At 53.2% G+C, this 69,422-nt stretch overlaps 3 protein-coding genes across 4 annotated transcripts in view; all 3 read right to left on the bottom strand.

Moving 5' to 3' along the window:
* The window catches only part of C1QC (complement C1q C chain), a 4,261-nt gene extending 4,024 nt beyond the window's left edge, over positions 1 to 237 (bottom strand). Inside the window, exon 1 of the mRNA XM_053576923.1 lies at positions 102 to 237. The gene's annotated coding sequence lies outside the window, so the exon portion shown is untranslated. The remainder of the gene's footprint in view (positions 1 to 101) is intronic.
* A 2,942-nt stretch (positions 238 to 3,179) lies between these two features.
* On the bottom strand, positions 3,180 to 6,241 carry C1QA (complement C1q A chain). Of its 2 annotated transcripts, none has more exons than XM_053576332.1 (3): positions 6,049 to 6,241; positions 5,017 to 5,189; positions 3,180 to 3,995 (listed from the first exon to the last, which is right to left on the bottom strand). In XM_053576332.1, the coding sequence occupies exons 2-3, from the start codon at positions 5,180 to 5,182 to the stop codon at positions 3,421 to 3,423; spliced, it is 741 nt and encodes a 246-aa protein (XP_053432307.1). In that variant the 5' UTR covers positions 5,183 to 5,189; positions 6,049 to 6,241; the 3' UTR covers positions 3,180 to 3,420. The 2 variants fall into 2 exon arrangements, with proteins under 2 accessions (XP_053432307.1, XP_053432308.1); XM_053576333.1 differs by lacking the exon at positions 6,049 to 6,241 and adding an exon at positions 5,604 to 5,924.
* Positions 6,242 to 34,150: 27,909 nt separating this feature from the next.
* EPHA8 (EPH receptor A8) lies at positions 34,151 to 68,565 on the bottom strand. Its single transcript, XM_053576444.1, has 17 exons — positions 68,333 to 68,565; positions 63,124 to 63,188; positions 56,212 to 56,875; positions 49,076 to 49,231; positions 46,333 to 46,668; positions 42,618 to 42,742; positions 42,389 to 42,551; positions 41,059 to 41,152; positions 40,268 to 40,335; positions 39,311 to 39,475; positions 38,965 to 39,150; positions 38,625 to 38,686; positions 37,829 to 38,038; positions 36,881 to 37,030; positions 36,608 to 36,798; positions 36,170 to 36,337; positions 34,151 to 36,012 (listed from the first exon to the last, which is right to left on the bottom strand). The coding sequence occupies exons 1-17, from the start codon at positions 68,424 to 68,426 to the stop codon at positions 35,898 to 35,900; spliced, it is 3,012 nt and encodes a 1,003-aa protein (XP_053432419.1). The 5' UTR covers positions 68,427 to 68,565; the 3' UTR covers positions 34,151 to 35,897.
* Between the last annotated feature and the right edge of the window lie 857 nt (positions 68,566 to 69,422).

Here is a 69,422-nt window from a genome sequence, read left to right as displayed (position 1 = left end):
TCCCTGATGCTGTGTTTCAGGAAGGTGGCAGGGGAAAATCTGCCATCTGCACTTACCTGGGCAGGGGTCCAGGTCTCACTGGGGGTGGGCAATACCCTTACCTGGGCAGGGGTCTGGGCCTCACTGGGGGTGGGCGGTTCTGGTCTGGTCACAGAGAGGTCCTCAGATCTGCCTCCCCTCTCCCAGGCAGGAGGACACCGTGTCAGAGTGGACAGAGCAGGGGTGGCCCAGGGCAGGGCTGGGCCCCCTCCCCTCCTCTCTTCCTCCCCTGTTCCCACATCCTCTTTCCCACAATTTTCCTGACTTGACACTTTCTTTTGGGTGCTGAGCCAGGCTGACCACAGTGACACCCTTCACATCCACAGCCCCCCTCTCGTGTCTGAAAGGAGGAAATGTCCTCTGATCACTCCAGCATTTGGTTAAGGGTGTGTGTGTGCGTGTGTGTGTGAACACAGCTCCCAGGACACAGATGTCCCCCAGAATTAGGTCTAGCCCGTCAAATGCCCAGTGTTGGCATTTGCTGTTCCTGAGACTCAGTTTTTTCACATCATTCCTGGGAGGGAGTTATTATTCCCCCTTGGCAGATGAGGAAACTGAGGCTCAGGGAGGTGAGTCCCTGCTCAAAGCCACACCCTGAGTGGTCTCTTGGGATCCAAAGCTTTGTTCTGACCTTTCTCCTCAGCTGTGTCCAGAAACAAGCCTCATGCACATTTGTCAAGTGGCAGGTCTTGTTCTAGGAACTTCCATATGCCCTATCCCAGTGACCATACTTGGAGGCGAACCCCCAGGATGGCTGCTATGATGTACAGGGTCGATCCCCAGGCGGCAGAGTCAGGACTGGCTTTTTCTAGCTCTGCCACTCTCTCATCCTGAGGTCTTCAGCACACCCCTAGTGCTGGGGCCTTGATTTCCCCTTCTATACTTTGGGGGGCCTGGCTTCAAGCATTGGAATCCTTTGCCAATGGTCCCACTTACCCTGCCATCACCCTTTTCTCACCAGCGTCCCAACGCGCCCTGTTCCTGGGCTAGGAGCTTGTGTGGCTAGTGAGAGCTGCCCACTAGGACCAGGATGCTGAGCTGAGAGAAGCCCCCTCCTCTCCCCTCTTCTCATATGAGACTCTAGGGACCAAGGGGCTACCAGGCAGTAGAGAATCCCACTCTTGACCCCACACCTACCACCTGTGGGACCTCCCTAAGCATCAGTTCCTCTTATGTAGAAGGGGGCTTCCTGTGACTCCTTGTAGGATGGTGGGTGGGATTCTGTACATATCACGTGTACAGTGCCTACCCCCGTGCCGGGCATGGGCAGCTCAGACCTTTGCCCTGCTTTGCTGAGGGACCCTCAGGGCCTTGGTCTGCCCATCTGTGACTCCACCCTGGGGCATGGGACTGCAGGGTGTGAGACGAGGTCAAGGTCACGAATATACTTGGCCCTGGGAGTCCCAGGCAGGCAGACTGCTGAAAAGACCAGTATAGGGGGCCAGGGCAACCCAGCCCGCTGCTACACCCTCGGTCCTCTGTCCTCCCTCTTTGACTGGCCTGCACCTGGCCTGTCTTGTCCACCAGGTGGCAGCCTCAGCCCATGCTTAGCTCTCCCCTGCCCCTCCCACCTGCCCCAGCTCCTGGGGACCAGAGCTCTGCCTTGGTGAGGGATGTTGTGGGGGGGTGGTGTGGGTAAGACCTGGGTGAGGAGGCGGCCAGGCACTCCCTGCATTCACCATGTCTTTGGCCTGGTCTCTCCTGCCTCCATGGGGCCTCCCTGACATTTTCTGAGTCCCATTGCAATGAAGGAAGCTACCCTTTAGGGTCAGGCAGACCTGGTTTGGATCTACATCCTGTCCTTTTCTTGAGCCCCAATGTCCTCATCTATTCTGCTGGGATTAAAAGCACTGATGGCTATGGTACAGGCACATAGTAGATGACCAAAAATCGGACCCTTTCCCCAGCTCGTGTGTGTGTGTGTGTGTACAGCACACAAATAAAACCGGCTTCCTTTGGGAAAACTCACAGGGTATCAGACATTTTCAGGACTTAGCTCCTATTTTCCTCACATACAAAGGTCATGGTGGAGTTCGTTGCCTCTGAGCCGCTCCCAGATGGGTTGAGTCTGACCCTGGGAATGCAGTCAAGATCTTCTGGGACCTCAGCCCAGGTGGGAGCCCCAGCAGGCAGCCCAGGCCTCCAGGTATGCCAGAGTGGAAGCTGAGGGCTAGACTCAGACAACAGCTTCAAGGACGACTGCTGGGGGCCGTGGGGCCAGGTGTTTTCCCTCTCTAATTCCTGCCCCTGCCTGCCTAGCACAGGGCTGGAAAAGCACCCTTGTGATTAGTCACGTGCAGCTGGAGAGGCTGGGTGGGGGATGGGCAAGGGTGGTGGTCAGCACAGGGGTCCAGGGCTCAGTAAGATTTAGGTTCAAGTCCCAGATCCTTCTTTTTCCATACTGCCCTGGGACTTAACACTCCCCTCAGTGCCCCCTCAGTGTCATCCTCTGTAAAGTTGGGTCCTAATACCAACCTCAGAGCTTGATTATAAAGATTAAATGCAATATAAGAATAGTGAAAACTTCCAAAGCTCTGATGAATCAGAAACTGCTCTGTAATTTTCATATATTAAGTCATTGAATCCTCCCAAACATCCTTTGAGATGGGCGCTACCACTGCGTATCAGCCCCACTTTAGAGATAAGGAAATGGAACTTGGTAAAAAGTGCACAAGATTAGACAATAAGTGGTCAGGTGTGGTGCCTCACGCCTGTAATCCTAGCACTATGGGAGGCCGAGGTGGGTGGATTGCTTGAGCTCATGAGTTCAAGACCAGCCTGAGCAAGAATGGGAGAGGAAAAACAATAGAGGGGTGTTGTGACGGGCGCCTGTAGTTCCAGCTACCTGGGAGGCTGAGGCAAGAGAATCACTTGAGCCCAAGATTTTGAGGTTGCTGTGAGCTGTGATGCCACTGCATTCTACCAAGGGCGACAAAGTAAAACTCTGTCTCAAAAAAACCCCTAGAAAACTAATAAGTGGCGTTGTCAGGATTTGAACCCGGTCCGATGAGGCTGCTAAGACCAGCTAAGCATATCATGTGAAATACCGTGAGCCGGCCTTGTAAGCACTCGGTAATCATTATCATTGTTATGCTGCCCTCACAGTGCCCAGAGTAGCAAACCAACCTCAGTCCAGCAGGCACAGACTCAGATGTTTATTACAGGAAGAGTTCTAAAAAACCATCTTCTTACAGTAAGTGGTGGGGCAGCAAGTCCTACCGGCTCTCAGAGCCAGCCCTCTCCCTTCTGACAGCTAAAGGAACCACACCCTCATTTTTTACAGAGTGGTACACAGAAGCCAGAGAGGTGGAGTGAGTGGGCCAGGGTCACACAGCAGAAAGTGGACGAGGTCAGGGTTGGGGAGGGGGGTCCTGCCCTGATTCAGGCAGATGGGAAGATGAGGAAGCCGCTGAAGATGCTGTCAACCTCAGAGCCTTGGTAAATGCGGCCCTTATTGGGGTCTTTTTCGATCCAGACCTGGTCATTTTGTTGCAGGTGGAGCACTGTGCCCCCAGACACCACCTGGAAGAGCCCCCTGCTGTTGGTGTCACAGAAGCCCAGGGAGCGCCGGATCTGGCCTTTCAAGGAGGACACAATGGACAAGCAGATGTCCCACTTGGTCACCACCTGGAAGGTGAAGTAATAGTAGCCAGGTACAGCACAGACAAACCGGCCTGAGTTGTTCTGGTATCGGCCTTCCTGGTTGGTGATGACCATATCGAAGATGACCACATTGCCACCTGTTGGTGGATTCCGCCTGATGGCTGAGAAGGCCGGCCGTGGCTGGTCCCTGATGTTCCCTGGGTTGCCTTTGATCCCCTTCACTCCCGGAAGGCCACGGTCCCCCAAGGGGCCACTGGGCCCCGGGTAGCCCACCTTGCCAGGGGCTCCAGGGGACCCAGCTTCCCCTCGGTCTCCTTTAAGGCCTCGGATGCCTGTCCGGATGCCAGGGGCTCCTGTGGGAAGAAATACCAGGTCAAGAGTGAGAGTCCAGGGTTCACCAGTCTGTAGGGAGAGGGCTGGAACCCCTGAGCCTTCAAGACATTGATTCTGACTGGCTGTGTGACCTTGGGGAAGTATCTCAGTCTCTCTGAGCCTCCCCTCATTCTGTAAAATAGAGAGAAGTAAAAACAGGCACTCAGGTAAGCATCAAATTCTGGGACATGCAGGACATTCTGGCTGCTTTGCTGTGCTCCTACCCGTGGCTATGCACTCCACACTCATCCAGACCACTGTCCCAATTTCTTCAGGTTTGGGGGTCATATGTGGGATGCCCAGATGCAAATTACTACAAATGTCTATGTAATCCTTCTGGTCTGCTATGGACTGGGAGGCTTAGGGCAATCGCATGAAACTTTCCTTTCCCACTCTGGTCATGACCTCCTCCCTTTTCCATCACCCCAGCTTTTTTTTTTTCTAGAACATGAGGATTTCTGGAGCCTGAAAGAGCTAGGGAGAGGGAAGCAGGGCCAGAGTTGGGGGTGCTGAAAGGAAGCAAAAAAGATAGTTACAGTTAATTGTCCCTTTCTGTGTGCCAGGCAGGGTTATTTCATCATTTTATAGGTGGGAAAACTTAGCTCGGAGAGGGTCTGTAACTTATTTGAGGTCACACAGCAAGGCAGAGATTCTTGAATCTAAAATCTGGAGCTTTAATAATCTGGTAACCAAACAAGGACCAAGGATTGGGCATTGTTTCCAGAACTTTCACATTCATTACTCAAAGCAATCTATTTTCCAGAGGAGGAAGGTGAGGACAGAAAGAAGGGAGTAAGGGGAATGTGGGGAGTCCTGGGGGCCTGAGGACACAGCATGGGGAGCAGGCTACACCCCCCTCAGCCCCTGGGGACAATTGCAAACTAGAAATTCTTCATGGGGGGCCAAATGGACTCCTGCTTGTCAGTGCCACCCCCAAACCTTGACCCTGCAGTCCAGCCCAGGCCAAGGCTGAGGAGCTGGGTCTAGAGAGAGGGTGCTTACCCGGCTGTCCTTGCTCCCCCTTGAGGCCTGGCCGCCCTGGTCGGCCAGGTCTTCCTGCAGCCCCGTTCTTCCCATCTTGTGCTCGGCACACGTTCTCCTCCGTCACTGCAGAGGCCAGGGACATGGCCAGCACACAAACTGCCAGCCATCTCCAGGGGCCCACCATGATGGCACTGTGGGGACATGAAGGGGAGGGCCTGGGCAGGCTGGATATACGCACACATCCCCTACTCAGACCCTGGAATCGCAGGTACACTTGATATATACACACCTCTTCCCAGAGGGCCCTCAATGTCCACTCCCAGTCCAGCTCCAGGAGCCCCACACAGATACACATGTGTCACTGAGCACACACGTGTCATCACACACTCAGACACACAAACACAGCCTCTCATCCAAGCACATACAGAACACAATAGACAAGCTAAAAAATCCACTCCACGCTCCTACTCATACAACTGATACTCAAATAGACTCTGTCCCTCACTCAGCCGGACACACATATTCATGCACTCCCACACATGATCGATTTCATTGAACAAATATTTATTGAGCGCCTGTTCCTTATTTAATTAGCGCTCTCTCACCCAGATGGCAGAGCTGTGCGTGCACACAGGAATTCACAAACACCCGGCACAACACCTGCTCACTTCTCTGCGGGCTCGGCTCTTCTCAGCTTCTGACAGAGGATGGGCAGCTGGCTATACCCCTGGGCCCCTCTGCTGGGCCCACTGCTGGCTTTGGCACCCCCAGTCTTTCCCCAGCTGGTTGGGCTTGGGGAGCCAGGACCCAGGAATCCTGGTTGGAACTGAAGACCCACCAGGTGGTGGATCTAACTCACCACCTCTCACCCTCCCCAAGTTCTGGCCCATAGAGTTAAGGTCCCTCCACTCATCCACTTGGGATCCCGAATCAGTGCCCCCCATCCCTGCCCTGGCACAGAACCAGTGCCTCCCTCCCTCCCTGCCTCTATTGTCCAGCCCCCTAGGCTAGCTCCCCTGGACCCTTGAATTTCACAGTCCCATCCCTCACCTGCCTCCGGCTGTCAACACCAACTGGATACTCCTGCCCTCCGCCCTAGGGCCCCCTGTGGGACACCCAGCAGGAGTGGCGCCAGGCTGTGGTCAAGTTTCACATCCCTTCCCACTTCCCTTTCTCCTTCTCCAGACCTTCCCCCTGAACTTCCCCAGGGGCCAGAAGCTTGCCAGGAACACTTTGAGCAGACCTCAGCAAGACTGAGATGTGGGTGTCCTACCCCAACAACAGCTGGTGTGTATGGGGGGTGGTAGGGTGGGCGGGCAAGATGGGTGTCTGTGAGGATGGGGGCGGTGCAGAGGGCGCCGGGTAAGGCTCCGAGAACCAGAGACACAGAACATCAGAGCAGAAGGAATCTTTTTAAAAATCAGTCACTTGTAGGACTGTTCCGTGATTATGAAAGGAACACGTGTTCATTGCCAGAAGCCCGGAAAGTACAAAGAAGAAAGAACAATGCACTCTTGAGAAAGACGCACAGCAATCTGTTTCTCCACTTGCCACTTCCTAGCTGCTTGTCGCTGGGAAATAACCTGACCTCTGGGGCCCTCAGTTTTCTTATCTGTAAATTGGGAACAACTGGTTCTACCTCCTCAGATTATTATAACATTTTAATGACATACACATACAAAACACTCGGCATATGGTGAGTGTTTAATCATCAGCTTTCATCAACACTTAAAAACAGAAACACAAGCCTGGGAATTCTACCGTCTAGAGATAATTGCTGTTAACGTTAGCATGGATCATCTGGTCTTACACGTCCTCGCTGATGGAGTGCTCATTACCTGCTGGCAGGCTCCCTTCATCGCTGTGAACTTGGACCCTGAGAATAGTTTTCTTTAGATTAAGTGTCTCCGGCTTTCCCAGATTGGAGATCAATGTGTTCACGACTCCGTTGACCACATCTCTCTACTTCTCATGAGTGTATTTTTATTTTCTGAGAATTTTGCCAAAGAGAGGAGGAGGAGAGAGGAGAAAAGGGAAGGCTGGTGGACACGGGCAGATGAAGGATGGTCTAAACCAGTTTGGGGGACTTTATTTGCAATCTTGTGTAACACTGCCATATATCAAACAGACACCAATGTGGATGCTTTGGTTGAAGGGTGGGGGCCCAGCACTCCACCTGTCAGCTCCTCCCTCACTCCCCAGATTCAGAAAGTTAGTAGCGCTAGAATCTCCCTGGCTTGGCCCAGACATAACTCACTGTGGGACCTTGGGTAAGTTATCAAACCTCTCTGAGCCTCACTTTCTCCATCCACCCAGATGAGGGGGTGGGTAGGAGGTGGGAAGACCGACCCAAACGGTGTCTCTTGTCCCTTCCAGCACCTGTCTTCTTGGATGGCATCACATCAGTCTTGTTCCCCTGCAAGAAGAGTTAGAACTATGACATGTCAGAGCTGGCAGCGCAGGCCCCACCTCCCCTATTTTACCCCTGAAAAAAACAAAGAACCAGAGACAGAAAGACCCACCCAGGGCCACCCAGAGAGGGGCAGAGTTGGCGTGAGAAAAAAATCATATACTGTGAAGGCTTCTTAAACTATAGCTTTCAAGATATTAAATACCCGATTCTTCTGTAAGAATGCAGAGTGAGAACGTGTCAATTTTTTTTATAGCTTGTTAATGAAAGACTCAGCAGGACGAGAAAGCTAGTTCAAAGGATATGAAAAAAATGATATATGCATATACCTTTAGAAAGAGAGAAGCGAGAAATTCCGTAAAAACCATAACAAGAATTCTGGAATACTGATAAGATTGTTAGATAAAAAACTGGTTAATGTTCTATAGGGCAATAACATCATAACTTTAGGGATGCCTTCTCTATTGGAAAGAAAACATTTGCATTTCTATCAGACAAAAATAATGTGCAAGTTACCAGTTTTCTACCAGTTAACAGCTATTAATATCTTTACTCAGTCTGGTCCCTAATCAATAGTAAATAATAAGTCAAGCAAAGTGACATTCCCCTCGAGACCCTGGGGAGGGCTTGTTAGATACAGCTCTAATTTGACTTTGAAAGGACATCACTTATCTATTTGCCTTACTTCCAAGTGTTAGATAATTTTACTTATCAGGCTGTTGCAAGAGTATAAATACTTCCCAAGAAATAAAGGGGGTCAATAGGGATGCGCATATCATTAGTGAGAGAAGTAAAAGAGTCAGCCATAGCCTTGTGAATGTCACAGTGGGGACACCCGCGGTCAGATGGGGTGGGCTTATTCTTTCTTTCCTCCAGAGCTCAGATTCCTAGAGGGGAGGTGGGAAATACAGGGATGAGAGGAAATCCCTAGTAATGCTTTCAAAGTCATGAGCCCCAAGGTTCAGTATCAGAGTGGGGTCAGAAATAATCCAAAACTAATTTTTAATTACTCAGATTCTTTATGGGGGAATCACATCTCATTTAAGGGTTAGTTCCAAAATTAGCATGATAGGTAAACATTATACACAGTCAAGGTTATTGTAGGAAAAAGTATCTTAGGAATGTGCCATGTTGGAGACCACATTATTTCACAATAGTTTTATCCTGTCAGTTTTGGCTTTTGTCATTAGAACAGATTTCAGTTAAGTACCAGCTGGCCGATGTTAACGAACACACCCCTCCATATACAAAGGAGTTCAGTCTTTAATGATGGACCCAGCTGGGCACAGTGGCTCACATCTGTTATCTCAGCACATTGAGAGGCCAAGGCAGGAGGATTGCTTGAGGCCAGGAGTTTGAAACCAGCCTGGTTTTCTATTAAAAAAAAAAACAAAACAAAATTTTTTTTTAATTAGCTGGGCGTGTTGGCACATACCTATAATTCTCTCTACTCAGGAGGCTGAGGTGGGAGGATTACCTGAGCCCAGGAGTGGGAGGCTGCAGTGAATTATGCTCATACCACTCTAAAAAAGAGAAAAATTCCAGATGGAGCCATGCTCCTGGTGAAGTGTTTAGACCATGAGAGGCGCTCACAGGAGTCTGCCGAGGCAGAGTTGGGGATGGCAGGTCTGTTCCATGCCTGCTCACTCCAGAAATAGGCTCCACGAGGAAACAGCTCTACCTTATTTAAATTGCTATTTCTAGTTCTCTCTCTCTCCGAATCTTATTAGGCAAAGTGCAGAGAGTCAAATGGGTATATAATGTGACTCTGAGGTTCTTGTATTTCTTTTTTATCTTTAAGAAAATTGAGGCATAATTTGTGTAGAGTAAAAATGCACAAACCTTGAGTGCACTGTTCAGTAGCTTATACACACACACACACACATACGTCCTTCTCCACCAGCCACATCAGAATGGGTGGTATCTCTAGCTCCTCAGCACATTGGTTCAACAGCGCTCCCCTCCACGCTAAGTAACCAGCATTCCTGCCTGACCTTGAACTTCATGTCGGTAGAATCCTGTTGCATGTGCTCTTTTGGCTTCGGCGGGTGAACCATGCTTGTTCATCAAGTGTGAGATTCTCCTGTGTTGCTGTGTGTACCAGGTGACAGTGTATTGCTGAGTGATGTCTGTTGTCTGCATACACTTGTCAGTATCACACTTTGTTTATTTATCCTCCCGTTGGTGGGTAGGTTGGGCTATGATGAATAAAACTGCTGAGAACATTCTTGGGCAAGTCCTCTGCCCTACTTGGCGCTGTGATCATACGCACTCGATTCTCTGCACCAGTCCTTACCACCAAAGGAGGTGGAGGAGGGACAGAGCTTACAGCAAAATTCCTTGCTCTCTCACGTTCCCTGCCCCAGACCTGTCTCTTCTAGTTTTCCCCACCCCCAAATCTCCTGGCCCTTCTGCCCGAACCTCTCTCCTGCGCTCTGCTCTTTATCAGAGAGGCTGTTTTCACCTCCTGTTTCTTGCTAAATCCTGGGCCTTTTGGTCTCTTCTTCCAGTTTCAGTCCGCATCGCCTTACAAGATCAGGGTTTTGTTGGTGAGAGGTAGTGTGGGGGCATCAGGAATTGGGGAGGGAGCTGTCACAGGAGAGCCTGCCACACATCTTCTGAGCTCACGGTCTTTATTCTTTGCCTCTCTCAGCAAATAAAAGCATTTCTTGGGATTGTTTTATGAAACAGATGGCAGTGTAAACAACAAATAATTTGTTGCAGAGATGAGGCAGTGGGGGTTCAAGTTCAGCTACCGTCTCTCTTTTGCGGTGTGATCTTGGAGGATGATGTCCCGGGCTCCAGTACCTCACCTACAAACTGAGAGGGATATCGGCCTCAGACCTCAGACTGTGCCAGGCTTCTGGGGAGCAGTGCAGCTTGTCTCTGGCACTTAGCAAAAAGTCCCACCTTCTCCTTTTCCCCTGTACTATGACCTGTTGAGAAGTTTGGGAGGAAAATGTAAAAAGAAGACAAAACAAGGTAAAACAAGGTTTCTTTGGGAGAAAGTGAAGAAAAATAGGACGAAATCAAGCCCATCTAACCCACGGTCCCAGCTACAGACTAGGGTCCTTCCTGGATGCCCATGCGGGAAGGAGGCAAGGCTGTGAGGCGCTGGGTGGAGCTGTTTTGGGAGAAACTTCCCACAGGCAAATCTGGCTGGAAGCCTTTGGGTGTGTAGCACGTGAGTTGTACAAAGATTATGAGGATTAGGAGCGAGTTTGGAAAACAAACTGAGTGGCTTTGGGAGCCCACAAGGAAATATTGCCTCCACCTGGGAGGGCTGGGCCCTGAAGCCTGAAGGACCTTGCAGCCTGGGAACATGGCACCCAAAAGGTTGAGATGACTCCTTCCAAGGAGCTCACAGGAGAGTGGCCAGAGAAATCCCCATGAGACTCAGACTTTTTATCAGGAGAGGCCACCATGGGCTGGAGGCAGGGGACTCAGGTGTCCTTACACAAATCACCACCAGGCCTCAGTCTCTTCATCTCTGAGAAGAGGAGGGGAGTTGAACTAAAGCAGAGGTTTCATTGGGGCAGAGTCACCTGGGAGAGCTGGTTAAGAATACGTACTACCGGCTCGGCGCCTGTGGCTCAAGTGGCTAAGGCGCCAGCCACATACACCTGAGGTGGTGGGTTTGAATCCAGAATGGGCCTGCCAAACAACGATGCAACCAAAAAATAGCCAGGCATTGTGGCGGGCACCTGTAGTCCCAGCTACTTGGGAGGCAGAGGCAGGAGACTCGCTTGAGCCTAGGAGTTGGAGGTTGCTGTGAGCTGTGATGACACAGCACTCTATCCAGGGCTACAGCTTGAGGGTCTGTCTCAAAAAAAAAAAAAAAAGAATATGTACTACTATTGCTGGCTGGCTGAGATGGCTTATGCCTGTGGTTCCAGCTACTTGGGAGGCTGAGGCAAGAAGACCGCTTGAGCCCGGGAGTTGAAGGCTGCAGTGAGCTATGATCGTGCCACTGCGTTCAGTCTCTAAAAAAAGAGCAAGACCGCATCTCAAAAAAATAAGGAAAGGATACCATTGCCTAACTGCTCCCTCCTAGTGTATTTGGATCCCTGGCTGAGGCTCCTGCGTTTTTAACAAGTGCCCTGGGTGATCTGAGGCAGGCAGGTTCCCCAGCCCCTATGAGGGGCTCTGGCAGCCACTAAAGTTCTTTGCTAGCTTGGTGCATTGGCTAGGCTGTTCCGGGATCTTTGGATATGACTTTTCAGCATCTGACAAGTGGGGAGAAGGTACTAGGGGGGTTAGAAATGGAGGGAGGCAGAGCTAGGTGTAGTGGGTGGGTGTAAGAGGTGGGGAAGATCACTAAATCTCCCCAGCAGTTGAGACCATTTCCATCCTTGGACATCAGAGATATTTCTTACACATAAATAGAGACGTATGCTTTTCACAGCCCCTGACTGGCTCATGTGATTCCCCATGAAGAGGCTGGTGAGGTTACTATTGCCATCCCCAGTAAACTGGTGGGGAAACAGAGGCTCAGACAGGTCCTTCAGTTACCTGTGTCACAGCACAGAGTGTGTCTAGCCTCCAGGCTGCCAGCCCTGCCCTGGGATGGTCCTGGGTCCCAGCACCGTCATTTTGGTTGTGATATTCTGAGCCTTCATCTCTGTCCTGCCAGCAGCTCATTGTGGACCTTTGCCCCAAATCTAATCAGCTCCTCTCCTTTTCCCTGAGCCCTGAGGGTTCTGAAGGTCACACATGTGCAGGCGTGGAGCTGGGATTTGGGCACAGGTCTGGTGATGCACAAGCTTGCCCTCGTTTTTTTCCACCCGCCGAGCCGCTCTGGAATTTGGGCTAATGACAGCTGCTTCTGCCCACTTTCCTCCCCCTCTTCCCAGCTCTCTGCTGATTACAAATAAACACCCGGTCTACTACGCAGGAGAGTAATTAACTCTCCAATGTGGGGAGAACTAATCAGCCTGGAGTTTGCTGCAGGTGGGAAAAGCGAAGGTTTTTCCTAAGTAGTATGCAAATGAGCCCGTAGTATGCAAACGAGCCCCTCTTGCTCCTGGGAAAGGCTGTCAGGGCTGGAAGCAGAGGGACAGGCTCTGGGAACATGGCCGACTGTAGGGAGCCTGGCCTGTCAGATTTAGGGGGTAGAAGGGCCGGAGTAGGAGCAGAAGTGGGGCTCACCTTTAGAGTCTCCAGTACACCTGCAGTCTTCAAGTGGAGGAGGGGCAGGGCAGAGGGAGAAATAAGCTCAGGGCTCAGAGAAATGGCTCCAAATCTGAACATCACTATCCTCACTTGGTTGACCTTGGGCAAGTCACTTCACCTTCCTGAGCCTCAGCCTTCTTGCTGTAGGATGGGGATAATAACACACCTTTATTGTGATGTGATAATAACACACCTTTATTGTGGTGCAAAGTTATCTAAAACAGCCCAGCATTTAGCAAGGGTTCCCTGTATGGGAACCCTTATTAGAAAGCATGAAGATAGACCCATGGCAGGCCATGTGGGCCCCCAGCTGCCAGGTCAAGGCCCAGCCCCCTCAGGTGTGCTCAGCCCTGTGATATGTGATTTGAAAGGCTATGGGAAGGGCCCTGCTGCTCCCAGTTATGCCATCTCCGCTGTCCTTGCCTGAAGTTCTGGACCCAGACTAGGTAAGGAGACTGAGGTTCCCAGGGTGCAAAATTTAAGGGGCCATTGGCTCTCCTGATGGTGCAAGTGCAGAATTGACCTGGAGGAGGAGTTCCTCTAAGATTTTATGCCCTACGTGGTCACCCACCTCATCCTTACCCTGGCTTTGTTGAAGTTCCACTGTGGTAGAATCATCTCTTGGTATTAAGCATTGCCCTCGTCCTGTTGAAGTGCGGGCATGAGGGGATAGGGATAGGGACGAGAGGCAATTTTCTGGGGTAACGGAACTAGGTTATATTTTGGCTGGGGGCATCAGCCAAATGTTACCTGGGTGTATACATTTGTCAAAACTCATGAAATGGTATATCTAAGTTCTATGCATTTCATTGTATGTAAATTTTACCTCCATAAAACATAATTGGAAAACAAAACGCAGGTATCTTTGGGGAGAGATCACACACTGATGTGCAGTGATGATGATGTCTCAAGTGGTCATCCAGCTTCTGTTTATATGCCTCCTGTGATGGGGGGCTCACTCCCTATGGATCCAGGCCATCACTTGCTTGGCAGTAGAACTGGAATTTGAACACAGATTGGATTCAACTGACTCTTCAGAATTGTGCATGCTGAGGAATTGCCATGAAGGTTAAGTGAGATGTGGTATGTGATGTTTGTCACTTACAGCTTCTGCACATCTGGAGACATAGGAGAATTGCTTACCTGCCCTCCAATCCCAGCAAGTAGGTGGATTCCAAGACCAGCGCTGTTCAAGGACACACGAGCAGATGTGACGTTTCAAACTCTTCAGTGTTCTCTTGCTTTGCTGCTGAGGTTGTGCAGTCCTTGCATTGCTGCAGGTGGGGACACAGCATCCAAGTCACCTGGCTCACCGAGTGTCTGTATGGAGGATAACTGCTTTGGAGAGTCATCTGGACTCATGACAGGTGTTGCAGGATTAAAGAGTAATGATTTTTGGTGTTTAGCCACTGCAGTGTAGTTGTTATTGCAGCATAATTGAGCTTGTCCTGACCAATACAGCACAGGTTGGCCCGACAGAGAATGGTTAATACATCAACACTGCCTTATCATCCTCCTCCTCTTCCTCTTCACTTTTCAGGGCTGTCTTTGTCACTGACAACGTTCTTATTCCCTAGCAGAGTCCCATGGAGCTGTCCAGGGTCCTGTCCGTGGCCTGCACTTTCTACATTGCCCAGACATTCATCAGTTTGTGCCTTCCACGCTGGGCCCCCACGATTCCGAAACAAAAAATACCCAGGTCCACTTTTGCAGACTTCACATTCTTCTGGGGGAGTCAGACTCAGAAATTACTCTAGGACTTGAGCAGGTCATGGGGCACCAGAGACACCCAGAAACCTGTGGTGGTCAAGATGAAAGTTACCCCTGGAGCAGGAATCTTGGGAGACTTCTCAGAGGAGGAGGAAGGAGGTGGCCTCAGTGCCTCGCCTTGGTGTTCAGAGGCTCTCTTGCCAACTCAGCTCTGAGTCTCAGAGTCTCTACTTCCCACTGCGTAACCTTGGGGTAGGCCTCTTCCCTCCTAAAAGCCTTAGTTTTCTCATCTGTAAAGTAAGACAATAAAAGTCCCTCCACAAAGGGTTGTTGTGATGGCTGAATGAATTAACATGTGGTAAGTGCTTTACTCAGTGCCTGGCATGTAGTGATTGTTCAATAAACTGCCATTATTATGACCTCATTTGGCTTTTGCAGCAACCCTGTGAAAGCACAGAAGTAGCTAGCATTATGTCCATTTTACAGATGAGAAAACCGAGGCTCAGAAAGGGCAGGTGACTTGCCTAAAACTACATGGCCAAGAACTGGCTGAGCTTGAATGGGAATGTGGGCTTCTGGGGTTTTGCGCTCAGGCCTTGGCTGTTTCCTCCAGCCTGGCCACATCTCCCATTCTTTCAGCCTGACCTTTGAGACCCCTATTTTTTGTAATAGTAAAATATACATAACATTTACCGTTTTGGCCATTTTAAGTGCACATTTCAGTGGCATTAAGAACATTCACCTCATTATGCGAGGTGAATGTGACGTCCATCGTCCATCTCCAGAATGTTTTCTCATTCCCTGCTGAGACTCTATATCCCTTAAGCTATAAGGCTCCTCCCCACAGGACCTGACAGTCACCATTCCACTTCCTGTCTCTATGAATTTGACTATTCTAGGCCCCTTGCACAAGTGGAATAATATATTACCTGTCCTTTTGTCACTGGCTTGTTTCACTTAGCATGATGTCTTCAAGGTTCATTTATTGTAGCATATATCAGAATTTCCTTCCTTTTTTTTTTTTTTTGCAGTTTTTGGCTGGGGCTGGGTTTGAACCCGCAACCTCCGGCATATGGGGCCGGCGCCCTACTCCTTTGAGGCACAGGTGCCGCCCGTGAATTTCCTTCCTCTTTAAAGCTGAATACTATTCCATTGTATGCACATACACGCACCCCATTTCACTGATCTATCCACCCAGCAATGGACATTTGGGTGGTTTCCACACTTTGGCTGTTGTGAATAATGCTACAATGAACACAGGCATGCAAAGTCCCTGTTTCATGAGACCCCACTGCTGCCACTGCCTTGGGTGCCACTCCAAGACCTTTGTCAGGGTCCAGAGATCCCAAGGCCCACAGGATCCAGGACCAGAGCCTGTCTTGCTGCACCTGGGCTCTGATCCTGTGCCTCGCCAGCATCACCATGGTCCAATCCACTCCCTTGCAGGTTCATCTTGAGTGCCCCCACCCCACCCCAGAAGCCCTCTCTACCCTCCCAATGCCCTCTTCCAACACCTTCTGTCTGTCCCTTGCTTAGGTCCCTGATTACTTTAAACCTTAGATAGTATTACCTGTGCCTACATCTCCCCCCACCCCCCTCCCACCTTTCAGAATCAGGAATTTCTTTCAGAATATCATTAAGACGACCACCATATGAAGAAAGGCAAAAATGAGAGTCCTCCCTCTGGAATGTGATCAGTGCAGTCAATTAGAGGTAATCTGGTTTCCTGATTTTTGCTACACTCTTTTCAAGTCAGATAAGGCAGTCACTTGCCAGAGAAGCATCCTAGACAGCCTGAGTGCTGGCCCTGCTGTGTGCTACTGGGCAAGTTACTTCACCTATCTGTGCCTCAGTGTATCCATCTGGGAAATGGGTGTAGTAACAGAAGCCACCTCACATGATTGGAGCGAGGGTTAATGGCGTCTGAAGGGTAAAGCCAAGTGTACAGTACGTGATCACAAAATACTTGATAGTATTTATTCAGGAAACGCATAGTGCTTGCTCAGGGAATCTTTACCAAATCAATGGGAAGGATGAGACTGAAGAGTGCGTTTGGATTCAAAGCAAGCAGATGCCCAGGGTTGCCTGAGGAGTTGCGCAGTTCTCTCCACTGAGTGAGTAGCATGGTGCCTGCTGCCTACCCTGCTGGGCTGCTCTGGGCGTTAATGGGGGTGCTGTTGGGGTGGAGGGAAGAAATGTACAGGGGAAAACGTAGTCCCTCCAGCTAGTCCCTCCTCAAGGAAAGTGACTTCCTCCAAGTAGCCCTTTCTTGGGCCCCCACTTTCTCCCTTGTGGCTCCAGGCAGACACATAGTTGCTGAGAGGCCCCGCTGGCAGCTGGCAGATCCTGGGGTAGGGACTGGTGTGGTACAGCATCCTCAATCCATCCCCGCCACTTCCGGCAGGGCCCCATGTTGCAGGGGCTTTCTGGAGGCTGGGTCAACCCTGGCAGGGAGGACAGGAAGCCTGGGCTCACGGTTGGGGTAAGAGGTGTGGGCTCCAGCCAGAGTCAGTAGTTCTGCCCAGGCATCCGGAGAGGCCATTGGCTTGGGAGCTAGAGACCAGGGTTCCAGGCCTGTGTTTCCTCATCCTCCTCCTTCAATGCCTTCCTGTCTAACAGGTACCACCCTGCCTGCCTCGTAGGGCTGCGGGGAGGCTCTTCTAAGATGCTGCATGGAGGAGCATCCCACAGCCAGGCAAATCTAAGGGCACCAAAGTCCCGTGGGTGGGGGACTTGCTCAAGCATCCCTCCCTACCACCCAGGAAGAGGTGGAGCTGGGCTGAAAGTAGCGAGAGACATTTATGGAGAGGACAAGGGAGGCTGGGAGTCCTCTGCTCCTTTTGCAGCCCACATGCTGGCTGTGAGGGAGTGACCCCCTCTCGGAGCCTCAGTCTCCTGGTGCCGATCCCTCAGCATCCCTGTGGGCCCTGCAGAGCCAAACAGTTAAAAAAAAAATACCTAAATGTTCACAACTTCCCTGAATGGTAGGTATTCATCCCTGGTTTGTAGATATGAAAAGGGGGGCTCTAGAGGTGGCATTACTTGCCCCAGATGTTAGCGTATAGTGCTGTATGGCACATCTGTAAAATGGGCATCTCTCTCTCTCTCAATCTCTCTCAATGATGGCAGGCTGTAAAAAGCCTGGGAAGCCTTGCTGAGGTTTGGACCAGGGGCTGCAGGACACCTTTCAGCCAGGGCCTGGACCAGGGCATCTCCAAGAGCTTTCGCTGTTAGACTTGGGCACACCCAGGCCTCCATCTAAGCCAGTGGTTCTCAACCTTCCTAATGCTGCAATGTATTTTCATTGTTAAAAAGGGGTTGTGACCCATAGGTTGAGAACCGCTGATTTAAGCCTTGACGGCCTCTGCCTGATTTCACCTGGCTTGCACCTGATTTCACTCCGGGCTGGTCTTGATGATGTGGGTGACCTCTCTTCCAGCCCAACTTTGTGTGTGGGGTCATCCTGGGCAATGAGACAGTGGCCTTGACTTCCTGGGGCTTCCAGCATCTGTGAAAGGCTAACTGGGGGCGCCACTCCGGAGCGCCCCCCTTTGCTTCTCAGCAGGAGGGAGTAACCAGGTTATTTTTGTGATAAAAGTTTAATAAATTGGAAGGCACGGTTTTCATTCTGTGGGTAATTAGCTGCCACTGCTACGCTCCCTCCTAATTGTCTCTCTCACTCCAGACGGGCAGAGATCAATAGGAAGCGGCCTCTGTGTGGTGAAAGTCACAATTAATTAATTGTCAGGAGTGTGTGTGTCTCCATCTCTTGTCACATCAAAGGGCCAGGGGCGGCAGCTGTCCAAGTCTCAACTCTGCTGGGCCGGCCTGGCCCAAAGCCCCCAGATGCATGCAACTTCGAGCCACAGGGCACAATGCCTCCTTCTCCCTTGGGCAGCAGGAGGCTCTCAGAGAAGGGGTCCCCTGAGACCCCAAGCTCAGGGGCCTTCTCTGACAGCCGGCATCACCCTGCCTCTATTCTCTAAAAACTCTGCTGTGGCATCACTGCCTCGGGTAACCTCACCCAGGTCCCCTGCCTCCCCTTCGCCTACCTAATCCATTCTCCTCCCCCAAACTCTGGCTGCATGGTGGTCAGCAAAATGGTTGCCTCTGGGAGTGGAGGGGAGGGGCTGACAGGGAGAGAGAGTGTTCTGGGGGGCAGGCTCTAGGTGTTGATTCAGGGGGTGGTTTCATGGGTGTAGCCATTATACCGTACACTGAAGATTAATGCAAATAGTTACACACACACTCACACCTCACCCCTCCCTGTTCCGTGTATGTGTCAGGCACAGAGACGTTAAGATGATGACAATCACACAGCCAGTGAGTGATGAAACCCCGGGCCCTGCTTTGGCATAATCTTCCTAATCTTCACCACCAGCCCTGGAGATTCCCATTTGAGAGATGAGAAAATAGAGGCCCAGAGAGGGGGTGGGAAGGAACTGAGGAGAAGGAGAGGGGAGGGAGAAGAGGATGGAGTTTGGTGCAGGTCGGGGGAGGGAAGGGCCTGCGTACATCCAGGGTTTGTGTGTGCCAGGCACAACCCTCACACTTTCACACTTTACATACCCGCCAGGAAGGTGGAGCAACCATCCCATTGTACAGATAGGAAAGCTGAGGCTCGGAGAGGAGTGGCTGCTTTTCTAAGGCCACACTGCGCAGGAGTGACGAGCTGGGGCATGAACATGAGTTGTCTCATTCCAACATTCCTCTGAGGGGGAGTAGGAGGAGGAGGGAAAGGTGGAGAGAGGACAGAAGTTGGGTGGGTGAGGGGTATAGTCCTGGCAAATTGTGAACATGGAAGAGGTGCTTGTGGAAGACACCAGCATGTGGAGGCACACGCACACATGCCTGCACACACACGCAGACACGCATGCACACACATCCACGTGCACACACTTAACATTTTTGCTCCACCCCAACCTTTCCAGAGGGGCTTGTTACCATCTCACTAGGTCCGTGTATCCAGCTTTCCCTCTCCTGCCCCAAGGTTTGCTGTGGCCCCCACACTGCCTGGCGCAGGGAAGGAGCTTGGCCAGTGGGCAGGAGCTAGGCAAGGCTTCTGCCTAAGGCCAGCAGCTTTGCAGGTGAAGCTTGGTTTTGAAAAGGGCCAGATCTGCCTATCCCGGACCCCAGGCCAGCACTCCATTGTCCCCCTTACCCCCGCCACCCACTGAGCAGTTTCTCAGCTCCACCCAAACTCACCGGGTGACAGATAATGCAACAGCTTCCCCCTGGCGAGGAGGCGGAGAGGAGGCGGAGCCTGTCCGCTGCTGTCTCTCACCAAGAACACAGCAGCGGGTCCAGCCTCCCGCTCCCGGCTGGTCGCCAGGGGAGGCCACCTCCACGCTCCCACCACCGTTGCCGCCTGTCATTGCGCCTTTGAAGTGGCGCCTGATTTTCCAGTCCGTCTGAAGTTGCTGGCTGTTTATGCAGCAGCTGGTCCAGCAAGTCCCCCCCGCCGGGCCTTTCCATGACGGTGCCAGCCGCTGGGGACCCGGGGAGACAGCCACCAGGTCTCCGGGGAGGATAGTGGGAGGAAGCTGAGATGCCATTTCTGTCTTCAGGGTCTTCTAGACCGGGTTTGCTTATTTTTTTGTTTAAAAGGACAAAAAAGAGTTTCTAAGAACCCCAGTGTGCTATTTCTCTTCAAAGAAAAAGGAAAAAAGATTTAAAACAAAAACAAAAAAACATGGGCCAAAGGTAAAGCTCTTAAACTTCTTTGAACATTTCTACTGCTGTGGCGGCTGCACTGCGGAAGGCGCTAGGCTGGGGATCCTCTCCCAGACGCTAACGTGTTGTGACCTTGGGCAAGTCACTTGGCTCTGTTGTCAGATCCCCTGGCAAGGGTTCGGCCAGCTCAGCCCCACTCCACACGGTGGGACCTTCTTGAAGACTATGCTGTTTGTTTCTCCCAAGACTGGAGCCCAGAAAATCAGAGCAGGGAGGTAGAGGTGCCTGTGGGAATCAGCAGTAGGATGAACCCTTTCGGACTCGGATGCCACCTCTCAGGATTGGAGGGGCTGAGTGACTAGCCTAAGGCCACAGTGAGGGAGTCCCCGGTAGAAGCAGGACTGTGGAATCTCTGTCTTCTGCCTCCCCACCCAGGGGCCTTTTCTCCCGGTTCATTTCACTATAGGAGGAAGCTCCCAGAAAGCAAGGGCCTTCTTTACGAGACTTATACTTTTTTTTTGGCCGGGGCTAGGTTTGAACCCGCCACCTCTGGCATATGGGACCGGCGCCCTACTTCTTGAGCCACAGGCGCCGCCTGGACTTACACTTTTGACAGTGAATGTGATGATGAGGGCTCTGGGGTGAACCAGAACTCGGTCCTGCACCTGCCACTCTGTTCATGCGACTGTGGCAATTGATTTCAAGTCTCTGAGCCTCAGTTTCCCTAACTATAAAATGGGCTATTCCTCATGCTCCCCTCAGGTGTACCTGTGAGGGTGGAGGACACACATCACACACCCAGCGCGGTGGCTGGCACAGCCAGCGAGCCCTCCATGAATGCCAGCAGTGGCTCCCACTGGCCTCCAGCACGGTGTGGGGCCCTGGCCTATTTTTTTTTTTTTTTTTTTTATCAAACTCTTGGAGGAGGAGGCAGACACACCAGGCTATTCTCTGAGGCCTAGCTGTCTCATGCCACCTCTTACACTATGCCCTCTCTCACCAGAGCCCCTTCCTAGGAGAGACAGGCAGCCCCTGGCAGTATGTGCTGGGGGATGTCAACTTCATCTCACAGAGAGACCACTGTTGACATTGACGAGACCCCTGGTGGGCAGGGCAGGCAGTGAACAGCTCTGGGCCTGGCCTCACTCCTCCAACGCTGGCCTGGCCTTTCTTGGTCTCCTTGTCATAGTTCTGACTGCAGCCTGCGGTGGGGGTGACTCCATGGGTTGCCATCTGAGGCTGGGGAACTGTCAGTCTAGAGCTGGCCTTAATGGGAGCTGGGGTTGGGCAGATGGGTGGGCTCAGCCTAAGGCAAGTGGCACAGAGAGCAGGTACCTGGTGGGCGTGGGCTTGGGACTCAGATGCCATGAACTGAGCTGGGAGCCTGACTCTGACTCTGTCACTCACTTGCTGTGGAACCTGGGGCAAGTTAAGTCATCTCTTAACACATGCTCAGGGTGAATGCTCTCCCCACGGGGCCATTGGGAAAACTAATGGCAGGTGGAGATGGTTAGAGTAGTAATCTAATGAGTGGGAGATGCTGGGAATATTGTTATGTCCTTGCTCTCATGGGTAGGCATGACATTCATTCATTCATTCATTCACTATCCAATATGGTATTATTGCACACTTACTATTTGCCAGCCTAGTTCTAGGCATGGAGGGGAGACACAGCTATGAACAAAAAGACGAAGATCCTGGCCCTTGTAGAGCTGAAATTCTAGTAGTAAAGGAACAAGGGCCTGGGGAGAGGGTGCAGAAAATCAGAGGTGCTGAGAAGACAAAGGATGGAGCCAAACAAAGGCAAGAAGTAGAGGAAAGAACAGAAGATTATTGTTCAAATGGCTCAATCACTAACTTGCTGTGTGGCCTTGAGCAAGGCACTTCCCCTCTCTGGGCTTCAGCTCCCACATTTGCAAAAGGAGACTCATCACCTCACTTTATAGTAGGACTCCAGTAAGCCCAGTCTTGGGAAGGCACTAGGAGAATGGGGTTCCTCTCTTTGCCCCCCACCCCAGAGAATCAGGGCTAGGCAACTAGTAGAGGAGAAATGAGTGGCACTGGCAGGTCTTCTACTCAGCTATATGCCCCAGTCCAGTGTTCCTCGAAGTTACAAACCTGAAAATGGCTGCTCTACCTTTTAAAGAGTGGCCCTAAGGCGTGGGCTCAGCACTAGGATCCAAGCCTTGAGATCCTGTTCCTTCTAATTACCCTCAGGGTAGGATTCTGAGGACCTGGGCAGCCTTGCAGCTGGAGAAGACCAACAGCATGTACTCATTCATGCATTCATTCATTGTTGATCATTTGGTCAGTCAACAAACACTCATTCAGCTTTAACCAAGTGGCCGCCCCACAAGGTACCAGGAGTGTGTCAATTATTTTAGCAGATATTAAGTACCTTCTCTGTTCCAGGCTCTATGCCTGGCACTGGGGATGAAGTGATTAATTGATTTATTAAATGTTTAGAGGCACCTACCGTGTGCTCTGTGCTGAGTGCCAAACAAGTCTTGAGGTCCTACTCTGTGCCAGGCACTATGATGGGTACAGGGGACAAGGACACCCAGCTTCTGGTATGCCAGCTCTGAGCCAGGCACCTCACCTAGACGCCGGCGGCCTGAATTTTGTATGCAGACATGAAACCCCAAGTCTCCCTGTGGCTAATGAATCATCGAGCTCCATAACAGAAGCACGAATAGACCCCCTTGTCCATGAATTTGCTAATTGAGCTCCTCAAACTCAGACATTAACCTGCATTACCATAAATACTGCAGAGAACAGCCATTCTCAATTGCCGCTCTGTGGTAATGGAGAAAAATCAGTCGAGGAATAATAAACCTGAAATGGAATCATAAAACCTTATTTTTGTCATTAATTTAAACCTCGTCTCCCCCAAATACCATCAGCTAAATCTTTCTCTAACACTCCAGGGCTGGAAAGAGGAGGACAGGGCTGGAAGAAGATGGTAGCTGTACCCCGAGGCTGGGGGTCTTAGGGGTGGAGGGTTGGGGGCCTCCTTCTCTGCCCCCTGGGGGCAAGAGAGTGAGCAGAGACAGATGGGCAAGAGGTAGATGGACAGGCAGACAGAGGTAGGTAGAAGGACTGACCGGCAGCCACATAGACAAGGAAAATAGACAGACAAATGGAAAGATAGGTGGGCAGCCAGTCTGACCCACAGAAGCCTGACAACCAACACAGAGACCAACAGAATCACAGGCAGATGGGCACAGTGACAGTCCAGGCAGCAGATCCAGGAAGAGGTGGGCAGCCAGTCTGCCCACTGAGAGGCCAGTCTCATGGGCTGATGTCGGGCAGCAGGGAGTGGAGGCTGGAGGTGGGGGGAGAGCTGGATGGCTGAGCCTTCCCTAGACAGGTTGGTGGAAAGAGAGCCAGTGGATACCTTCTTGGTTCCTGTTAAGACTCTTGCGTGATGAGACTGGCGTGCTGGGTGCTCCCCTGGGTCCCAGGCTTCCTGGCTTCTTCCTCCTCCCCTCTCCCCCTCACAGCCATGTGCCTCATCTGGCACGCAAGGCAAGGAGGCTCGGTGTGGCTGTGACGGTGTGGCTGTGACGTCTTCTCTGGGATTGGGCAGTGGGGGCAGTGCCTGGCCTCCCAGGTGGGCCCAGTTGTCTGTGGAGGGCTCAGACCCAGTTGAGGGTCCTAGCCTCAGGGACTTGGGGACTTGGGAAGTCCTGAAGGGAGCCTGCTGGGCTGCTGCCCCTCCCCCCTGCCTCATCTGCACCATCTGCCCCTGGTCACAACTCTGTGTGGTAGATTCTTTTATTGCCTCCATTTAAAAGAGCTGCAAATTGACCAGAGAGCAAGCACTTAGGCCAGGGACTCTCAGCAGAACGGGGCAGGGTGTCATCTTTTCTTCTGGGAATCAGGCTGCTCAAAAGAAGCCTCTGCCATTGGTAAGTCTTCTAGGGCCAGTGCACTGTGGCTGGGCAGTGAGTCTACTGGACCCTGGAGAGGAAACCTACTCATCCTCAGATACAGAATGGCCATAAACTTCATGTGCATTTAAATGTCCAACACCAGCCTTTTCAGTGATCAAGATGCCTTTAGTCTCCCTCAAGGAACTGCCATTTGTCTCTCAGTCGGTTGCAAAGTCAAGTGGGCAAACCCAAGCACTGAAGATCCACAGCCAATCAGTGATCAGGCCAATCAGACTCCTGGTTCTCATGCCCCATTCCCACCACCAACAGGGCAGGTGGGGAGAAATTTGGGACTTCCCTGAGAGGTGAATGGGACCTCAGCTCCAAAGACCTTGACTTTCAGTCATCTCTTTTTGGCTTTGAGCCATCACAACGTAGGACAAGAAATCCTTCCATTCACCAACATAGTGCTAGCGATTGTGGGAGCAGCAACAGCAGCAGTGAATGTAAACAAAGAAGAGGTAAACCATGTTCCCAGGCCTGGACGCGTCAGCTCACACCACACGGTGACTCTGTGAGGCAGGCCTCTTCCCCAGTTTACGGGAGGGGAAGCCCAAGGTAAGTGGGTTCTCTAAAGTCTCTTAGTAACAGACAGAGCCAGAATCCAGACTCCAGTCTGAATCGAAAGCCTAAGCTCATTCTGCTGCCCCAGGCTGTCTCAGAGATGGAGCTGGAGCTTGGAGGGACCACGGGGAGCTAAGGAGGAGGGGAAAGTGGTGGCAGATGGTGGGGTGGGATGACTCAGAGGACCCACAGAGCTGGGAGGCAGGTGGTCTGAGTGACTTGCAGACAGCTTTCTCCAGGCCCTGGGCTGCTGCAGGTGAGAAACACCATCCCATCTCTCATGCAAGAAACATCAGGGTTAATCAGATCAGGCCCCACACCCTGGGTAGGGCATTTCATCCATTTTTCATTTATTTCTTCCTTAAAACTCAACCCAAGGGGAGGAAAAAGGAGGGGTGGGAATAGCCCACCTTCCGGAATGGATCAGGGAGCCTTCAGAGCACTGAGGTTAATAGCAGAGTTTGGAGTCAGACACCCCTGGGTGTGATTCCAGCCCAATGACTTCCTAGCTGTGTGACCTTGAACAAATCACCCCCTTTCTCTCTGCCTCAATTTCCTCACCTGTAACATGAGCCTAGTGCTATACCTGCCTATGGGCCATGGCCAGCACATAGCAAGTGCTCAGTAAATGGCAACTGTTGTGGCTGTGGGTTGGTCTGCTCTTTGAGGACCCTAGAAAAATGGAAAGTTTATCTTTCACAACTTTGGGAAGCTTACCTCTTCCTGAGGCAAAATGATTCCTTGCTGAGGAACTCAGACTTAAGTAGAGCTGAAATCTGTCTTCCTGGGGCCTCCATCATCTGATTCTGGAAAGAACTTACCTATGCCCCTTTCCTGGTCAGACCCCAAGGGATCTGAAGATAGGTAATGATTGGAGAATCTCCCATATTCTCACCAGGGTCTTGCTACAATCTCCTAAGCCAAGACTCCCAGACCCTCCCCAGTGGGATCCTCCCCAGGACACAGCCAAGGGTGTGTACTTTCCCTTCTGATCAGGGCAGCAAATATTACTGAGACAATTTCTGGGCTGCAGCAGCCTTATCTTGCCCCTGGGAGGCTCCATAACAGGAGTTCAGGCCAGAGGAGAGGCAAGGCTGTAGAGCTGTTCCAGGCCAGCCTAAAACACACTAGTAAAATCACCTCCCCTGACCATGACTCTCCTCTCCTAATAATCCAGCCCTAGCTCCTGGGAACTTCTTGTGAACAACGTTTATAGCCTCCAAAAATCCAGAGGTGGCTGGCCCCAGCCCAGGACCTGGAGGCAGGTGCCTCACATACAGCTTCAGCACCAAGGACAGCTCAGCGGTGCTGTGAAACTGTAGGGCAGGCGTCCTCAAACTTTTTAAACAGGGGGCCAATTCACTGTCCCTCAGACCGTTGGAGGGCTGGACTATAGTTAAAAAAAACCAAAACTATGAACAAATTCCTATGCACACTGTACATATCTTATTTTGAAGTAAAAAACAAAACGGGAACAAATATAATTCACACCGCTTCATGTGGCCTGCAGTTTGAGGATGCCTGCTGTAGGGTGTCATGCCGGGTTGGAGGCTCAGGGAGTCTGTGAAAGGTGGCTGCATCCTCAGAGAGTTGGTTTCAAGCTAGCAGGTTGTCTGGCCACCGGATGAAAGTGTTGAATGACAGCTGAATGAATGACTGAGTGTCTTGGAAAATTATGGAGCAAGAAAAATATAGAGGACCTTCGGGAAAAGCAATCTGGGCTTGAAGTTTGAGGCCAGGTCTAAACTTGAGTCTTAACAGAGCCTCAACTTCTCCAGCTGTGAAATGGGAAGAACGATGTGCAATAAGCCTTCTGAGACTTGGCTTTTCTTAAGGATAGAGCCAAGAATATCTACCTGGCCTGGGAGGGACCCTAGGAGGTTCTTGGGGGAGAAGCCAAAGGCACATGTTAAGCAGGACTCTGGGGATCCACTGAGCATCTGTGCTGGACAGTCCAGGTCTGGGATGTCCCCACGAGGACTCTTACACTGAGGCACAATGATTCCTGTTAGGAGCATCTTGACAGACACAAAATTGTCATTGGGAAGAGACAGAGATGGGGGAGGAAATCAGAGGTGACCACCTTGGCTTTGTATGTGTATACACACACACACACCACCCACCCTGTACACAAAAGCACACTACTCACCCAGTCATGCCCTTGCCCCTGTCACAGTCACGGAAACATACACATGTACAGTATACATACCTATACCAATCACACACACACATTTGTGTATTTTATATACTCCAACCAATGGCTTCTACACACAAAGACCCATTCCTTAACCTTAGCCACCCTCACCCTCCTGATATACTTATCCATCATTTTCATGTGAACACACCCCTATGCAGCGGGATCCCAACAGTCATACAGACACGCAGAGATAATGCCAATGTACCCCTTTGCACAGTCACACAGCATCACAGGCACAAACATGTCTGCACAGCTCTTCTAGCCATGTCCTTACATCTAAGCACCACTCCACAGCAATGGGTTCCACCCCCTACCCATCACTCACCCCCTCCAGCCAGCATCCTGGGCTGCTCTCCCCCAGGACAAACTGCCCAGGGGACAAATTCGTGTGTGATCTGGGCTTAGGAAAGGGCACACATCCCTAACCACCCCACTGGTGCACACCACCATTGCCCCTCCCCTGGGAGCCAGGCTGACCTGGGTTCCAATCCTGGTTCACCACTTGCCAGCTGTGTAACAGGGAGCAAGTTCCATATCCTCCCTCTGCCTCGGTTTCCTTGCTGATGAAAAGCGGATTGTGACAGCAACACCCTCATAAGGTTTCTAAGGGGACCAAAAATCTGATATACGGAAAGCACTTGACACTGTGTGTGACACAAGATAACGTGCGGTAAATAATGACTCACTGTTATTAATGACAATACGCCACCCACGCTGGCTCCCAGTAGATGCTATGCCGTCTTCTCTTCATAGCCCCTCTCACGCGAGTGTGTGTGTGTGAGTTTGTGTGTGTGTATGCATGTGTGTATACTTTTAGCATCTAAAGAGGATGTCAGCACTGATAGGGAGGGGCTGCCCCCCCTCAGCCTCAACCCTTGGATCACCTTGGCCAGGTCCCCCTGAGCTTCTTTCCTGACAGTTCTTACCTCCTTCACTTGCGCCTGTACCACCTCTGCCCCTCCCACTCCCCAGCCAAGCCCCTGCCCCACCCCCTTCTCCTTCGCTTGGGTTCCTGCCACGGCCTCCAAGCAGAAAGGTAGTTTCTAGCTTGTTTTGGTTTGGTTTACATGAGATGCTGAAGCTCTCGTTTTTTGGTATTCAGAGGGAAGTTCCTGCACTAATCTCCCCACTCTAAATGCTCATCACATTTCTCTTAAAGCCACAGGAGCTCCCCCATCGCCATCTTTTATTCATCAGCTTCTGCCATCCCCAACACAGGAGACATGGTAATGCAAACCCTCCAAGGACTGTGAATTTCATGCCAGCAGCTGACCCTTCCCCAGCTACCTAGTGTGGGGAAGGTGGAGGGAAGTCGTAATGAGGTGCCTGGGCATTAAGGATGAAGTGAGAGAGGTGGCTGACCCCCAGGCCCAGGCCACCACCCCCGGGTGGAATGAGAGATAGAAGAGTGACAGTGGGGGCTTGTCTGGGGGCTGGGACTCTAGACTGCTTGGGCTGCTCCAAGCCTCATGCACAGCTTGGCTCTCACCACCTCCACTGAGACACCCAGGCACCCCCACTGCAGCAATAGTGACAAACACCAGGCACCATCCTTTGCATCTTATCCTCATGTTACCATTTAATCCTATGAGACAGATACAAGTAGTGGCCCCATGTTACAGATGATGAAATGAGGCTCAAAGAGAAGTGACATCCTTAAGGTCACACAGAAAGGAAGAATGAAGAAACTGATCCTGCTATAGGGCAGATACCCAGGAACCCGGTAATTTATTGCTTGCTGAATTCTTACTATGACCCAGCCCTGGGCTGGGCACTGGGGTTCCCTGACTTGACACTGAAAAGTGTCAGGGGACAGTTCTGGCCTTCCCAGAGATCTATCACAGTGCAATGAAAGTGCTTAAATGTGCAAGCCAAGAGGTCTGAGGGAGCTCAGAGAAAGGAGGCATCTAACTCTAAACTAGCACAAGGGCACCAGAGGTTGAAATCTTCAGTGTGAGTTGGAATTGGCCAGGGGGAGAAAGGAGGGGAAGAACATTCTAGAAGAAAACACACAGGCACAGCCATGAGAGGACACGTGAGCCTGTAGGCGTTTTCTCCTGGCTGGAGGGTCCCCTGGGTGTTTTCTGGGGAGTAAGGGCAGGAGATGAAGTTGGAAAGGTGAATCAGATTAAAAGTGTTTGTTTGGGGCCTCCAACATTCTCTCAATGAACCCCTTTGCTGGGTGCAGGGTTTGACCAATTTTGCCCATAGAATCCAGGGGGGATTCTGCATTTGCTCAGGGGCCTCCAGAGAGGGCAAACCTTTCTCCAAAGAGAGGAGGACCTAATGGTGAAAACAGACCTTGTGTCTGATTGAAGGGTTAGGGGCCCTGTGCCTGGGGATTTCCTTTTGCCCCTCAAACCACTCCTCTGGAGAACTTATTGCCTTTATGTGGATGACACCTATAAGGATACCCAAAATACAGAAGGTAGAAAATGATCCAAACCTGGTTTTGGAGGCCTTTCTTTTAATGCACAATATAAGAAATTAGGTGACCTGGGTGCAGACTCAGAATTTGCCTCTGATGCTGTATGAACTTGAGCAAGTCCTCACTTCTCTGGGTGAGGCTGGTTTTCTTTATTTCAGAAACAAGGATGGGATAGAGGATGGAAAAACTGGATAACTCTGAAGTCCTCTAATTCTGTAACAAGAGCAAAGGGAATTATTCCAATATGCTAGGATTCTGTAATTTGGCTTCTCTGTTCTCTCCACCCTGTGAGCATCTTGAGGACAGGGATGATCTTACTTATTCCAAAATTCACAGAGCCAAGTGCAGGGCCTGCCATAAAAGATGTGCTCAATAAATATATGTAGCACATTTTTTTGTTAAACAAATACCTATTGAACGAACACAAATGTGGACCATCACCGTGCTACATAGTGGGGCTCACACGATAAGTAAATTAGATGGGGTGCTTTTTAAAGACATACTGAATAGTGGGGCAAAAATTAAGCAAGTAAATAAAGTGACATGACTTCAGTTGGAAGTGCTATAAATACAATAATGTCGGGCGTCATGATGGTGCAGGTAGGAGCCCTCTCGGTAGGCTAAGCCTTTTAGAGATGTGGAAGAGCAGCCCAGGCAGAGGGAAAAGCAAATGTAAAGGGTTGGCAAGTCCAAAAAAATAAAAGGAAGGGCATGGGTGAGTGGGAAGGCGGTTGGAAAGAGGTTGGAGAGGCCAGCAGGGGTGGATTATGGAGGGTGTTATAGGCTGGGGGAGGATTTTAGATGTTATTATAAAGTTGGTGGGAAGCTTTCTGAAGATAGTAATCCTGGACAGAGCGTGATCTGGTTTATGTTTTTAAAAGATCCCTTTAGCTGCTTGTGGAGAATGGATTATGAGGATGATAAAGGAAGTTGGGAGGCCAGTAAAGAAGAGAGGTGGGGGTGACAGGACCAGGTGGAGATGCATGGTTAGATTTGGGGTACCTTTGGGTGAGAGCTGGCCAGACCTGCCTGTCTATTGCAGCAAACCAGTCCCACCACTAGGGTCCAGCACCCTGGACAGCGCAACCACCCACAAGTTCAGAAGGCCAGTTATTCCAGCTTTCCTGCTTCTGAGCTTCCTGGGGGCGGCTCACAGAACCCCGAGTGCAGTGGCTCCCACCTGTAACCCAGCACTCTGAGAGGCCAAGATGAGTGGATTATTTGCTTCAGAATACTCTCTCTCTCTTTTTTTTTTTTTTGAGACAGAGCCTCAAGCTGTTGCCCTGGGTAGAGTGCTGTGGCATCAAAGCTCACAGCAACCTCCAACTCCTGGGCTCAAGTAATTCTCCTGCCTCCACCTCCCAAGTAGCTGGGACTACAGGCGCCCACTACAATCCTTGGCTATTTTTTGGTTGCAACCATCATTGTTGTTTGGCAGGCCCGGGCTGGATTCGAACCCGCCAGCTCAGGTGTATGTGGCTGGCGCCTTAGCCCCTTGAGCCACAGGTGCCAAGCCAGAATACTCTCTTTTTCACAAAAGAAAAGCCATGAAACATGATGGAGTTGGGTTGAACCTGGTGTTTATCTGTACCACGCATGTTTTCATACGGTCATGACCTAGTTTTGCATTCAAAATCTGTTTATTCTATCCTTACGTATATATTTTAAAGTTTACCTAAATAATATAATACTATACATATTCCTTGACCATTTATTTTTTTACTCCCAGTTATGTTTTGGAAGCTTATCCATATTGATACATGCTGAACTAGTTTATTCATTTTAACTGTGCTAGATTATTTTATTGCACTTATAAAGCAATTTATCATACTGTTTTCCTGCTGAGAGGCAGTGAGGCTCCTCTTCGGTTTTCTATGACATACTAAGGGGCAATGAATATCTTTGCACAAGCCTCCTTTTGCATGAGTGTGAGTTTCCCTAGGATATTACAGAAAATATTCTTGGTGTCCCATCCAGGTGACTTTTACCTGCAGGCATATCCACTCTTCCAGCTTTGAGTGCTGACAGCTCCCGTCTTTAAACCTTCCTTGCCCACAAATTTATACCACCCCTGTACACCCCCACCTTCGTGGGGGTAGCCATAGCTAATGACTACCTTACCCAGGGGTGGAAAATATTGGTTCCCTGTCTCAAGGTGATCAACGCTGTGAAGTCACTAATACTCCTGAGCTCCCTGTGGAATAAGCTTTGAAGCTAATCTCCAACGGAGAACATGTCATCGCTTAGCGTTTTTTTGCCACCCTGCCTGGAATCGTCTCTCCCTTTCACCTGAGAGCTCTCCCTCAATAAATCACCTGCACAAGCATTCCCGTCTCAGGCCCTGCTGAGGACACTTAACCTGCGAACCGCACACATTCGCGGTGGAGTTGACTGAGTCATAGATTTGCTTATCTTCGAGTTGACTAAGCATTTCCAAATCGCTCTTCAAAGTAGTTGTACAAATTTATATTCCCATTAGCAGCTTATAGACAGAGGTACTGGTGTATATGCACTAATTTTGCCAGTTAGATTGGTGTAATACGCTGTCTCATATGGTTTTAATTTGCATTTCTGTGTTTACTAGTGATGCTAACACTCTTTTTTATATCTTTATTAGCTTTTCAAATTTCTTCCTTTTGCCCATTTTCCTATTGCTTTGGCAAGTTTTGGTAAATTGATTCTTTGGAGTTTCTTTTTTTAAATTCTTTTGTAAATGAATTCTCTCTTGGTCACAACAGTTGCAAATGGATGCTCCCAGCCTATGGCTTTAACAAATCTTTTCATCTTTTCTCTCATATGGAAGTTCTTGATTTGAATAAAATAAGATCGATCATTGCTTTCCTTTGCCATGTATGCTTTTTGTGTTTTATTTTCTACTCTAAGATAGCAGAGCTATTTTCCTCTGTTTTCTTTTGAATATTTTCTAGTTTACTTTTTGCGTTTAGGACTTTAATAAACCTAGAACTTATTTTGTGAGTGATGTGAGCAGGGATCCAATTTTACCTTTTCCCACAGGGGTATTCGATTGTCCAGGGTCATCTGTTAACTAGCCCATCTTCACTCTTTGCCGTGTTTCGTCTCTCACATGTATTTGGATCTGTTGCTAGGCGTCATTCTCTGCTCTTTTTAACTGCCGTTCTATTTCTGGGACCCAATCAAACTATTTTAATTATTAGAACTTCATGTAACTATTGACATCTGATTGGATGAGATGCCCTTTTTCTTTTTCTTTCTTTTTCAAAATTGCCTTGGCTATTCTGAGTTCTTTCTTATTCCATATACATTCTGAGAAAATGTTTTCTCAAAGGGGTTTCTCAAATGTTTTCACAAAACCTTGTCAAGCTTCAGGGAAAACTCTATTGCCGTTTTTATCGGAAAATAAATGTATAGATTAAATTGGAGGGAAATAGCCAACTGAGATGTTTTTGTTTATTTGTTTTTTGAGATAGGGTCTCACTCTGTTGTCCAGGCTAGAGTGCAGTGGCACCATCAGAGTTCACTGTGACCTCAAACTCCTGGGCTCAAGTGATCCTCCTGAGTAGCTGGGACTATAGGTGTGCACCACCACTCTGGCTAATTTTTAATTTTTTTTTTTTAATAGAGATAGGGGGTCGCACTATGTTGCCCAGCCTGATTTTGAACTCCTCACCCCAAGCAATCCTCCTGCCTTGGCCTCCTGGCGTGCTAGGATTCTAGGTGTAAGCCACTGTGCCTGATCCATGATGATAAGGTTAGAACATGGTTTGTTTCTCCTCTGGCTGTATTCTTTCTCTTCTGACTGTATTCTTTCTCTCCTCTGCATTCCATGGCTTGCACAGAAGACTGTCTAGGAAATGAACCTCTTCCACCTCCTTCAAGGCCCAAGTGAAATGTCCTCCTCCAGCAAGTCCTCCAGGCTCTCCCTGACCTCTTCTGTGATCTCTTCTGTGCGCCCTATTTCCTGTACACTTAGCATAGTGGATCTGATTGAGGGAGCCTAGTTTCTGAGCTTCTTAAGAGAAGGGCTGCATCTCATTCATCTTCAAATCCCCAGAGGCACCCAGCACAGTAGGTGTTCAATAGGATCTGGTGATTTATCCTTAAGGGAAGAGAAATATATAGTAATAGGTTCTTCCTCATAGGAAGCAATTGTATTCAGGGGGAGAGGGCTTGCTGATGAATTTGGAGTTCAACAGGAAACAGACAGATTTAACTCTGCATGATGGCTCTGCCGTGTGGGACACTGGCCTCCCCAAGTCTGCTTTTGCCCATCTATAAAATGGGGATAATATTCCCAATCTCACAGAGCCGTTGTGATTATTAGAGAGATAATGTAGGAAATGCAATAAAGGTATTTTTTCCTTCTTGTTCCCAATTTCTTAATTTGAGGCCAGTGCAGGAATGAAGCCCCTTCTCCCAGCTAGAGACCATTCACTTCCTCATCTTTAAGACCCCAGAGGCGTCTTCTCCAAATGCCTGAGCCATTGGCTCTAATGGGCACAGGTGGATTCTGTTCTTGCTACAGTCTCCTGCCTGTATCCAGCCTCTGAGAGTGGGTCCTCAGCTCCCTAATATAATTGTAGGGGATGCTCAAACCCTGTCTCCCCTGTCTTGCCCCACAGTGCCCATGTCTCCCAGTAGAGTCCTAGGTCCTGATGAAGTTGTTCCCATGAGATGTTCCTGCCTCACGTATTCCTCTTCCAGGTGAGGTCTTTCTATCCCCAGAGAACTCAGGCGAGGGCAATGCCCAGCTGAAAGGGATTGTGCTTCAGGGTGAAGCACCATCCATCCCTCTTGGAAGAGAGAATTTGGGCCCTACAGGGGTGCCTCCTAGCAAAGCATGGCTTTGGAGTTGGACAAACTTGGGTTCTGATTCATCCCCTACCCCATCCTTGACTTTAGACAAGTTGACCTCTGTAAGACTCAATTTCCCCATATGTAAAATGGGTGCACTAATCCCACCTCCTGCAACAGATGACAAAAACAGAGGGAAATACAATTGAATGGAATGTATACAGTAGGTGCTCAATATAAGGTCGCTCCTTTCCCACCAGATGTTATAGAAATAAGAGGGGAACACAGGTAAAGATGAGGCAGAATTTATTCTCATTGTGGGTAAGTCCAAGACTCAGGATGGAGACCACAGAGAGGCAGTCCCCAAGAGGGACTCCACACTGGGGGCAAGGGCCACACTTTTGTAAGTGCCAGGGCCACAGTGCCCCCGTGACTATGAGGATCCAGAGCCCAGAAACCGGGTGAGAGTGTGTAGGGTGGGGAGGAAGACAGGCCCCCCCCCAAATCGTGTCCTGACCATGTTTCCGACTTCCATAGGAAGGAAGAGCAGCTCGGCTATATAGAAATATAACATAGAGAGAGGTGTAGAGAGCTGGCCGCGGCACCCGGACAGGGCTGACTCCCCGAATTATTGCAGGAGGGAGAGGGGCTCAGTGCTGGTGTGCCGCGGTCACTGTGCTGGCTGTGGGGAGGGCTGGATGGGGCTGGGAGCTGGGCCGGCCCCTCCCTCTGGGGGTGCCTTGAACCCTGCCTGCCGACTGCCCCGGGATGGGGCTGTCTCACCCTGGTGCTTTTCATGTGCTTTGAAGACCATTTTTGCATTGTCAGGAGTGAGGAGAAAATATTCTGACATGGTAGAAAAGAAGATATTTACATACCCTGGTGGGCCGTAAGGGGAAGGGTCTGTCTGTGAGGGGGTGGGGCTTTCCAGGTGGCTGTCCCCACAGCAGCAGCCACCGTGTCGGGTGGTGTGCAGGGAGGGGAGGCCTGGGCTGGGAGGCAGGAGGCCCCAACTCTGACTTTTGCTTGCCATGTGACCCAGGACACGGTACATCCCTTTCAGGCCTCAGTCTCCCCTTGTGGTACAGGAAGGGGTGGATGAGACACCAGGATCTTCTGGTTCCTGATCCTAGGCGTGGTGGCAGGGCGGCTCAGAGCTGGGCAGTGCAAGGTTGGCAAAGGGACTTCCAAGTGATGAAGCCTGGGCCATCGGGGGAAGGTAGCAGAGACAAGAGGGGAGCTTGTGGGCCCTCACCCTGGCCGGGCAGCCAAGGACAGCTGAGGGCATTTCGTGTGCTCTGCTGTGAGTCTACATGAAAGGTGGCCAGTAGGACTGGCCAGGAACCCTGTTTTCCTGTTGAAGCAGCGATGGGAGCCGGGTGGAGGCTGCAGGTGGCCCCCCCGGCTAGAGGGAGGACCTAGACCTGAGATACAGCCAAGGTGGGCTCACCCAGGCAGAGACAAGGGTGGGCCTGGTGCTGGTGAGGTTCAGAAATGGACCCTGGCTCTGGCCTCCAGGTGTAGGGGGCAGCTGGCGTGAGCTTCTCCCCAGGCCCCGTGGGTGTTGGGACCTGGGCGCATCACTCTGAGTCACACCTCCTCATTCATAACACACCATCCACGGTCACGCACATGTGCCCCAGCCTTGACGGATAAGCACACACCTCGCACATTCATCCTGAGACCCAACTGTGTGGACACACATGTGATCACACACAAGGACCCCATTGAATACACTCCCCACAGCACACACACGTACACATACATTCACACACAGACATGCATGCACACACCGAGGCAGATAAACGAAGTCTCTTTTGGACTCTATGGCATGGAGGCCCAGGCTCTGGAAAGAAGGCCTCTGCCCTGAGGCACAGGTGTCCTGGCTATGCTGGGCACTGACCCCTGCTGACTCTAGATCCTGTGATAGAGCCTTTAGCCTTCCTAGTGCCTGCAAGGAGGGCAGCCAACAAGGAGGGGCAGAGCCTAGGCCCTCTGACAGCTGGCTGATCCTGAGGTGGCCCTGCCCGCCACAAGTCAGAGGTGCCGGCGAGGCCCCTGGGTGCTGGTCAGCTGGGCCCGCATGGTCTGGATGCTGCCCAGGATCTTCTTCTGGTGACCCATGAGGGTGATGCCCAGGGCCCGCACGTCCCTGTGGAGGAAGGATGATGCTGGCCAGGTTGACCTGCGGGGCCTGGAGCCACAGAGGCAGGGCCAAGCTTATCCCCTAGAACTGCCAACCTCCTCAGCAGCCCTGCCCCCAGCTCTGGGCCTCTGACCCTGTGGGGACGGCCATCCCCTTCACTCACTGGGCGTTCATACGCAGCACCATGCCCAGAGAGGAGTAACCACCGGCAGCGAAGTGGTCTCGGTACCGGCCCATGCGGATAGAGTCCAGCCAGTCCCCCACGGTGAGGCCCCCGCCTCCGCCCCCTCGGAGGTCAAAGCAGCTCCGGGCGAAAGCAGGGGGTGGGCACCTGAGGCACAGGGGCTCTTGGTGAGTGGCCTTCCACAGGGACCCTGGCACTAGCCACCCTCAACCTCCATCCAGGTATCAGGCTTGGCAGTGGGCAGAGCCCTAGAAGGAGGGGGCAGAGGAAGGGCCCAGGTGGGGTCTGGTCCAGGGGTCAGGGCAGAGCCATTCCAGGCCTGGAATAAGTCTGGGCTACATCTGGGGCGGGAGATGGTCGGAGGCAATGCTGGGACAGCAACCTGGCCTTGACGGAGCCAGGGAGGGTGCAGGGCACCTGCTGACAGTGGCTGTGGCCCTGAGAGTCTCAGGGCTGCGGATCAGTGCGTCGAGGACGCTGATGATCTGGGAGAAGCGAGGCCGCTGGGCCCGGTCCTTGTGCCAGCAGTCAAGCATGAGCTGGTGCAGGGCGCGGGGGCAGCCCATGGGTGCAGGCAGGCGGTACCCCTCCTCTACAGAGCTGATGACCTGCAGGAGCACAGCACCGAGCTCAGCATCTCTCCCTCTGAGGCCCCGCTGCACCGCTGCCCAGCCATGGCCCCAAACTCACATCTCTGTTGGTCATGTTCCAGTAGGGCCGCTCCCCATAGGCCAGCACTTCCCACATGACCACGCCAAAACTCCACACATCGCTGGCCGAGGAGAAGGTACGGAAGGCAATAGCCTCAGGGGCTGTCCAGCGGATGGGGATCTTCCCTCCCTGTGATGGCCGTGGAGATGTTAAGGGGCTGCCCAGGCCTGGCAGCATCCTGGGGCCTGTTTCCCCTTCCTGCTCTGATGGGGAGACCTGCCCCATGAAGCTGCTGTGGGGTGGAATGGTTGGGAAGGGTGCCAGGTGTCTGGTGCACAGCAGCTGCTCAGAAAGCCGGTCAGCAGGCCAGTGTCCGAGCGGGGTGGATGCTCAGGGAACCTGACCCGATTGCTTTCTAACCCTTCCTCTCTCCCTCCCTCCTCTTCTTCATTTTTTTTTGGTCACAAAATCCTTCCTCTGTATTAAACTGTGCTCAGTGGAGAGATGGGGGCTCTGACTATCAGGTCGGAGCTGAGTGTATGAACGCTGAGCTTGGTGCTGTGCTCCCGCAGGTCATCACCTATCAGGCAGCCCCCTGGGCACCTCGAGAGAAGCCCAGGTCTCCATGGAACACATTTGAAAATGGCTGGGTTTTAGCCAAACTTTAGAGACAGATGCGGAGTCTGTGTGACTCAGAGATTCCAACCTGCCCGAAGTCTCCCAGCAAGTGAATGACAGTGCCACCCCACCCGGGTCACCCAGACCACTGAGGATAGAGGAAGGCCGGTGAGGTTGTTCTTATTTCTCAGAGGAAGGAACTGGGGTGGAGAGAGGAGATCGGATGTGCCCCAGGTCAAGGGCAACTGCGAAACTGCCAACTTCACTCAGCTACCTGTGGTAGAGATCTCAGGCCCTGGGTCAGACTGTGCCCACATGCCTCCTTGCTCCCTACCCCCAGCCTAGTGCAAAGGGGTGTGGGCCACGCACCGTGGTGGTGTAGGCAGCATCGGGGTCGTCCTCCAGCACCCGTGAGAGCCCGAAGTCAGACACTTTGCAGACCAGGTTGCTGTCCACCAGGACGTTCCGGGCGGCCAGGTCCCGGTGGACATAGCCCAGGTCTGAGAGGTAGCGCATGCCGGCGCCCACTCCCCTGAGCATGCCCACCAGCTGCGTGATGGTGAACTGCCCATCGTGGGTCTGCGGAGGGACACAGCTTGGGCTTCAGGGGGCCCAGCGAGACGCCTGGTCCGTGGACAGGAACCTTCCCATCCGTGCGATACTTGAGAGCTGAGGTGGCTCTTGGCAACTCGCGAAGTGCTTCACTGCTTATGAAGCACCTCGCAGTTTATGGTTTATTCTCTCGGTCCCATTTACACTCACAGCAACCCTGTGAGGTAGGTGGGGCAGCAATGACCGCTTATCCACTTGGTGGAAGGAGAAATGGAGGTCCGGGGAGGGGCAGGGTAAGTGCTGTGCCTTAGAGCACCGTGGCGCATGGACAACAGCTAGGGACCCAGCTGTTCCCACCACACCCACCTGCTCCCTGCTGGGTGGGGCCTGGACACCCCTAGAGGCCCCTGTTCAGAGCAGCAGGACCCCGCAGAGCAGAGACCAGGAGGCAGTTAGATTAGTGGCGTGAAGACCCCCTCCTTAGTCCCGCTGCCACCCACCTTTCCCCAGGCCTATTGGGCCCAAGCTGGGGAGGGGCTGGAGGGCTTTGGGCTGTCTCACCCAGATGGAGCATCCCTCCCCAGCCCACAGAAGAGGCCAGGCAGACACACACCCTCAGGAAGGCATCCAGAGAGCCGTTCTCCATGTACTCGGTCACGATCATGGCCAGGCGGCCTGGGGAGGAGGATGGGGGAGAGGTGGCTCTTGGTGGGGAGGTCAGGGCTACTGATCAGAGCCTCCAGGAAGGGGTCCCCCACCCAGGAGTTGGGCCAGCATTAAACATCCCTGGGTACCTAGAATTCCTACTGGGGTCCTGAGCTCTGGGCAGTTTCAGAGTCACCAAGGGGACAGGACCAGGGTGGGGCAGAGCACAGTGAACCAGAGGATGGACCCAGAGCCCTGTCTGGATTTAGGGCCCCTGCAGGGTGAGGCTGTCCTTGACTGGCACCTACCACGGGTGACGACACCCTCCAGGCGGATGATATTAGGGTGGTCGAACTGACCCATGATGGATGCCTCGCTCAGGAAGTCCCGCCGCTGTCTCTCCGTGTAGCCGGCCTTGAGGGCCTTGATGGCCACAGGCACATCCCGCTGCCCTGGCACCCGCAGCCGCCCATAGCAGACTTCCCCAGACTCTCCTGCAGACCCCAAGAGTGGCAGGCAGGGGAGGTAGTGGGATCCTCCTCCCCTACCCCAGATCCCCACACTGGGCTGCCAGGCCCGTCTCCCCCATCCTCTGCCTTGGGTGCCCTCCATGCCCCTCTGTACTGACCACACCCTCGAACCCCCGGGTCTCACCAGAGCCAATGATTTTTTCGATGTGGATCCTGGAGGCCTCAATCTCTCGGGTGAAATTGCGGCCTGCCCGGCCTGGCTCCTCATAGTTGTGGGGTTCTGCATAGAACTGGGGTTCTGGGAGCTTTCCCGGGGGGTGGTGCAGGGGCAGAAAAACAGGAGGGGGTGCTGAGGGCCAAGGGAGAAGAGCCTTCAGTGGGGTCCGGGAGGAATGTTTCTCTTCTGGCATTCCCTTGGCCTGGGCTGGGTCTGGGGTGGGGGGCCGGGTGTCTCTGGGAATCTCTAGATGCGGCATCAAACAGTTGGTGCCCCATAAGTGTTTGCCCAGTGAAAGTGAGGTCTCTGTGGAGTAGCTCTGGGGTTTCTATGGGGCTGTGGAGTCTCCAGTGAGCGCTAAGCATATCTGTCATTTTCTGGGGTCACTTCTAGAGTCCTTGAGATCTTTCTACATTGTTCTGGGGTAGGGATGTGCCAAAAGTAAGTTTTCACCACAAGAGTCAGCTTGGACTGGTTGAAAATACCAACAGTTTCCTGGAAGACTGTGTTAAGAAGGATTGTGAGGCTGCATTTAGGCTCAGCGGGAATCAGCACCGTAACTGATACTGAATTCTGCCTACGCACAGGACTGAGGCGTCGAGGCAGGCACCCCCAGAAATGCCTTATTTTCTGGTGTCTCTACAGGATCCTCTTCTCTAAGAGTACAGTGACACCCGCCCCAAAGTCACATGCGAATGAGTGTGCACATTTGTGCATCCCTTGGGGAGGAGGGTCTCTGACATCCTCAGTGAGGTCTGCAAGCCCAAGAGAGGTGAGAACACTGCCTTCTGGGTACCAAGTCTCTGGGGCTCTAGTCTCTTCTGTGGGCACCTTTCTCCTTCCTACCTGTGCCAACCCCAGTCCAGCGCTAGGTCCTGCTGTGAGCTCCTCTTTGCCCCCAAGTCCCCTGGCCCCTGCACTTACCCTGTCCACTCTGATAGTGCATCTTTTCCTCGTCCGAGTCCTGGAAGGCCTTGCTGTAACCACAGTGTCTATGGAGGAGCGTCACCACGCTGCATGAGGCCAGGCTGTCCCTAGCCCCAGCCCTGACCTTGTCTGGGGGGCAAGTCAGGGCCCCTCCCTTCCATTCCCTTTCCCTGACAGGTCAGATCATGCCCTATATGACATCTTCAGGGGAGAGTCCCCAGCCTCAGGCTCTCAACCCAGCTGACTCATGACAGCCCAGATAGTCAGAAGCATTCTGTGAGCTACAAAATGCCCTGAAGTCCACCCAATCCTCACAGCAAAGCTATTGGTCTCGTGTTAGTGAAACCACCCCTGGAGGAGGGCTTGGGAGATGTGCATGACCTTGGCAAGCCCCTTTCCCTCCCTGGCTTCTGTCTCTCTATCAGATGATCCTTCCATTTTTGTTGTCTGGGGTCCTAAGCTCAGGTTTAGTGTACTAGCCCATCTCCAGGAGAGGAGCAAATGACTGAGCTGAGCACAGTCTCCAGTTTGATATGTCCCAGCTTGGGTATCTGTCTGTGGTGTGACTTGGGCAAATGACCTGACCTCTCTGATCCCCAATTTATTCTCCTGCAAAATGAGGTCAGAATCTGTACCTCACTGGTGTCTCACTGGGTTAAATGAGATGGTATGTTTGTAAGTGAGGCAGCCTCGGGAACGTGGAGACCACTGGCTCGGCGTGACTAGGGGTGAGTTGGAGGCATAGCCTACTTGGGGAGAGGGTTGGGGGGCTGGGTCGGACCACCCACCTCTTCTTACAGATGAGCAGGAGCAGAAGCACCACTAGGCCCGTGATGAGGGTTAGGCAGATCCAGACGATGGTCCGGGTGTCATAGCGGGGCCCTGTAGGGGAGACCAGGATAAAGGGACCAGGCCTCAGATCCAGAATCTGGCAGCACCACCTGCCTGCCTGGGCACCCTAGAGCCTGGTGGGCAGTCTCCTTATCCATAAGCCAGCCCAGCATTTGGGTCAAAGACTACCTACCTACCCCGCTATTAAGCTTCTCCCTCAAGACTCTGCTGCCCTGGGCTGCCTGGCTGCCTGTGACTGTGTGACCTGAAGAGAGTCACTTCACTTCTCTGAGCCAAGTACAGATGGGCAAAAAAAAAAGATAAAAAAAAGCCTGTCCTTCCTATTACCCTGAAAGCAAGAAAGTTGAGTGTGCTAAGAGCTGTACATTTAAGCCTCAATGAACCCTCCCCACATCCTTTCCAGGGAGATCAGATGATACCTTCAGTTTTCAGAGGCAAAAACTGGGATTCCGAGAACTCAAGGAATTTACTCAGGGCCACACAGTAAATGAGATTGGAGGGGACACATCCTGGCAGTTGCAAGGTGGCACCAGGCCTATGAGCACTTAAGACACACAAGTGCCAAGGGGGTAGCAGGTGGGGTGGCCGTAACTGTCCAGCACCAGCATGTGGAGAGGCCCAGGCACAGATGAGGCCTGGACTGGCTGGCAATGGGGCAGGTTGAGTGCAGAAGAGAAAGTCTCTAAGTCAGTGTTTCCCAAACTTGAAAGTGCCCTGGGATCTCCTGGAGGACTTTTTAAAACCCACATTGCTGGGCCCTTGGCCCAGGGATTTCTGAAGGGCTGGAGCAGGGCCTGAGAATCAGTATTCCTAATGAGTGCCAGGCTGCATTTGGGAACTCCTGAAGGCCAGGAACAGGAAGACACTGGAGAAGGGGCCTGGAATCTATCTTCAAACTGACTAGGTTCAAATCAATCTTGCTTTGTTGGGTGACCTTGGCAAATCACTCTACTGCTCCAACCCTGATTTGGGGATATGGACAATAACAGCTCACTAGCACCTGGGACGATTACGAGGCTATTCTGCTTCAAAGGGAATCAGAGGCCTGCAAGTGACACTGACGCTCGGCTAAAGCCAGCGGCCGAAGGGCAAGTAACTTTTCTCCCTGAGCCTCCACTTTTCACCTGTGACAATGCCGCAGACAGTCCCACAGGACGAGGAAAGCAGAGAGCCTGCGGGCACCAGTTCAGTACTCTAGTCCCTTCCTGCACCAGGGTGCTGGCGCCTGGGTGTGCATGCCTCGCCCTCCCCGCTCCCAGCACTCACGAGGTTTCCCAGTCTCCACCTCCATGGCCTGGCTGAAGCGGCCGCAGCCTGCCGAGGTGCGGGCTCGGACCTGGAACACGTAGCGCGTGCCCGGCTTGAGGCCAGAGATGGTGGCTCTGGTGGTGACGGCCTTGAGCGTGGAGTAGCTCTGCATTTCCTTGTCCTGAAGGGGAGGGTGGTTAGCGAGCCCCCCAGCCCGCAGGCCTAGGCCCCCCGCCCGCTGCGGTACCTTCTCATAGTACTTGATCTCATACTCCAAGATGATGCCGTTGGGCTGCTCCGGCTCCTGCCACAGCAACGACACGCTGGTCTGGCCTGCCCGCTCCTGCCGGATCACCACCACCTGGGATGGGGCTGGGAACGCCGCCCCGTCAGATGAGCAGTGCGGCTAAGATAGGTGGCCTCCCACCCCTCCCCAGGCCCTGCTCGGGGACCTGCCCCCGTCCTGGGAGAGCCAGCAGCCTCCAGTCCTCTGAGTAAATTGCTGGCTGCCACCTGGGTCAGCACCCTGGGGGTGATGTGGCCCAGCCTTGTCTGGGATGCAGGGTGGCTTAACTTAGCCAAGGCCTTGGTGTCCCCTAAGGAGTGCTTGAGAGAGGGAAGGACGGAAGGAGGGAGAAGGGAGAATGGAGGAAGCAGCCCCCACTGCCTGGGTGTGGAGGGCATGGCTGGGACAGCTCTAGATTCCCAGGGAAGGTGAGCTGAGCCCCGGGGCCCATTTGGGCTCCGGTCACCCTAGGTCACTGGGCCTCCCTGGGTGACTGACTCACCTGTTTCTTCATTCATCCATTCCCTCCCTCCCTGTGGTTACCCCTGAGGTCAGGCTGCTGGGAGGTGCCAGATACAGATACAGCCACAGCCAAGCAGAGGGACCTGCCCCCCTCTCCCTAGCTTGCCTGGGAGCTCCCTGAAGGCAGGGACTGCACACAGTAGGTGCCCAATAAAGATTGCAGGATGACTCTGACACAAAAAGTTAAGAAGCAGGGCGGCGCCTGTGGCTCAGTCGGTAAGGCGCAGGCCCCATATACCGAGGGTGGCGGGTTCAAACCCGGCCCCGGCCGAACTGCAACAAAAAAATAGCCGGGCGTTGTGGCGGGCGCCTGTAGTCCCAGGTACTCGGGAGCCTGAGGCAAGAGAATCGCTTAAGCCCAGGAGTTGGAGGTTGCTGTGAGCTGTGTGAGGCCATGGCACTCTACCTAGGGCCATAAAGTGAAACTCTGTCTCTACAAAAAAAAAAAAAAAAAAAAAAAAAGAAGCAACTCCCGAGTGGAGTTGGAAGGGTGTGGTCCGAGAGAACCCTACCCCGACCCCAGTCTGGGACTCAGGTGTGGACTCAGAACTCAGCTCTCTCTCTTGTCAGCTGGGACCCTGGGGAAGTCACTGGCTGTCTCTGGGCATCAGCGTCCCCATCTGTAAAGTAAGGCTGGCGGGTACCACCTGCCAGGGCAAGGTGAGGGTTTGATGAGACCACTATATGGAGGGACACACAGGGAGTGTCTCTTAAAAACCAACGATGCCCCAGAGCATTGGGTGATGCAGGAGTGGGACAGAGAGATTACAGCAGGGCTCAGGGGGAGGGGAAGAGGTTGCATTCCCATCTTGGAGGGGTACAGGGAGGAGGTGGCTGTGGAGGGAGGGGGCCAAGGGCCAGGCAGGAGCGGCACAGTCCTCTCTGTTGGCTCAGGGCTTCTGTCTGCCCTGAGGCCCCATCCCAGAGATGTGGGCTTCCACTCAATACTCTCCCTAGGAGGCACTGGGCTAGGACCTAGGGGCACTGCAGTACCCAAGACAGCCCTCAAGGAGCTAATGGTTTGTAAGAAAAAAAGGAAGTAAACAAGAAAACCAACCAGCAGGATATCTACAGGTTGTTTTAGGGCTGGGCAGGTACAAGGAGGGTGCTGTGGTGGAGAGGACCTCATGCAGGGCTGGGAGGGCGTGGGGCTGCTAAAGCAGCTAGGTGGTCAGGGTGGGCCTCCCTGCATGTGGGGAGCCAGTTTTGGAACGCCAGGGGGAAGAGCAAGTCAAGGAGAAGGGCGAGCAAGGCCAGGGCCCAGCAGCAAGGAAAGGCTTGGTGCACTCAAGGGTGAGGCCAGTACGTCTGAATGGGTGTGAGCCAGCGTGAGAGAGGACAGGTCAGGGTTGGAAGGCCAGCAGAGTGCACAGTCACAACCTGGGCCGCATGCGTTCTCTGTGAAAGGCTCAAGCACAGCCTGACCTCACTTAGGTTTCTGAAGCTTGCTCAGGAGTGGTGCGGAGAATAGTTCATGGGGCAAGGTGACATGATGGTGTGGACGGTGCAGGGGGGGGTGGGGGTGGGGGACTGAGGTGAGGGGGACTAGCTGGTAAATGGTGTGCAATGTGAGAGTCAGGGTGACAACCTGGGTTTGGGCTTCAGTGACCCAGTGGCCAGGGTGCCCGGTCCTGGGCTGGGGCTCCATGGGAGGGGCAGGTGTGGGGTGCTGGCTGTCCCTCACACACCCAAGTAGAGGAGGGCTGGACAGCTGGACCCCCACGGGGAGGTCTGCATGGGTGACACAAGTTAGGACTGATAGGACAAAGGTGGAATTCAAAGCCACCAGCCCTGATAAGGCCACCTAGAAAAGATGGAGGGTGGCACACAGGGAAAAGAGGAGGGCCCAGGACACACTGGGCATCTCAGCCCTTAGAGGCTGTGTGATAAGGGGGCTGCAAGTACACAGGCCAGAGAGGGAGATGGAGAATGGGGGGTGGTCTTGGCCATGAATGCAAGAGAAAAGTGCTCCATGAAGTCGAAAGGACAGGGCAGAAGCGCCTGATGGTGTGGGAGGAGAGGAGTTGATTCCTGTGGAGAGGTGAGGAAGACGTGGGAATTGGAGTTGCCAGAAAAGGCCTACAGGGGAGAGGTGACAGGTGTGGTGGGCACAGGCAGTTCTTCCATGAGGTTTTTATGGGAAGAGAAACCGTCTAAGGGCTGGAGAGGAATGCATCCCGGCCCAGCATGCCCCTGCCTCAGCTGCTGGGAGACAGGGGAGTGGGTGCAGGGCACTAAGTTCTGGGCACACAGGTCTCTCTTTCACTGTTTTGCTAGCATCTAGGACAGAGCTTGGCATTTAGTGGGGGCCCACGAATGCTGCTGAACAAGGGAGGCTCCTGAACAGCCAGAGCTCTGCCTGGCAAGAAGGGAGCCCTGGGTGCAGAGCTGGGAGGCGCCTCACTTGGGGGTGGGGAAGCCCTGGGCTGGGGTCCTGGCTCTGTCACTTCTAATGCAGGTGGCCCTGGGTAGCTCTCTGGGCCTCAGTTGCTTTCTCTGTGATGTACTGGGAAAAGTGTCTGCCAGGCTAGTGCTGCGTGGTGTTGGGAGGAGATGGTAGGCGGGGAGCCTAAAGGGTGTCAGACACACTTGGGGGTGGCTGGGAAAAGGAAGTGGCCCTTGGCGGGGCTCTCAGGCCAGGCTGTTGCTTGACAGGCAGGACCCCCCAGAGTTTGAAATTCAGCCCACCAACTTGACTAAAAAGAGAAATGGCTGAGGTCCAAGTCCATGTGACCAAATCTGTCCCAGGGGCAGCAATGGCAGCTGTTCTGGAAAATGATCATCAGAGTAATTTTATCTTTTAATGACATTTATTGAGCATTACCATGGGCCAGGTGCTGGGCTAAGCATTTTCATTCCTCTCATTTAAGCCTCAGAACAGAACCTACGGCAGGTATTATTATTCTCATTGCACCAAGGAAGAAACAGAGGCACAGAGAGGGAGGTTCTGGAACCCAGGCTTAGGACAGCCATGCTAGCCTGCCTCTGTGCTTTTTGGATTCCTCCCACTTATAGAATATGTTCTATTTTTCTAGGGCATAAAGAGCCTCTAGCTCTGGGTTCTGGTGAGGAGGGTGGGGCCTGAGAGGCTGCAGTCTGACCCCTGGGTGGGCACAGGGCCTGAGAAGCTGGGGGACGGAGTGTCTCTGCCTACCTGCCTGGTTTGTGGTGATGTTGACAACAGCAGCCTGGCGGGGCTCGGGGCTCAGGTCCGACACGCCGTTGACAGCCTCAATCCAGAAGGAGTAGTTCATATGTGCCAGCAGGTTGGCCACCAGCAGGTTGGCCTGCACCAAGCTCGTCTGCTGGGGCACAAAGCGGGTGCCACTCCCACACGCCTCGCAGTGGCTCAGGGCCCAGGGGCAGCGGCGGCACACAGCATTGTAGGTGATGTCACTGCGGCCACCTGGGTCCAGAGGAGGAGCCCACTCCAGAGTCACTGATGTCCCATTCACGCTAGAGATCAGGTTTACTGGTGCTGAGGGAGGCCCTGGGGACAGAGGATGAGAGGTGGGGGGGAGGGTATTTATCTGAGCTGGTTCAGTCTCCCCATGGTTGGACCAAGGAAAAGTATCCCCCATCATCTCTGGGGTTCTGTAAGGATAAGATCACATCTATTCCATCCTTTGGATGCTCCCCGAGGGCAAAGCTTGTGTCCCTCTGATCACAGTGTCACAGTCTGGGTAACCTAAGCACCCCTGCCCCACCCAAGCTGGACCACAGGGATTTTCAAGTTTGTGCTTCCCAAAGTTTTTATGCAGAGCAAGAGAGAGATGGGTAGTTCTCGAGGGCACCCACAGCAGCCACCTGCTTGTGAAGTGACCCATTTGCAGCCACATCATTCCTTTTTTTTGGGGGGGGGGGAGACAGAGTCTGAAGCTGTGGCTCTGGTAGAGTGCTGTTGCGTCATAGCTCACAGCAACCTCAAACTCAGGCTCGAGCGATCCTCTTGCCTCAGTTTTTCTATTTTTAGTAGAGATGGGTTTCACATTTGCTCAGGATAGTTTTGAACTCCTGAGTTCAAGCAATCCACCCGCCTCGGCCTCCCAAAGTGCTAGGATTACAGGTGTGAGCCACCACCCAGCCCACATCCATTCCTTAATCCAGGCCCTCCCCTGGATGCCCCTCAACCATCCAGCCATACCCAGGTGCTGAATCGAACATAAAATCCCACTGAGCACTCACAGTGGGTCACGTGGAAGCCCCAGGCAGCCCACTGGTGTCCCCTTGGCTGTGTGTGCCAGGCATCCCCTCCCTCACCCTTGGAATGGGGGCCCCAGTCTAGACAGCGCAAAGACTTAGGAGAGAGGGGGAAGTCCCTTGCTTGAACAAATGGGGGTGGGGCTGGAGGGCTGGGGCAGGCCTTTAGTTTGAGCCAGGAGGACATAGGGGGGCAGTGGGGTCCCCTGGCCTCAGAATTCCAGCTCCCAGAAACCCAGGTGGGGAATCTTAGATTTTCAGAAAATGGAACTGCAGGATCTCAGAATCAGAGAGAATCATACAATCTGAAGAGAAGAGAATCTAAAAATCTGAAAGGTATGGAATACTAACAACCTAGTCTTTCAGTCTTAAAGCTTTCCAGAACCTTAGGGCACTGAATTGTAGGTTTGGAACAGCTAGCTTTGTGCAAGTGTTCATGACCCAGAGCCAGGCTAGCCTTGCCTGAGCAGCCCATGCTGTCACCTTGTCACCTAGCTATCTCTTTCCACATGGGGAGAATACACGGGTCTGGGCGGAACAGAGGAGGGTGTGCAGGGACACGTGTGCATGTGCACACGTATGCTCCTACATGTGGGCGTGGAGACACCTGGATAACCCTCACCTGCCATGTGTAGGGGGCCCAGAACTTGGTGGTGACAGCATGTTGGACGAGGAGAGGGTGTCTGGGCTGGGACAGATTCTGTGACAACAGTCTGAAGTGCCCCTCACCCACCACATGAGCCCAGGGCGGGGCAGATGGGCTGGACTGAGCGGACCCAGGCCCCTCCCCAGGCCTGGGACCCAAGTGTGAGCAGCCCCTTCAGGGCCCGGAGGGGAGAGAACACAGGAGCTAAGGCGGCAGCAGAATGTGAGACAGTCATGCAGCCCTGCAGGCACGGGTACCAGAATGCTTCCACGTGCCCTCGGGTGTGCAGGGAACATGCAGACAGCCTCGCTAGACATGCTTCCTTGCATGGCCAGGTGTGCACCTGCACACATGCACAGTGAGATCACAAGACACACTCCTTCAAGTTTCACAGTCTTCTACGTTCCCTTCAGGTACCCAGATACACACACACACCCATAGGAATCCCTTATATACGTGAGCACAAATGCCCACTGCACACTCACACACAGGCATACAGACAGAGCAGCTGCAGACACACAGTTGCATGCTGCAGGCATCCCAGGGCACACAGGGTCTGACACACACACTCCACGTGCACACACACCACACACACTAAGGTAGCTGTCAGCTTTCAGCAGCTCCCACCAGCTCATCAAGGGTGAAGGTCGTGGGGTGATTTCCACCCTCGCCCCAAAGTGAACACCCTGGTATGGCCACCCAGTCCCCAGGACATGACATCACGGCCAGGTCTGAAGATGACCAAGGCCACCCAGTGTGGGGAAGGGAATGAGTCTGCCTCTAGTCCACCCTCCGGAGCTAAAAGGAAAGACCAACGGAGAGATTTCCCTGGAAAGACAGCAGGTGACACATGACAGAGGCTGGGAGCCCAGAGATATCAAGGCTCCTATTCAGGCCTCAGAGTTACTCTCCCAGCCTTAGACTGGCCCCTGGCCTGGGAGAGCCACCTGACCCTGTCCCACCCACAGAGAACTGGCTCCCTGAGGAGACCGAAGATGGGTCCTGGCCCAGACTAGAGCTCAAGATGCTGAGGCCTAGGGGTGGTACTCACGGGTGCAGGCTGAGGACGGGGGATCCAGGGCCGCGCGGTAGTAGCTGAGGTCACAGTGGCAGGCCTGGGTGGCTGGGGCTGCAGAGTGGCTGTGGGGAGGGCAGCGGGCACACAGCTGGTCCCCAGGGGCTGACTTGTAGAAGCCCAGCTCGCAGGCTATGGAGGAGAAGGCGGCCACAGGTGAGCCAGCCGGGCGGTCCTGGTAGGCCTCTGGGACAGCTCTCGCTCTGACCCAGAGCTTCCTGGTGGAGCCTCCAGAAGGACAGAGTACATACCCCCAGCATGGAGGGACAGAAGCACAGAGGGCTGTGACTGACACAGGGTCCCACAGCAAGTCAGGACAGAGCTGAGGATGGGACCCTGACACCAGAGTCCCAACTCCAATGTCAGCCTCACCCCTGAGCTTCTCCAAATCCCCTGGCCCTCCTCCCAAGGGCCTCCACCCATACCCTGTCTCCAGCCCTGGTGGAGAGGCGCTATCCTATCCTTTATGGGACACTGGTCCTTAGGTGAGACACCAGCCGTAGGGGCAAGGGCCATGTGGCTGAGGGCTAAAGGAGAGTGGGAACTGAGTGGGACAGGGAGCAGGGTGGTGAGAATGTGACTGGAAAAGAGGTACACATGGCAAGACCTGGGCCCCCAAACATGGGCAGACCTAGAAATACAGATTCTTGGCCCCCCCACAGATGCCTGAGTTAGAAGAGCCATTATGGGGCCCAGGAATCTGTGTCACAAACTCCCCACATAGGATCACCTGTCCAGGAAATGCAGACTTCTCCCCTCCCAGACTCACTGCCACCCTGGCTAGGACTGACCCTCTCTCCAGCTGCTGTCACTGTCTGCTTCCTTCCTCACCTGGACAGCTCCAGCCACCTCTGAACTGGCCTCCAACCCTACCTGTTCCTCCCAGCTTCCTGGGGACCATTCATTCTGTCAACCACTGTTCCCTCACGAGTGCCAGCTCTGGACCAGGTCTGACCTAGTCCTGGAGGCAGCTGTGAACAGCAGCCACAGTCTTAAGGGGCTGGCACCTTCGAAAGGAACACCCAGTGACAAGGCTGAGATCATTTTCTAGAAGGGAAATAAAGAGAATGAGGCAGCAGAGCCGTGAGCAATGAGTCGAGTGACCTTCCCCAAGGAGGGGTCGCTGTTTGAGTTGTGGCCTGAAGGAGTCAACTGGGCAGGGCCTGGGAATATTCTAGGCTGAGAGAATCTCTCAACTGTGAATCTCATTTGGTCACTGCCCGTTCAACTCCCTCACGGACTCCCCAGGACTTAAACGATGAAGCCTAGCATTCAAATCTCTCCCTGCCAGACCAAACCCCACCTGCAGCCTCCTTGAGTGCCCCCCTTCACTCCTATCCTTAGGCCACACTAAAGCACTGGACACCCCACCCCCCAATACCCAGCAGCTATTTCCTGCCCCAGGGCCTTTGCATATGTTGTAACTTCTTTCATCCACCTATTCAGCTCCTCTTTAAGATTCATTTATACTGTCCCTTCAATATAACTTTTCTAGACCTCTACACACATACACACACACACACACACAAACACGGAGAAAGAAATGACCATTCCCCTCCCTGCTTCTGCAGCCCCTGCTTGGTCTCACCACATACAATGCTATGGCTGTGCTTATGTATCTGTGTGTATGTCTCTCACACTAGACTGGGAGGTCCTGGTGGGCAGATCCCTGTGAACAAGGAAGGGGAGGGGTGCCCTGTTAGTCCCAGAGTGTCCAGTGCCTGGCATGAAGCCCAGAGCCCAAGCTGTTAACACCAGCAGTTTTCGCATTTTGTGGATCCTACCAGTAACTGCTCTGGGCAGAGAGAGACTCTGGAGGTTCAGGTGAACTCGGTGCTGCCCAGCCAGGCAGCTCCCAGCTCCTTCCATGGAACTCAATCCTTTGCAACAGGGACCACCAGGAAGCTTCCTGGGATTCTGTCTCCACTAAATCCTGTTCTGAAAAACTCAGTGCTTGAAAGCAGCTTCATTTGAAAAGATATCACGTCATTTCGCAGCATTTCATCTTTGGATGTTGATTGTATCTCTTTATTATAATAGCTAAAACCAGGTTAATTTGTAAAATTTTACAAACTTCAGAGAAAACCTGGAATCAAGAGAAATGATAATGCCCTTACATTGCTTCACAGACTCAGAGGCTGTAGAGTTGGAAGGGGCTTTTAAGCTGTGGGGTTGGGGAAAATAGGCCCCCAGTTTGAGGCATCTTCTCCCCTCTACGTGACTCTAAGAGGGTGCAAGCCTGACTGGGGGTTGGGCTTGGGGCTGGGAGTTTACTGTGATCTCAATTCTGCTTCCCAGAAGTGTCCTGGGAGGCTCAGCTGGGGCACAGCCTGGAGCACAGGCTTCTCCTTAGCCTAGGGAGCCGGGTGGAGATGGCACCACCAGGGGGAGGCTTTGCAGGGAGCTGGAAGATAGTTGTTGAACCTGTTGCTGAGTTGAATGACAGTGATCCTCACTGTAATTAGCGGATCCATGTCAATTAGCATCAACTTTATTCCTTCTTCCAACATTTATTCAGCTTCTAGTATGGACTCAAGAGAAACAAGGGCTGGTCCTGCTCTCAAGGATCTTTCAGAGCATGAGGGACAGAATTCATCATCCTGGGCTAAGTGACATTGAGCAAGTTGCTGGAACTCAGTTTCCTCATCTGTAAAGTGGGGAGAATAATAGTACCCAACCTCATAGGGCTGTAGTGAGGACTACACGAGTGAATACATGTAAATTCATGCCAAGGAAGTCCCGGGCACTTGTTATGGCAATTGGATGTAAGTGACATGAATACAACTGTTTGACAGAAGAGGTAACAGGCTCAGGAAACTCCAGCGCCTTGCCCCAGGTTCCCACTTGATCTGGGACACAAAGCCAGGTCAGGGAGCCTCAGAGCTATGGCCTATCCCCCTGGCCTCTCAGCACCGTCCCGGGGCTTGGAGATGGCTGCGCCGTTCTGTCACTCAGCAGTCGGCAGTTCTCACATGCTCAGCTAATACCCATATGGCTGTAACGTGTCAAGGCCAGATTAATCCACGCAATGAAAATAAAATAATCTTTAATAAGAATACTAATCACTAGGCCTCAGGGAGCCCGGAGACCTGGAGGCTGGGCCGGGAATTAATGGCTGAGACAGATGGAGCAGCTCTGGGCTGGGGCCCGGCCCTGCCCGACGACCCAGGGTGCTTCCGGAGTCTGTGTGCACCCAGGTGTCAGGCCATGTGCCAGGAGGGGCTGCTGCCCCAGCCGAGGGCACCTTGCCCAGGCTGCCTGTGAAGCTGGCAGCTGCCTGTGGCCCCGGCCACCTCTCTGCTCTCCCCCGCAAAGAGCTTGAGATTTGACAAATAAGGTGTCTGCCGGTGGATGGTCAAAGGAGATTAATTCTAAATCAGATTTTAAACACAGAAAGGCAAAAGAGCTCGTCGTTCATGTTCCCCCTCTGAAATGAGACTCTGATATTTATAGAAAGATGATTAGGGCCATGGAGGGTGATTTATATTCTGCGTCCAGGTGACAGGAAGGACAGCAACCAGGACTTTAGGCTCTGGGCTGCTTCTCCATTGGGAGATGCTCTGAGAGGGTCCCTCCCCTTTCTGGAGCGAGTCTGGGAGGCGGAAGGAAGTAGAGCTCAGTGCCGGGGAGGTCGGTGGGTCAGGAGCTGTGTAGTGTAGGAAGCTTTGTGGTTGAAGAACTGGGAGATCTGAGATGCTATCAAGCACTCCTGGCTGTGTGCCCTTGGGCCAGTCACTTTACCTCTCTGGGCCTCTATCTCCCCACTCCCACCCCGGTGAGATGGACTAGCTCCAGACAGCTCTGACATCATTCTATGCATCTCTCAGGCCTAAGTGCAATCTACGCAAGGCCTCTAAAGAGTTGCGTGACCAGGTAGGTCCCTTCTTCCCCTCAGCTATCTTGTCTTCTGTAAAATCAAGTGCTGCCCTGCCACCTTCTGAGGGGGAACCTCTGAGGGTGAAATCAGAGAGACAGGAAACCTGAGGTGGGGAGGGTGGCTGTTGATGGAGACTTGGCCCCCGTTGCAGGCCTCAGGCTCCAGACCCCTTCTCCTATCACTAGAAGGAAGGGGCTCTGGGCTGGGCATAGTGGGACCCCCTCTCCCAGCTCTTCCTCTGCTCAACTGTTCACTCATTTGCCCAACAGGGAACAAGAGGTCCCCAAACCGGGTGGGGGGGGGTGTCCCATGGGCCTCAGGTTGGGCAGGGGTGGTAGCAGGTTAGAAAGGACCTCTCAAGTAGCCCGGGTCAGGCACCCCACGGTGCGCCCAGCTCCTGTGTGGCTGCAGGCTGCCCACCAAGGAAGCTCTGGGGCTCTAAGGAGGATATGGCAGGCTCCTATGTGGGACCTATGCTGCTCTTTCCAAATGAGGTTACACAGTGACAGAAGCCCACCAAAAGGAATGAGAAATATCTTCCCTTGTGCGACTTAAAACTGGCACTCCATTCCCAGTCTCACTGTCTGCAGTGTACTATGAATTAATATATTTTTTTAAAACCTGTAATTATCTCGCAACTGGCATAATTATGTTGTATTATGATTTAAATGTAAAATTCAAAATACGCTGCAAGTCCCTAACCCTGTTTGGCTCTTCTTTATTATTTTTGTATTAAATGTGCCAACAGTACCAGGAAATGGAGGTGTCCTCAGCCACTCCCAGTCTCGGGAGATCCTGCTGCTCATGCCTGGGGCTTTCCTCCAGGAGCCCTGGCCCTGACATGCTGGGGAACCTTGGCCAAGACACGTTTCCTCTCTGGGCTCCACTTCCCATCTCTGCCAAAGAAGAAGGCTGGAGCATGGCCTGCGGCCTCTAGAAGGCCTGAGCCCAAAGTCAGGGCAGCAAGTCTACGTTCTATAAGCAGGTGTGTCTCAGCACACGTGGGACAAATGCCTGGCTCATCTGTGTTTGTGCTCAATGACTAAATCCTGAGTTGGGGGCAGAGGCTGACCCTGGGTATGGGTATGTGCTGGCCAGCCCAAACGCTATGGCTTACGCCGTACCAATTACTACTGTTGGACTGTCACCCTAGGAAGGAGGGAAGTGGGGCTTTAAAGAGGGTTTTATGGACAGAAGAAGCAATTCAGGGCTCTGGAATCAGGTAACCTGGGATCATATCCCTATCTGTTAATTAAGTGGAGGGGCCTCAGTTTTTCTCACCTGTAAAATGGGGCTATAGTACCTTGCTTAGAGGACTGTTATAAGGATGTAAAACTATTTGAACTCCCCAAAGGCAGAGACTCCATGTGCCTCTATCCCTGGTGCCTGGGACACAGCAGGTGCTCAAAAGAATGAAACACTGATATAACATGTAAGCAGCACTTATTAAAGTGCCTGGCACATGGCAAACACTTGGAAAATTATCACTAAGATACTTTATTATCCCCATAAGGATGACAGGGTGCTGGGAGAAGCTCTGGAAGAGAAAGCATCCAGGGTGGAGCAGGGCGAGGCTCAGAACAGCACCAACTTGCCTGCCTTCAGGTCCCAGCTCCACCTCTCACCAGCTGTGAGGCCTAAGCAGGTGACACTACCTAGGGTGCCTCAGTGACCCTGTCTATAAAATGGAACTGTAATAGCTGCCTTGCTACAATGAGAAAAAATGAACGTGTGTGGGGGACACCCCCTTGTAAGCTGTGACAGCAACAGGAGGGTTTGTCATTGTTATTCCCCAGCAGAAAGCTGAGAAGCACAGAGAAGTCTGTTCAGGAGCCTCAAGAGGCTGGTGGCTGGGAGAGTCTGCCCAACCGGGCTACAGAGGGCAGAACAAAGCCAGAAATAAGCAAATGTCACAGAAGGTGCTCTGGGGTGAGGGTGCAGGACACGTGAAACTCATAGCAGTTGGGGTATAAAGAAAGATTTCTTAAGAAAACCTGAGAGCCTCCAGGAAGGGCCGTGAAGGACTTGGTGGCTAGGAGGACGTTCCTGGTCCCAGAGATCTCTGGGCAAGATATCGCCTCTGCTAGAGGGTCCCTACATGCATGTCACTTGAGAAACGGTCAGCCTGTGCCCTGCTCAGTCCTGGCAGCACTGAGAGGCTTTTCCTGCCTGCCAGGGACTGAGAAGTGGGTGCTGAGGACTCAAGGTCCTCCTCATTGTGGCTCCAAGGCCTGTGTGGTAGCAGCAAAGGGCTAGGAGGGTATTCCCAACATCCAACATAAGGGCCCTCTGTCCCAGTTTTTATTGAAGGTGCCTGGGGACAAACCCTGGTCTCTCTGATCCTTGTGTAGGAACAACTCCCTCCCCTTCTCCTACTCAGCCCCGGGGAAGCAATGGTCTCAACCAGGTGTCACTGTGCCCCAGATGGCTGAACTACCATGTGTGTAGCTGATGGGGAGACCAAGGAAGGGCAGAGAGAAACCAGGCTGAAACCAGCTGGGCACCAGCTGTCTTTACACACGAGCTCCCCCAGCGTTCCCTGCTCTCAGGACGCCCAGCTGCACAGATCCTGACCATACACACACATTCCACAGGTCCCTGGATAAGACCCCCTGCACACAGGCAGCCTGGGTCAGGGGCCCAGTGATGGACCAAGCCAGACTCTCTGGGTGCCGCTGCCCACACATTACTATACTAGTCTCCCAGGCCCTGGGTCCACTCCCTTTACCCTACACATTAGACATTTAGCAGTTTAGAGCAGGGACTCTGGAGTCAGACTTCTGGGTTCAAATCATAGCTCTGCACTTTCTAGCTGTGTGACCTTGGGCAAGTTGCTTTGCTTCTCTGCGCCTCAGTCTTCTCATCTATAATACCAGAATAATAACGGTCTCTATTTCATAGGCTAGTGGTGGGTGTGGAATGAGTTAATACCTGCAAAGTGCTTAGAACAATGTCAGACATGAGTTAGCCCGCAGTACCCTCCCCTCACCCAGGCAGGAAGTCATAGCACAGCCCAATCACACAGGGACCTTTCTGTGTACCCCTCAACGGAGGGACCAGCTGGCTGTGGCTGTTTCCCTCCCTTGTCCCTTCCTCCTTCGTCCTCCCACCCCATCCCCAGCACACAGGTGGCCAGGTGTATGTGCTGACGCTGGAACACTGGGCTTTCCCCATCTTCCCCACCACTGGGACGCCCTCCCTGCCCCCGCAGCCCTGCCCAGGCCTCCGCGCTCACCCACACAGGCATCGCGCCGCTCCTCGTAGCCAGCGCTGCACACGCACTTGCCAATGGGCACCAGCCACTCGCCCTCGGCGCTGCAGTACATCTTGGGCGTGTCGCGCTCCTCCGAGTGCCGCACGCACTGGCCCCGCACCTCCACCAGCGAGGACGAGTCGGCCCCCGTCACCGCCTCCGAGAAGGCGGCCAGATTCCGCACCATGGCGGGGCACTTCTTGTAGTAGATGCGCAGAGAGAGGATGGCGAGGCAGGCGCCGATGTCCTGGAAGGCCAGGTAGAAGCCGCGCTTGCTGAGGGGCCCCACGCCGCGCACCTCGGTGTTGAGCTTGAGACGCCGCACGCCAAGGTCGGCGCCTGTGAAGCTCTCGTCGGCCGCGATGGTGTCGATTTTGAGGAACTGGCTTTCTTGTGTGCTGGCGCCCAGGTCGCGGTCCGACTCCAGGTAGTAGAGGTTGAAAGTCTCCTTGCAGGTGCCCAGCACGCCCGGCATGCTGTTGCAGTCGCGCAGCGTGAATTTGATCTCGGCGTAGACGCGCCGCGCGCCGTCCCGGGGCACCCAGCTCGTGCGCAGCCAGTTGTTCTGGTTGGGGCTCATGACGTTGCAAACCTGGTACGTGTGGATGGGCTGGAAGGACTCGTCCACCTCGTTGATGGAGTCCCACTGTGGGCACAGAGAACGCAACCGGCTAAAGCAGAGTCGGCTCCTGGTCCTCTTTTGCCCATGATCCTGCCACAAGCCACCTGTACTCTGGGTGGAATCCCAGAAAAGATGAAGGAGCTGACCTTCTGGTGGATTGTCAGAGCTGCCAGATGCCAGGCACCCTGCAGTCGTGATCCCTCAGAAGGCCGTCATCCTTCAGGGGAAGTGTCATTTACTGACTTTTTACAGATGCAGAAATAAGAGGCTCAGACGTGGGAGCCATTTGTCTGAGGTCACTGTGGCTAACTAACCAGTGAAGGAGCGGATTGGAACTCAGGTCTGATTGATGGCAAAGCTCCCACCTCATCTCTGTCCAGCTACTCCTATCATTCCTAGAGTGTGGCGACTTGCTTGGGTAAGTCAGCAAATCTACTTTCCATGTCTGCTGCTGGAGGCATCGTACTATGTAATAAATGAACCAGACCATGCCTCCCCACCCCCCTCCCCACACACACACATCCTCCAGCAGCTCCTCCTGCTGGTGCTCATCCAGTGACTGGCTGATAGACTGACTCCCACTGCCCCCACTGTTCTCGAGGTTCCCTTGCCCTCCACCCAGGGGCATCATAGGCAGGCCTAGGTCCCTCCAGAGGGAGGGCCAGGATTTAGGAAAGTGGAGTGTGACTACTTCTGTGCTGGCTGCTGGCCAGGCACAGGTGATTCAGACATAAACCAGACGTGCTCAACAGAGGGAAGAGACAGCCCTCTTCCCTATCTCTTCAGGGAAGAAAACGGGAGGAAATATTTGCAAATCATATATCTGATAAGGGACTAATATCTAGAATATATGAAGAATGCCTACAACTCAAAAAACAAACAGCCCAGTTAAAAAAACAGGCAAGGGACTTGAATAGATGTTTCTCCAAAGATGTCAAATAGTTCATGAAAAGATGCTCAATGTCACTAATCATCAGAGAAATACAAATCTATATCACAGTGAAATACCACTATAGGCCCATTTGGATGCTTACTATTAAAAAAAAATAACAAGTGTTGATAAGGATGTGGATACTGATGGGGATGTAAAACGGTGTGCCTGCTGTGGAAAACAGTATGGTGGTTCTGCAAAAAATTAAAAATGGAATTACCATATGATCCAGCAATTCCATTTCTAGGTATAAATACATAAATACATATATAAATGTTATATATATCCCAAACAATGGAAAGGAAAGCAGTTTCTCAAAAAGAAATTTGTACATCTGTGTTCACAGCAGCATTATTCACAATAGCTAAAATGGGGAAGCAATCCAAGTGTCCTTCAGTGGATGAATGGATCAACAAAATGTGGTCTAGCCATACAATGGAATATTATTCAGCCTTAGGAAGGAAGGACATTCTGACACATGCCACTACACAGAGTGGTAGACACAAAGTGAAACAAGCCACACACGTAAGGGCACATAGTGTGTGGTTCCACCTATATAAGGTACTTAGAATAGTCAGATTCTTAGAGACAGAAAGCAGAATGGATTCAAGAGTTTCAGTGCTGTAAAGATGAAAAGAATCCTGGAAATAGTGGTGACGGTCACACAGCAATGTGAATGCACGTAATGCAGCTGAACTGCACACTTTAAAAGGATGGGTGGTGCCTGTGGCTCAAAGGGGTAAGGCGCCGGCCCCCTATGCCGGAGGTGGCGGGTTCAAACCCAGCCCCGGCCAAAAAAACTGCAAAAAAAAAGGGTTAGGCTGGTACATTCGATGTTATGTGGATTTTACCAGAATAAAAAAGAGAGATATGCCAGATACACTCCTTGCCCTTAAGTGCCCCCAGGCCACAGGCCAGGCAGTGAAGGCCGATGCAACAAAGGGAGCAGGAATCCAGAGGAGCAAGACTCCCAGGCCCCTCCTCAGACCTCCTGACGTGATGTGTTCACTTGCTGGTCTGGCACTGGAATGAGGCAGGAACCTCTTGTGGGGTGAATACTGTTGGGCTGAGTTCAGTGACTCCTGAGGGCTCCAAGGAAGAGCTGGGGGCTGAGGGTGGAGGGAAGGGTTGAACTCCCAGTCCCTGTCCCAGAGCATGCAACGCCTTGACCTTCATCTCTATTGAGCCTCCATGTGCAACTGTCCTTGAACTACAGCTCCTATTGATTAAAGGGGGAGGGGGCTGATGACCACGCCAGATGATGCTCTGACAATCCTTGGGGACTGGAGCTTACTCCACAAACACTAGAGTGGAGGCCATGGGCATCCCAAGTCTTTTCCTGCCCCACCGCCTGACCTCATCTTGACCCTCAGTGCCCACATCTGTAAAGTGGGGCTCAGAGAGGCTCCACCTCAGCCAGGCTTGAGAGGATGCAGGGAGGAAATGCCTGCAAAGTGCTTAGTTCAGCCTGGCATGGGAAGGCACTTGACGAATAGAATTAATATGGAGCTGAACTGCCAACGTCTTCACAACCCACTTTGCCCACCTCCAGGGACCAAAGGGGAAGATGTCCTGCACCTAGGGGGCCACAGGGAGTGCCAGCTTCACCTGAGTTTGTGCTTCCTGATCCTCCACCCCAAGAAGAACCCCTGCTCCAGCCCCCACTCTGCAACCAGAGGCAGCCCTGCATCACATCTGGGGCTAAAGTCATTGTCACAATTAATGGAGCACCAAAGAGCCAGCCAGCTGCTCCCTGTCTGTTTCCTGCCAGGGACCCGGATAAATTAATCAGCTCGAGCTGGGTCTGCTCCAGCTGCCCCACTGATGCCAATGGCCCAGCCTAGCCCTGCCAGCCGTAGGAGCTACTGCAGGTGCCTGGAGTGGACAGGTTTCTGGAGGCCTGGAGCAGGGGCAGAATCAGCCCTGTTCTCTGCCTGTTCTCTGCCTGAGGCACCCTACCCAGCACTGAGTGCCACTCCCACCCCAGCTGCCACTCGAGCCCCAGAAACTGACCCTGACACACCGCTCCCCAACTCTGTCCTCTTCCCAGATCAGAATGTGGTGAAATAGCTATGTAGCCCCAGGGATGTCACATTCCCTCTCTGTGCCTTGGGCTTCTCATCTGTAAAATGGGTAGCTAATGCCAGCTCCTCCCGTCTATTCCTGGAGGTGGCAAGGATGAAGTGTCTATGGAAATGAACAATATGCCCTCTTAGCTTAGTAGATGGTGATTCGCCAGGGGAGGCAGAGCATATCTCAGCATGTAGAAGTTCCCAGGAACAGGGAATGGGGCACAGCCTGTTAAAGAGCAGGGGTTCTGGGCCAGACCTCCCTCAACCTTAGTGGAATTGTTCAGCCTCTCAGAGATTCCAGTTTCTCATTGCTAAATGCCCTTCTGATGGACCACCCTACTGATGGCAACTGCACAGCAAGTGTTCTATGCTCACTCCTGTGTTATAAATGAGGAGGTGGAGGCCAGGTGAGTGACCTGCCCCAGTCACACTGGCCAAAGGAGGCAAAGCACCAGCCCTTCAGGATCCAGCACTGTGTCCTTCAACTGAGTAACATATCTGATGCTGGGGACAGCCTTGCATGGCCCGTGTCCCCAGGCTATTGAACAGACTCCAGAATCAGAAGAGTGGACAGAACCTCAAACTTAAGCAGAAGATTCTCAGGCCCCTCCCCAGATTTCTTGGATGTGGGAATCTGCACGTTTCACCTGCCAGCCTGGCCTGGGTTCAAAGTCTAGAAGCAGGCGTCTTCAAACTTTTTAAACAGGGGGCCAATTCACTGTCCCTCAGACCGTTGGAGGGCCGGACTATAGTTTAAAAAAAACAACAAAACTATGGGGTGGCACCTGTGGCTCAGTCGGTAAGGCGCCAGCCCCATATACCGAGGGTGGCGGGTTCAAGCCCGGCCCCGGCCAAACTGCAACCAAGAAATAGCCGGGCGTTGTGGCGGGCGCCTGTAGTCCCAGCTACTCGGGAGGCTGAGGCAAGAGAATCGCTTAAGCCCAGGAGTTGGAGGTTGCTGTGAGCTGTGTGACGCCATGGCACTCTACTGAGGGCCATAAAGTGAGACTCTGTCTCTACAAAAAAAAAAAAAATTAAAGTTAAAAAAAAAAACTATGAACAAATTCCTATGCACACTGCACATCTTATTTTGAAGTAAAAAAACAAAACAGGAACAAATAGAATCACACTGCCTCATGTGGCCCGCGGGCCGCAGTTTGAGGACCCCTGGTCTAGAGAGTTGGGGACCCAGGCATTTCCCTCCAGCCTTCTTTCCTTTCTGGGCAAGTCAACCTCCAGGCCTATAAAGGTGGGCATGGTCCCTGGCTCAGCAGACAATGCAGAATTGCCTCCCACCTGTCACAGTGAGGTCACAGGGTAGGCCTCACTACCTGTATTTATAAGGTGGCATCAGGGATGCAATGCAGGCTCCAAGCCCAGAGAGACTTGATTCGAGTCTCAGCTTGCCATCACTTGGAACCTGTCTGAGCCTCAGTTTCCTCATCTGTGAAATGGGTTGGCTATACCCACTTTGAAGGATTTGTTGTGAGGATTAAAGGAGATGATATCTGTGAATTGGTAAGAGTTATGTGAATATCAGTTATTTTGTTCTAATTCTCCAACAAAATAAGAGAATGCTGACCTATGCTGTACAGCGTCCTGCAAACAAAAGCACCTTAGATCACCAGTGTGACCATCCATAAAACATGCCCAGCATGCTCCTCAAAACCCTGATGACTCTTTGTTACTCTTAACACCAAGTCCGAGGCTTTTAGTGGGACAGAGACATTCCACAGCCAACCTGGGGCTAGGTGTGTCCCTCCTGCTGGGACTCAGGGAATGCCACCTCAGCCAACAGCTGGGCAGTCAGCATGGAACCAACCTCCTGAGCCCCACACCTGACCTCCTCCTGGGTCAGCCTCTGCCACAGGCTGGGCCGGCTCACTTCCCCAAAGCCCTTCCACACCCATGCTCACCTGGGGTGACAGCCACAGGGAAGAGTGTTACACAGAGAGGGAGAATGGGGTCCAGGGAGGGTGAAGGGACACCCAAAGGACCTGGCCTCCATCCTCAGGCAGGGATGACATGCTCAGGCTGCAGCACTGGCCTAGGAGGTGTGGGCTCCCTCCTGGCTCCCAGGCCTGCACAGTCAGGGCCACGTGGCCTGACCCCTAGCTCCTCAAAGCCCAGTGCAGGATGGCTGGTGACAGCAGACTCAGCTCACTTCTGCCTGGTGACAAGACCTCCAGAGAAAGGCCTGGGCTCTGTTTGGACCTCTGTCCAGAGGCCAAAAACAGCCCAGATAAAAATTCACCTCCAAAATTAAGAAAGGCTCTCTTTCTGGGTAGCTCTTGGTGTCATTACCATCATCATTATTAACATTATTATCTCTCTGTCCTCAGAGCCCTGGAAGCTAAAGTGTTCATGAAAGAAGTGGGGTGTGCATGATGTGCTTGTGTATGTGGTGGGTCAGTGTGAGTGTGTGCTCACCATCTGGGGTAGGGTTAGCACGATGGTGGGGGGGCGGAGATTTACACAAGGTAATAACCATGTGAGCGATATACACTAATAATAATGCTAATGATCACTAGAAAGCCCACATCTATTGAGGCCTCACCAAGTATGGGCATGATGCTACCCCTGCCACAAAACCATCAGCTGCTTGTACCTTTCTAAAGACAGGGCAACTGAGACTTGGGTGGGTGACATGGTGACTCAGGACCACCCAGCTCATCGACGACAAAGGTGGGACACTGCTGGGCCCAGGGGCTCACTTTTACTCTGCTGCCCCACCTTACAGGATTCAGTCCCCAGTGGGGGACTGGGTGGTGCAGGCTTGTAGCAACAAGGAGGCTGGGGGGCATCATCTGTGAGTACACAGCTCACAGGGACCTTGTGGGCTGAGCCCAGAGTCACCTTGAGGCCAGATGTGCCTGGGAGCTTGGCCAGAGTAGGGGTTGACAATGCCACCCAGGTGGTTCTGACAATGAAGGGAGACCAGCAGCGGCTGCAGGAGCTGGAACAGCTCCCGATGAGGGAAGGGTAGTAAAAGAGGGAACAGGTCCAGAAGGCAGGAAGGCCTGGCCTTCCTCGATGTCACTGTGTCCCAGGCTATCCTAGACCCGGTCTTGGCACATTGTAAATCAGGGCTGATCAGTAATCCCAGGGTTCTATGCGCACCAAACTGGTAAGAAATCAGCTGCTCTGCCTCCAACTTCTATGTGTCCTTGGGTAAGTTCCTTTACCTCTCTGGGACTCTGCATCCTTTTGATCTGAGTCACAGCCTCCCTCTGCTCACAATGACGCTGTCCCCATTGCCCATCACTCACCCCATGTGCTGGATATGTGAGCCAGCCCCAGTCTCCATGGATGGTCGATGTGTCCAGCAAATTCACTATGAAACAGAGACAAGAGGACATCAGGCCCCTGTGAACCCCTCCCTGGCCATGCCAGGCCACTCTCAGCCCCTGACACACAGCTCCGTGTCTGTGCACACGTTCCCTCTGCCTGGACACCCTTTCTCGCTTCCCCTATCCTTGAAGACCAGTTCACGTTCCCCCTCTTCCCTGAAGGCTTCCTCCACGATTTTGGCCAAAAATCTATCTTCTAAACTTCCAGAATACAACCTGACCAAGTGGTCAGTGTGCGGTAGGATGGTTAAGAGGGGGGCACAGGAGTCTGGCAGGCCCAGATCAGAATCCCAGCTTTCCCACTTAGGAGCTGTATGTCCTTGGGCCAGTCCCTTCACTACCCTGAGCCTCAGCTTTCTCCTCCATGATATATGGGGAATGACAGTGGTTCCTGCCTCACAGGGCTTCTGCTAGGAGGGCCTGATCCTTGTTTCACTCATGTGATGTAACGGCATTCGAGTGTTCATGCTGTGAAGTCATGCCTCCCATATGAGGACTGGGCCCATCTGTATAATCCTCAGTGTCCCCAGGGTGGTGTCTGGCATCTAACAGGTCCTCTGAGCACATGTAGGGTGGGGTGGGGTTAGAGGAGGGAGACCTGCCTCTGAGCGAGCACCTACTATGTGCTGAGAAGTAGTAATTATTATCTGCAAGAGGAGAAGTAGTAATCATTATCTCCGCTTATGGATGAAAGAACCAACCACAGAGAAGCCCAGACACTTGCCTGGATCCCCAAAGGTGTAACTGTCAGGGGTGGCATTCAGAGCATCGGCTGTAGCAACCAGACAAAGCCACCACCCCTGTGTGCTCAGCCTAGCCTAGGAAACAGAACTCTGAGTAGTCCCCACAGTGGGGAAAGAGCACTGTCCAAAAGGCAAGTCTATTATAAGGAAGGCCCTGTGGAAAGGGGACCCTGTGCAGTTTCCCAACATGGCAGAGAAAGAGCCTGCCTTTGGGGTCATCCCTAAGGGTGGGTTGAGGTAAGAAGCCATCTGAAAAGCCCGGAGCTGATGCCCAGTCCAGAGCCTGTCCTCACCAATGCTACTTCCCTAAGTCCCGTCCCTCCTGCCGTTGTCCCCTTACTTACTGTTTAGAACCTGAGGATGCGATTGCAGTTCAGTAAGTCCTTCTGTAAGTCCTTTGCCCTTTCTGGGCCCCTGATTCCTTTCCATCTAGCTGGGGCTAGCTGTATGAGAGGCTCCAGAGTCCATTTCACCCTCTCTTCCATGAACCTCCTCTCTTAGCCAATAACTGGCTTCCAGCTACCCCAATCAGCAGGTGTGGGCAGGGCACAGAGGGTTAAAGCCGTGGCCCTCCTGGAACTTTCTCAAGGGGAGGCTGAGTGTCCTTCTGCCTGAGATTTGCATAGCTCAGAGCCTGCCCCTCAAAGCTAGGGACAAGTGTCCTCAGGAAATGTTGGAGTGAGGATGCTCTTATTTGCTGATTTTCTTCTGCCTCTCACCCTCCCAACCCACTGTCAGGGACCTTGGAGGAGCCAGCTGGAGAGGGGCTGGCAGAACCAGGGAGGAGGCCTCTGTGCTCCTCCCTGGGTCCCCAGGGGACATGTGGCTCAGGAGATGGAGCAATGTCCACAGAGGGATCTCCCCCTCCCTGAGCCAGCCCCACGCCAGGGGCATAGGCAGAAAGAAGAAGGCTTCCCGCCTCCCTCCCTCCTTCCCTCTCAGGCAATGTAGAGAAAACTGGGTCAGGCAAGCTCTCTCCTCCTGCTGGCTGGTGGGAGGGGGAGGGGGGCTGCACTGTAGTTTCCCCCAGACCAGAGGGGCCAAGACTGGGGACAGAGTGGGGAGAGGCCACCTACAGGTTCCCCTAATCCACCCTGCATCCCAGACACCAGTCTCAGGGCTGGTGCACCCCTTCTTTATGACGTGGCCTGGATGAGCTCAGACTTGCCCCTGCCCTGGAGCAACCCGTGGAATGTCCAGTGCTTAGAATTCTCCCCCGGAACACCATGACTTTAGGGCCTGCAGACCCCACTCTCTGGGCTGTCCTTCCTCTGGGAAACCCTGCCACATTTGCAGCTGATTCTTGGTCAGCCAGCCAGGGGGCTCAGATAATCCAAAGCTAAGTCAAAGTCGATGCTATCGGATTCAGGAAGAGCTATAGGATTCCAGGACTGTTCTAATTCCTTCCAGATCCTTCTCTATTCCTCCCACCCCCTCCCCCCATCCCCATCTCCACCTTCCCTACCTACCTCATGCCCCTTGTATGGGTGGGAATACGGGGTGTCTTTCAAGGGAAGCCAGGCCCACAGGAGGTCTGATCAGGAGAGGGATCTCAGCACCAAGCCTGCTTAGCCTGGGCCTTAGTCCCCTCGGAAATTGAGACCCTTATGGTCACCACAGCTGGCCGCTCTCTGGCCTCTTGCACCTGCACTGGGAAGCCAGTTTCCTTTTCTGGGCCTGTCCCCACTTGCAAAATGGGAGAATTGGATTCAAAGTCTCTTGGGATCCTTCAATGAAGTGAATCACTTAACCTGTCTGTGCCTCAGTTTCCTTACCTGAAAGACGTCCACAGGCATCCCTCTTAGGCTTATCTGCCTGGGCTGTTGGGGGGGATCAAACGGGTCCCTCCCCTCCTCTGAGAAGCACAGATAATTCCTAAGCCGTTCCTGTTTGACTGTGGAAGGCATTATGCGATTTCTTTTTTTCTCTAGCACCGTCACCTTCCCCCATTCCATTTCGCTGAGACTAATACTTAAATTGATTTACATTCCCTGAGGACTCAGCACATGATGGTGAGGCTGGAGAATTCAGGGTGGCCAGGCGATGTCAGCCAGGATCTGAATGACTTGGAGATCACCCCAAAGTGGAGGATAATCCACACAACTGAGTGGTAAGTGCCCCGGGGCCTGCCAGGGCTCAGGGGCATCTCTGCAGGGGTAGGGTCCTTCCCAGCAGGACCCATGTGAGAGGCCCGGTGAGGGGTATGTGGCCAGGTAAAGGCATGCTAACCTTTTCTGGACCCCAGTTGGGAACAGAGTTCCATCCCTGACATCAGACAGTCTCCCTAACAGGTTCTGGTTGTTCTGTACCAGACCAGGGATGGGGCTGGAAAGGACTCCTGGATGTCCCATGTGGAACGCAGGCCCCAGGTCTCCAACCCATGGCTGTGTAACCCGCATGGGGTAAGTGCCTGGCTGTAGACACCTCTGGCCCTTGGACAATGCCTCCCTCCACCCTGGACAGACCCCCACCTGCCTCTCATTCCAGACCTTGCCTCTCTCCCAGCTTATGCCCTTCCCCAGACACATCCGTCCTCTCTCCCAGGCCCATGATCTGTCCCCAGCATGAGAGTCTGCTCTGCATTCCCTCTTCAAAGGGCCCTGAGGCTTGCCAGACTGTGACTCCAGAGGGTGCTAGCTCCTCCCCAAAGAGAGATGAGGCAAGAAGTTGGGGTGCACCACCCGATGTCCTTGACGTGGGCCTCTCGGCATCCTGCCCTCTTCTCTATCCACACCCTGGAACACTATCTTCTTAGGCACAGTCCTGAAGGTCTGAGGCCCTTCCTGCCCTCTTCCCTACACACCCAGAACCCCCATGCCAGGTCTCTTCTGGTGTCCCAGGAGCCTGCACCTTATCCCCACCCACTCCAGCCAGCCTGCTCTGCCTGCTGTCTCACCTCTTAGCCCCTCTGCACGGCCCCTGCTCCCTGCTGGGCCCCAAGTATCATGTTCTCTGTCTGTGCCCCCGCATTTCAGTGGGCATGAATGAAAAGTGAGAGGGGCTCCTTATATATGTGGTGTGATGAATATAAGCATACGTGGGTGTTACATGTGTGTACACCTGTGCCTGGGTGTACATGTGTGCTTGTACACGTGTGTTGGCTGCATTTCTGCATATGTGACTGTGCTGTTATGTGGAGGCCTGGGGCACTGTCCATGCATGAGTCTCTGCAGGCCTGGGTGGGAATCCCGATGAGTATGTGTGCGCCCGTGGGTAGGGTGGGATCACAGTGAGCTGTGTGTGAGGGGGCGGATCTGTGCTCTGTCTGAGCGTGGAAGAGTGACACAGGCTCCGATGCTCACACCCCAATGTTCATCTTGCCAAGGGGAGAGCCCTGCTCTGCACCCCTGACATCAAGGGAGCCTGCACAGCGCTCCAGTCCTGGCTTCCTTGGGCCAGTACTGTGGGGACAGAGGAGGTCCAGGGCAAGAGCTGGGGTGTGGGGAGCTGGACCAGGGTGGCATGCTGGGCTGGCCCTGGAGTGTCCAGTGAGCTGAGGGGTGTGTGTGTGTGTAGGCAGGAGGCCCTGGAAGATCTTTCTCAGCTTTCCTTATCCCCAACCCCCACTCCTCCATCAAAAGTCAATCCCTAGACCCTTTTGATCCCAACTACTCAGTTTACACACCCATCCCTACACCACTCCCACTCCCTTTCCTCAGGGCCACCCCGAGTGCCCAGCCACCCTGACCAGTGTCTTGCCTGCCTCAGTCTCTCTGTAGCCCGAGCCCTCTCCTCACTGCCTCTTTCTCCCAAGACCACTCCTGCCCCCCAAAGCTGCCTCTCCTCCAGCTGGTGTTCCCCTGCTGTCATCAGTCTCTGGCCCTTGGCTGCCCCTGTCCCCAGATTCTCAACCGTGCCCTCCTTCCCGTCCCCTCCCAGCCCTGCCGGTCTCTGCTCTCCAGTCCTGGTTTCTGTCCCCCTCCTTTCTCCTAATGTCATCTCACACCCCCTTTTTCTTCAACCCTTGGAACCTTGTCCCCCATTCTTGTGTCCCTCTGTACCCCCCATGCCTGCCACACTGCTCCATCCTCTGTCCCCATCTCCATCCCCTGTCTGCCTTACTGTCCCCTCTCTCCTCCAGGCCTCTTCTCTTGTCTCTGTCCAGTCCTGTCCTCTCATCCCCAGTGTCCACCCCTCAGTTCCCTGTCCCCTGTCCTTTTCCTCTGTCCTCCAGTCCCCTGTGCCTCTGTCCCTCTTCCTCAAGCCTCAGGTCCCCATCTCCATCACTTTGTCTCTTAACCCCAGATCTCTCCCAGGTGCCACCCTTGCACCCCCAGGCCGAGGTATCTTGCTGCTTGGAGCTCAGGGTCGTGGCAAAGGAAGTTGAGCCGCAGGCAGCGCGCGCCGCGCCCCTCGGCCACCCCCGCCCCGCCGCCGCTGCTCACCTTCACCGCGCGCCGCGGACACGCAGGTGGCCGCCGCCGCCGCGGCCGTGACGACCCAGAGCGCGGGGGGCAGGTGGCCCCGGGCTGGGGCCATGGCCGGGCCGGGAGGGCGGGGGCGCCGCGCACTCCGGGCTCGGCCGCGGCGGCCCGCGCGTCGGCGCGCTCCCTCGCTCTCCCGCACACCCGGCGGCCGGGCTCACTCCGCGGCGCACACGCCGGCACACAGCGCACACGCGGGCACCCGCGCCCGCCGCCGCCGCCGCCGCCCCGGGCGGGGGCCGGCCCGTCACGGCGCCGAGCCAATCAGCACCGAGGCGGGGGGGGATACGGAGCCCGCACCGCGGACACCCGGTCCGCGGACACCGCCGCACGTGCGCAAGCTCACACTCACACCCTCTCGCATCCTCGGGGGCGGCGCACCCTGCGCCCTACGGCCCACACGTGGACTCGGAGCCCGGCGCAGGGAACCGGGCAGGACGGCCGGAGACTCGGGGACACAGACCCACCCTGGGATTCCCCTGTGGACGCACACGGGCCGGGCATCCACCGACGCACTCACTCTTACATGCGCGACCCTCGGACACACACTGTGCCTCCCATGGTGACACACTAGTTCAAGGACTGAGGCAGAGACCAACTCAGGAGCACTTTTAGGTAAAAAACAAAAAAGAAACAAACCTTCCCCCTCCCCACCCCCCCACTCCCCAAATAACCCTGGGCTTGGAGAGGCCAGCCAGAGTTTAGGAGGCCTGCAGTGGTCATGAGTGCAGGCTCAGGGACTGGAGAGAGAAAGGTTTGAATCTTAGCTGGGTGGCCTTGAGCAAGTTTCTTAACCTCTCTGAGCCTCAACTTCCATGTATGTAAACGGATAATAGCACCTATGCCCTAGGTTGGTTGTGAGCATTAAGTGAAAGGACCCAGGCAAAGCGCCTAGCAGGCTGCTGGGCACACACGTGGCTGGTAAAGGCAGCGGTTCCTCAGCAAGGATGATTATATTCTTCCCTCTTCCCTGCCTCCAGTCCTGTCCCCAGGAGTAAGTCTCATCCTGAGATGGCCTCCTTCCTGAGGCCTGCCCTGCCATGCTTAAGCC

Source organism: Nycticebus coucang, chromosome 22 (assembly GCF_027406575.1).
Source record: "Nycticebus coucang isolate mNycCou1 chromosome 22, mNycCou1.pri, whole genome shotgun sequence".
NCBI lineage: Eukaryota > Metazoa > Chordata > Mammalia > Primates > Lorisidae > Nycticebus > Nycticebus coucang.
The sequence above is the reverse complement of the archived record's forward strand: the minus strand, read 5'-3'. Positions and strand labels throughout refer to the sequence as shown.

What these genes read in the sequence shown, in the direction of transcription:
- C1QA (XM_053576332.1), bottom strand. Translation starts at nt 5,182, where the DNA reads ATGGTGGGCCCCTGGAGATGGCTGGCAGTTTGTGTGCTGGCCATGTCC. An exon ending in GGGGGAGCAAGGACAGCCGG is followed by an intron (nt 3,996 to 5,016) that starts GTAAGCACCCTC and finishes TTCTTCCCACAG; the next exon opens with GAGCCCCTGGCATCCGGACA.
- EPHA8 (XM_053576444.1), bottom strand. Translation starts at nt 68,426, where the DNA reads ATGGCCCCAGCCCGGGGCCACCTGCCCCCCGCGCTCTGGGTCGTCACG. An exon ending in GCGGCGCGATGCCTGTGTGG is followed by an intron (nt 49,232 to 56,211) that starts GTGAGCGCGGAG and finishes TCTCCTCCATAG; the next exon opens with CCTGCGAGCTGGGCTTCTAC. An exon ending in GCACTATCAGAGTGGACAGG is followed by an intron (nt 39,476 to 40,267) that starts GTAAGTGCAGGG and finishes CTTGGCCCTCAG; the next exon opens with CACCCCCTCCTGTTTTTCTG.